Source organism: Ascaphus truei, chromosome 8 (assembly GCF_040206685.1).
Source record: "Ascaphus truei isolate aAscTru1 chromosome 8, aAscTru1.hap1, whole genome shotgun sequence".
Lineage (NCBI taxonomy): Eukaryota > Metazoa > Chordata > Amphibia > Anura > Ascaphidae > Ascaphus > Ascaphus truei.
Window position 1 is genome coordinate 74,352,467 of NC_134490.1, and position 71,233 is coordinate 74,423,699.

Genomic DNA, 71,233 nt, shown 5'->3' on the forward strand with positions numbered 1-71,233 from the left:
GACATGGGAGTAGAAGTAATTAAAAGAGTGGGGTAGGTAGGTGTCTGATTTTTATTGGGGTCATGCAAGGTCTTCTGGGTAAGGGGTGGAGTCTACATGCTTTATTGTTGTGATTAAGTTTATTCAGGTAAGAGGAGTCTTGCTCCTTGAATTTGTGGGGACTCTTACGTCCATTGGTCAGCGAAGAGAGCAGCAAAAAGCCAGTGGGACGCAGTAGGGCATGTGTATAGTTTGGGTTTGGATGTCATGGTTGGGTAAGAGAGGTCTCCAGTGGTCTCAGTTACTCCCCATAATATTGGGTGAAAAAGCATTTTCGGGATTGGCTAAGATTTTATTTTACATGTTGGGGCTAATGCCCTCACGGAGGGTAAATTAATGGAGGTGGTGAGGGTTATGGGGGGGCATATAGTGCAGCTGTTGTGGCATTTGGAGAACCTTCTGCTGGTGTGGTTGTAAATCTCTCCAGGTTTGGTGGGTGTGAAAAAGGTTAATAAAGCTATGGCAAAATGTGTTGAATAGCTGGGGGGTTTGTCTATCTAGTATACGGATATCATGGGTGATTCTTCTAGTCTGTTTGGGGACATGGAATGTATCTCTCTGAGCTAGGAAATGAGCTTTGGATATCCTGTGGGCTTTTTATTTCAGTCAGAGTACATATGATCTTATAACATATACAGTACATCTTACTGGCATAATAATTAGTCATCACTCATGTAATGTGTCAATTATCCTGCTACAGTTCCACAATATTCTAGTATACAGGTAAAAGTAATATTATCGCTCATTAATAATATATAATTTTTCATATAATAATAATATCTCTTTAGAGGCGCTGGCTATTGTTTTTGTGTGTATATATATATATATATATATATATATATATATATATATACACACATATACACACACATAATATATATGATGACTCCCAGCCATTGTGTTACACAGGGCGCAACACACACATTGTGTTACACAGGGCGCAGCACACACACATTGTTACACAGAGGGCAGCCCACACATTGTGTTGCGCAGAGGCAGCACACACACATTCTGTTACAGAGGGCACAGCACACACATTGTGTTACACAGGGCGCAGTGCACACACATTGTGTTACGCGGAGACACCGCACACACATTGTGTTATGCGGAGGCAGCACACACACGTGTTACACAGAGGGCAGCACACACACATTGTGTTACACAGAGGGCAGCACACACACATTGTGTTACACAGAGGGCAGCACACACACATTGTGTTACACAGAGGGCAGCACACACACATTGTGTTACGCAGAGGCAGCGCACATGCATTGTGTTACGTGGAGGCAGAACAGACACATTGTGTTACACAGAGGGCAGCACACACACATTGTGTTACACAGAGGGCAGCACACACACATTGTGTTGCGCAGAGGCAGCACACACACATTGTGTTACACAGGGCGCAGTGCACACACATTGTGTTACACAGAGGGCAGCGCACGCACATTGTGTTACACAGGGGGCAGCACACATACATTGTGTTACGCAGAAGCAGCGCACATGCATTGTGTTACGCGGAGGCAGAACAGACACATTGTGTTACACAGAGGGCAGCACACACACATTGTGTTACGTGGAGGCACAGCACACACACATTGTGTTACACAGAGGGCAGCACACACATTGTGTTGCACAGAGGCAGCACACACACATTGTGTTACAGAGGGCACAGCACACACATTGTGTTACGCAGGGCACAGTGCACACACATTGTGTTACACAGAGGGCAGCACACACACATTGTGTTACACAGAGGGCAGCACACACACATTGTGTTACACAGAGGGCAGCACACACACATTGTGTAACACAGAGGGCAGCACACACATTGTGTTACACAGAGGGCAGCACACACACATTGTGTTACACAGAGGGCAGCACACACACATTGTGTTACACAGGGCGCAGCGCACACACGTGTTACACAGAGGGCAGCACACACACATTGTGTTACACAGGGCGCAGCGCACACACATTGTGTTACACAGAGGGCAGCACACACACATTGTGTTACACAGGGCGCAGCACACACACATTGTGTTACACAGGGCGCAGTGCACACACATTGTGTTACACAGAGGGCAGCGCACGCACATTGTGTTACACAGGGGGCAGCACACATACATTGTGTTACGCAGAGGCAGCGCACATGCATTGTGTTACGTGGAGGCAGCACACACACTTTGTGTTACACAGAGGGTAGCACACACACATTGTGTTAAAGAGAGGGAAGCGCACACACATTGTGTTACACAGGGCGCAGCACACACACATTGTGTTACACAGGGCGCAACACACACACATTGTGTTACACAGGGCGCAGCACACACACATTGTGTTACACAGGGCGCAGCACACACACATTGTGTTACACACAGCGCAGCGCACACACATTGTGTTACGCGGAGGCAGAACAGACACATTGTGTTACACAGAGGGCTGCACACACACGTTGTGTTACGTGGAGGCACCGCACACACATTGTGTTATGCGGAGGCACCTCACACACACTGTGTTACACCGAAGGCAGCACACATAGATTGTGTTACGTGGAGGCAGCACATACACATTGTGTTACACAGAGGGTAGCGCACACACATTGTGTTAAACGGGGGCAGCGCAGACACATTGTGTTACACAGGGTGCAGCGCACACACGTGTTACATACAGGGCAGCGCACACACACATTGTGTTACACAGAGGGCAGATTACACACCTTGTGTTACACAGAGGGCAGCGCATACACATTGTGTTACACAGATGGCACGGCACACGCATTGTGTTACATGGGGTCAGCCGTCATCGCACATACATTGTGTTACACAGAGGAAAGCGCACACGCGTTACAAGATGGAAAGCACACACCTGTTACACTGAGTGTAGTGCACACACTGTTAGAAGGAGGAAAGTACACACATTGTGTTACACTGAATGAAGCACAAACATTGTGTTACCTGGGGGGCAGCGTGCACAGCAGACTCTGTGCTGCTTTTCATAGTACTGCGTCGTGGAGTTGTCACAAGGTTGTGATTCTTTCGTATAGGGTGTGAGCTGTGAGAACAGAAATGCCCTCTGAGTGACAAGTTTCATATCTCCTCCCAGTAACACACAACCACCCCCCAGTAACACAAGCAACATACATACTTAAAGCTTCCGTGATATCGGTAACATTGTAACCTCCCAGTAACATACAGTACATAGTAATAGCTTCTAGTAACACCAGTAGCTAGCTACTCCGTCCCCTCCTCAGTCTCCACTCTCCCTCCCCTGTCCCCTTCTGCCTTGCTCTCTCTCCTACTCCCCCATCCCTCTCCATTTCCTCCCTCTCCCCTGCAGTCTCTGATTTCTCCCTCACCCCATCTCTTTTCGCTTTCTGACTTTCACTCCCAGCTCTCCCTTCCTCACCCCATCTCTTCAACCCCCTGTCCCTCTCCACTGTCTCCCTCTTTCACTTCCCTGTCCCTTTCCGCAGTCCCCTTCACTTCCTGCTCTCTCCCCCGTCATTCCTCTTTCCTCTTCATCCCCTCACCTGCTGAGTCTCCCCCCAGATGCTCCCCAGAAACAGGATGCACAACTGGATGGGAGGGAGATACTTCATAGTTCCAGATTTGGTGGCTCAAACATTCTGGGACCTTTCAAGGTCTCTTGGTTGGGAGTGTTATGGTCTCGCGGTTGTGAGTATTAGGGTCTCTCGGTTTCCTGGTTGTGTGTTAGGTCTCACAACTGTGAATCTCAGTGTCTCCCAGTTGTGTCTCCTCAGGGTCTCCCAGTTGTGTCTAACAGTTGTGTCTCCTCAGGGTTTCCCAGTTGTGTCTCCTCAGGGTCTCTCCAGTTGTGTCTCCTCACGGTCTCCAAGTTGTGAGTCTCAGGGTCTCCCAGTTGTGAGTCTCAGGGTCTCACAGTTGTGATTCTCAGGGTCTCCCAGTTGTGAGTCTCAGGGTCTCCCAGTTGTGTCTTCTCAGGGTCTCCCAGTTGTGTCTTCTCAGGGTCTCCCAGTTGTGAGTCTCAGGGTCTCACAGTTGTGAGTCTCAGGGTCTCACAGTTGTGAGTCTCAGGGTCTCCCAGCTGTGAGTCTCAGGGTCTCCCAGCTGTGAGTCTCAGGGTCTCCCAGCTGTGAGTCTCAGGGTCTCCCAGCTGTGAGTCTCAGGGTCTCCCAGCTGTGAGTCTCAGGGTCTCCCAGTTGTGAGTCTCAGGGTCTCCCAGTTGTGAGTCTCAGGGTCTCCCAGTTGTGAGTCTCAGGGTCTCCCAGTTGTGTCTTCTCAGGGTCTCCCAGTTGTGTCTCCTCAGGGTCTCTCAGTTGTGATTCTCAGGGTCTCCCAGTTGTGAATCTCAGGGTCTCCCAGTTGTGTCTCCTCAGGGTCTCCCAGTTGTGATTCTCCGGGTCTCCCAGTTGTGAGTCTCAGGGTCTCCCAGTTGTGAGTCTCAGGGTCTCCCAGCTGTGATTCTCAGGGTCTCCTGGGTGTGTGCAGATCTCCTGGCTATGAATCATAGTGTCTTTCAGCTGTGAATCTCGGGATCTCCTGGCTCTGTCTCAGGGTCTCCCGGCTCTGAGTCTCACGGTCTCCCAGCTCTGACAGTCTCCAGGCTCTTGGTCTCAGGTTCTGCTGGCTCTGAGTCTCAGGGTCTAACGGCTCTGAGGGTCTCCCGGCTGAGAGTCTCAGGATCTCCCAGCTCTGTCTTAGGATCTCCCGGGCTCTGAGTGTCAAGTTCTCATGGTTGTGAGTCTCAGGGTCTCCCGCCTCTGAGTCTCAGGGACTCATGGTTATGAGTGTCTCTGAGGCATTTAGATTTCCTGTTATTCCCGTAAAGTGAAACAGCTCTTGCATGAGGAAGGAAAGAGAGGGGGAGGAGGGGGTGAGACTGAGGAGTGGTGAGAAGGGGGAGGAGAAAGGGGAGAGGGAAGGCGAGTTGCACAATCATTTCAAGGAACCAGTGCCAGGAGAGGCCAAGGGAGAGGCACACTGGGACAAACTGTCCTTAAAGGTGCAGTGCCACTTATCAGCTCATGCTGAAGAAAGCACTTATCCATGTAACTGCACAGGCACGTGTGAGCTATCACACTACACACTTGCACACGGACGTGTCAGCTCTCACTGATTTTTAGTCTCAGAGAAAGGGATAAGAGCTGCGAGATAGGATGATTTACTAAACTTAGATCAACCGGTAAACATGTTGGTTGCTAATTAGGGTTGCCAGGTGTCCGGTATTGAACCGGGCTGTCCTGTATTTGGACAGTCTGTCCAGTAACAAATGAGAGGTGATACTGGACATGTATGTGTATGCCGGTATTACCTCTCAGGACACAGTGACCTGACCGGGCCGTGGGATATCCCAGAGCAGGGAGGGAGCAGGGCGGTTGCTAAGGGGCTGGGCAGCTTCCTCCATCCTGATTGGCTGCTGCTGGGTAATGAAGCCAATCAAGAGGAGTTGCCAGGAGCCTGGGGCCAAGGTGAGGAGGAAACAGCACAGAGCTGAGGGAGTTGAGAGGGTGTGTGTGTGTATGTGTGTTTCTCCAGCGCACCTTTCAACATTGTGTCCAGTATTTATGGAGGAGCCACTTGGCAGCCCTATTTACAATAACCGTCTGAATATTTAGGTATATTTATATGGTGCCAACAATGTGCACAGCTCTTTACAAACTGGCAACAGAATGCAGGCAACTGTAGTACAATATGTGCTACAAATATAAAAGCATACGTGACCTGCGCCGTCATTTGACGTCACGTTACCAAGGCAACCGTGACGTCACATGACCCAATGACGCCGCATTGGCATGGTCACGCATCCTGAAGCCGGCTGAATCCCGGTAAGTAGAGGTTGCAGATGCCGCTGGTTTAAACAAATGACCATGTGGATGTTCATGGGCTTTCATCTCCATGTCGGCCACTAGTAAGGAGATAATATGGTTATTTTGGCTATTTTCCCACTGGAATGTTAATGAGCCATGAGGACACAGAGCTTTTGTTCACAGCTACATTGCATCTCAGCCACCCACCCCACTGTGCATCTGCGTTGCCCCAAAGGCGCACAGTCGAAGGGCAGCTAAAGGGTGTGAGCCGTTTGCTGATGTCTGGTGATGTTAAAGTGATGTTATAGCTGTCCGTGATTTGACTGTATAACCCCTGTTCTTTAATGTAACCATGTATTTTTTATAACTCTGTGCCCAGGACATACTTGGAAACGAGAGCTAACTCTAAATGTATTACTTCCGGGTTAAACATTTTTATAAATAAATAAATATTATAATTGAGGGGATGTATTTTAACTTTGTCACTTGCTCCAGGCTCTCTCTGCTCAGCTTGTTATTTACTGTATATGACCGTACTATATACAAAACGTAATCCTACTCACAGACAGCTGTTTTGATCTTTTGGGTCTCATCAGTGTGAGGCTGGTATGATGGTTATGTAACCCGCCCTCTAAAGGTTTACTAGCATGGTCAGTGTGTACCCGGCCCCCGTCCTGTGTTGCCATGGGATCATGATATCACGGAGAGTACATAAGGGGAAAGTTCGAGAAGGTAGGTTCCAGGAGGATAACAGTAGAGGAGCCTAGGAGAGAGTGAATAAGTAATATTTATAAAGAAATAGCACAGACCAGCCCCCCCCCCCCGTTTATTATGTTGTAGATAGGGACAGTACCCTTTAAGTCAGGATCCCAGAAGAAGATTAAGGGAATCCAATATAAGCGTTGAAGTATGGAAATGGCATGCCACAGAGGGCTTCAGTAACAAGGACTCTTGGGTGCCAGCGGATCGGCTCTAACTGCAGATCTTCATTAACAGTCCTCTCCAGCAGCAGGGAAGTGGCAGTTCCCGCATTGACAAAAGGGGTAACTTGTACAGGAGCCGCTGAGGCTGCGCTTATAGTGCCTGGCGATGGGGAAATGTACACTTGTGTTACCGGGTGTGGTGCGTTACCTGATAGGCTCACAGAAGGCCTGAACCTCCACCACTGGGAGCCTGGGGTTACCTGATGATTCGAACACAGCGCATCCACCTTTAAGGGTTCCCACCTGAGTGGAATGGTCCTCTTACAGGAACACAGTAATAGTAATACACGCACACAGAGTATGTTAGCAACCGTTTTACTATAACTATTAATAAACTCGGTACTCTGTACCACACAGCATAATGCACATAACCATATACATAAACTTCTATAGGTGCACACATCAACATAGGTATCTCCCCCCTCCAAAGTACCTGGGTGCTGGGCACCAATTCCCTGATGTCCCTATGTCCAAACCCACCAATGTGTTGGAGATTGCGCTATCCCTTGAAGTGTTAGTGCACTACTATAGGTACCTGCTCGGGGCTCCAGCCACGGGTGCTGCAATATAACTGGATTGGATCCGCCTGATCCGACGCGACGTCCTCCTACGCATGGGGTGAATTCCGGCGTGGATAATGTCACCGCGGCTCCGCACCGTCTGTACCTTGAAGGGGATCCGTCTGCAGCCGGCATGCCGCAGTCACTGCTAAGCAGGGTCCTCCAAGAAGATAGTCTTTATATACAGGGGTCTGAGCCCAGACCCAGTAATCAGGCGGCGCGCCACAAAGTGCTTTCTTGGAGTTGACTAAATAGATAAAGGGGCAGCGCTCCTTCCTTAAGGCAGGTCCCTGAAGCAACCACAAGCTGGGACAAGGGTAACGTTACCTGGGGCCTATGGGGGTTAACTGGCCTAGTGCAAGGGGCTACTGCTCCCCTGCACCCACACTTACCCAGCTCCCTGCTCCAACTGCCAACTTAGAGCCCGCGAAAGTTATCTATTTCCTGCTGCCGGGAATCCTTGGCCCTCATTGGCCACACGGGAGCACCTGGTGTACTTTACCCTAAGCCTCATGGGAATTGTAGTCCCGTGGAGGCTACTATTGCATTGGGGCCGCGTGCGCGATTGTACTGCGCATGGTCGACTCTCTAATGGCCGCCTCAACTCCCGATCACTACTGCGCATGCGCGACCACTGCGCATGCGCGTGCATACCACAATGGCGGCCCCCGCTAGCCGGGTACGCCGCAGAGCCTCCCCAGCATCGGAGCACTCTCTGCTCTAGCCCCCACCTTTGCGCACAGCCGGCGGGTCCGTCGCTGACTCCGGCGGCACCCGCGACCACGCTGAGAGCAAGGAGGGGGTCTCTGGAAGTCCAAGGGGACCGGGGCTACATATGGTTTTTCAATTTGAATGTTGTTCAATAAAAACATACTTATTTGTATTTAAATGTAACCATTGTGGGTGGGGCCCTGAATTTACACAGCCCGGGGCCCCAAAAAAATCTTAAAACGGCTCAGACTAAGGTGAAATAGTGCCTATTTGGCACCACTCCCATTCACGGCAATATGGCACCTTTTCTTTTTTTTAAAGACCCAGAGATAGAGGGGAGAGAGGAATACAATGAGAGAGAAAGCTCTTATTCCATCCTCATGTCATTCGTTCAGTGGCCAGGAGAAGGAGAAGAGAGCAAAGGGATGAGAACACACAGAGAGACAGAGACACAAAAAATCCTAAATCAATATAGTGAGAAGCGGGAAATGCACATGTAACGGTGCTTCCCCCACCCCTTGGGAGATTCCCCTGTTACCAGGTGTATGGTGCATGCTACCTGTAGGCTCACAAGAGGCTGAGCTGTCCGCTGATGGTTGTGGGGACAGCAGAACAGGCTTCTGGGGTATATACCCGACATTTACTCCATGGTACACAGTGCCTCTATCTGCTGTAAACTCCAGGTGTATGAAGGCGATCTCCTACGGTAGAAATGGTTAACTCTCCCCCCAATAAGATCACATACTAGGCCAGAGGTATATTCAACTGGAACCAGCTTTATTCCTGTACACTTCTCAGCAACACGGCAGTCCTCTGCCTAGCACAGTCTTGGTCCTGGTCTCTGCAGGGCCGCCAACAGAAATCTTGGGGCCCAGGACAAATGAAAGGAGCAGCCTCTTCCCCGAACCCATAGCGCACCCCCCCCCCGAACCCATAGCGCACCTACCACAAAAAAAATATTTTTTCGCGCGCCACTTTTACTTAACTGTTTTCTTATTGTGATACAGACAAAAACATTACAATGCAACCTGTTTATTTTTTATAACAAAAGACATGTGACTGCCTGCCTGGGTGGTTGACTGGGTGGGTGAATGACAGTGACTGGGGAGGGTGGGTTAGTGACTTGACTAACTGGGTGGGTGGGTGAGTGACTGGGTGGGTGGGTGGGGTTTAGTGACTGGGTGGGTGAGTGACTTGGGTTAGTGACTGACTGGATTTGGGTAGGTTAGTGACTGACAGGGTGGGTGGGTTAGTGACTTACTCTTAGTGACTGACTGGGTTTTAGTGACTGACTGGGTTTTAGTGACTGACTGGGTTTTAGTGACTTTTAGTGACTGACTGGGTGGGTATTGTATTGTTGTATTGTATTGTATGTCTTTATTTATATAGTGCCATTAATGTACATAGCGCTTCACAGTAGGAATATACGGGGTAGACAAATAAATAACAGATAATATAAATAACAGGTCATGGGAATAAGTGCTTCAGACATAAAAGTAACATTAAGGAGGAGGAGTCCCTGCCCCGATGAGCTTACAGTCTAATTGGTATGTAGGGAGAACGTACAGAGACCGTAGGAGGGAGTTCTGGTAAGTCCGTCTGCAGGGGGCCAAGCTTATGTATCATGTGTTCAGTATAATCCACAGTGCTATTCATATGCTTCTTTAAGCAAGTGTGTCTTAAGGTGGTTCTTAAAGGTGGATAGAGAGGGTGCTAGTCAGGTATTGAGGGGAAGGGCATTCCAGAGGTGCGGGGCAGTCAGCGAAAAAGGTTTAAGGCGGGAGAGGGCTTTAGATACAAAGGGGGTAGAAAGAAGACATCCTTGAGCAGAACGCAAGAGCCGGGATGGTGCATAGCGAGAAATTAGGGCTGAGATGGTAGGAGGGGCAGAGGAGTGTAAAGCTTTAAAAGTGAGGAAGAGAATTGAGTGTGAGATGCGGGATTTGATCGGAAGCCAGGAGAGGGATTTCAGGAGGGGAGACGCAGAGACAGATTTAGGAAAGAGCAGAGTGATTCTGGCAGCAGCATTAAGGACAGATTGTAGGGGAGACAGGTAAGATGTAAGAAGGCCGGACAGCAGGAGGTTACAGTAATCAAGACGGGAGAGAATGAGGGCCTGAGTCAGAGTTTAAGTAGTTTAGAGGCAAAAGGCAGGAGGGAGACAGGTCGATAGTTTGAAGGACAGGTAGGGTCAAGCTTGCTGTTTTTGAGTAATGCTATAACTATTGTATGTTTGAAGGAGGAGGGAAAGGTACCAGAGTTGAGGGAGGAGTTAAAAATGTGTGTGAGCGTAGGGATTATAGTAGGACCAAGAGGTTTTAGGAGATGGGAGGGACTGGGGTCAAGAGAGCAAGTGGTAGAGGGAGAAGAGGAGATCAACAATGACACATCCTCCTCTGAGACAGTGGAAAAAGAGTCAAGGAAGGCAGGAGCAGAGTTAGGAAGAGGTGTAGGATGGGAGGAGGAAACAGAGGGGATGTTCTGGCGTATGGATTCCACCTTTTCTTTAAAATAGTCAGCAAAGTCCTGAGCTGAGATGGAGGAAGAAGAGGCAGTTGAGGGTGGTTTGAGTAGAGAGTCAAAGACAGAGAACAGTCGGCATGGGTTAGACTTGTGCATGTTGATTAGAGAAGAAAAGTAGGCTTGTTTAGCTTGCAAGAGGGCAGAGTTGACACAGGATAGCATAAATTTGTATTGAAGGAAGTCTGCGAGAGTATGAGATTTCCTCCAGAGGCGTTCAGAGGAACGAGTGGAGGAACGAAGCATGCCCGTGTGGGAATTTAGCCAGGGTCTGGGGTTAGAAGGGCGAGGACGGCAGATAGAGAGCGGGGCATGTAGATCAAGAGAGGAGTATAAGGCAGAGTTGTAGTTTCTGACCAGGTTGTCAGGGTCTGTAGCAGAGCTGAGAGAGGAGAGGGAGGAGCGTAAAGTGGACTCAAAGTCTGGTAGGTTAATAGAGCGCAAGTTTCTGCAGAACCGAGGGGTAGATGGAGGTGGAGAAGGGGAGAAGCGAGATAGAGAGAATGAGAGGAGGTGATGGTCAGAGAGAGGAAAAGGGGAAATTGAGAAATCGGAGAGAGAGAAGTTTTTAGTGAAAACCAGGTCTAAGTAGTGGCCATCCTTGTGGGTGCTGGCTGCTGTCCACTGTTGAAGGCCAAAATAAAAGGTTAGAGAGAGAAAGCGTGAAGCCCAAGGGAGAGAGGGGTCATCAATGTGGCAATTGAAGTCCCCAAGGAGAAGAACAGGGGAGTCTGAGGAGAAAAAGAAAGAGAGCCAGGATTCAAAGTGAGAGAGAAAGACAGAAGGGGAATGAGTAGAGGTAGGTGGGAGATAGATGACCGCCACATGGAGCCGGAATCGGGCCGAGTTCTTGAGGCCGAGAAAACCAGCCATCGGAGAGGTGACCGGAAAGGAGCCCATCGACGGTCCCCTACTGGGATACCCCGCCCGAACTGTAAATTAGAGTCCTCGGACGAGGAGTGTGCCAGGCTGGCAGAGGCACAGGACTTGTTGGCGGAGTACCATACTAGTGGTATTCCGTGGCGAGATGCTATCCCTCGTGGTGTGGAGACACGGAGTCGAGTGTCTCCAGTACCGCGCCAACCCGAGCGCCGGAGTCCCACTGCCGTGGTGACTGGTGGGTCGGAGGGAGGTCGATCCGCCCCGACCCTGCGGAGCAGTGGGTTGGCTCCGTGCTCGCCGCGGATTCCGGGGGTGGAGGTGAACGAGGAGCGAATCCAAGGTCAGGCTGGACCGCGCAGCAGAAGGGCGTTGCCGGATGTCCTCGTGGAGGAAGAGGTCTCGATTGGGGACCCAACCCAAGATGGCGTCGCAGCACGTGCGTGTCCAGAGGCAGTTCCGGACGACCTGAGCGGTGTCAAGTGGGAGGCGATTGCGCCTCTACGGTCGAGCAGTGGGAGTCGATCCCCTACGGACAGACGGAGTGGGCGCTCGAACCGGAGAGCGAGAGGCTCAGCTGCCGAAGGAAAGAATGGACTTTGTGGCGGACGTGAGTCAGGTATAGCGGGGGAGCAGGCCATGACCCTGCTGGTACCTACCGTCCGGCCCCGTCCCCCAACCCCGTCCATACCCAAAGTTTGCCCCAAGGCCCTAGTTCAATCCCCTGTCCCTGTCACCTGTTCATTCGGGTCAACCTCTAGCCTGGGGATGTCAGAGGATTCCCGGGGTCCTACCGAAGAACGGACTGGAAGCCTGGACTGGGGAACTTCGGATGATGGGTCGGAGGGTGGAGGGAGGATTTCCCGACGAGGGTCGGTACCCAGTGATAGCACTAGTATGCTGAGTATCACGGGTGGACACTGGTCACAGCGTAAGGAAAGGGTTGCGCCATCTGAGGGTACTTCAGGGGTATCATCGGGTGGGCCTGAGGAGGAAGAGCCACTAGAACCCAACTCAGGGGAGGTACGGGAAACTAGGTGGTGGGCACCCTTATATGAGGGTTATGTCGCCTGGATAGACCGCACCCGTTTCATTCTAGAAAGGGATGGGGTGGTTGACCATTGGTGGGCTCCTGGGGATTTTGACGATGAGGCCTATCTCAAGGAGCTACGAGTAAGGTGGGATCGAATACAAGGAGGTCTTATTACCCCAAAGGGATCGGAAGGGTTAGATGATCCAGTGGAGTTAGATGAGCCCCTGTCATGGGTGTTACCGGGAAAGGCTGGGCAAACTAAGTTAACCCGGGCCTGCCGAGCTGAACGGGCTATTGCAGCCAAATATAAAAGGTCCCATGGGCTTGAATACCCATATGTCCCTGAACCTCTGATGAGGGAAATAGAGGACAATCGAGAAAGGTGGCTTCGTAATAATATCGAATACTATATCGTTAATAAGGGAGGAGCCATTAAGGGAGTTCAGGCTGAGCAGAGGGTCTCCCATCTGATGCGGGTCTGGAAAATCGGGCGCAGCATTTATATGCACAAGGTGGTGTATTGTAATGAGCGAGGCTTGCCCCAAGAGTTTAGCGTGACAGTCACCGATGCAGCGGGGCGGGAGGTGAAGAAACCAGATCCTCGACACTACTATTAGGTCCCGTCAAGGAGTGGTCTGCCCTTTTCTTTGATGCTCCCTGCTGGTCAGTGAGCGGAAGGTTCTTGCATTATTATGTGAAGGTGATAATGTTTAACGCTTAATTTGTGTGTTCTTTTTCAGTGTTTCCTGGAGCAAGGTACACCAAATTTAGGCCCCAGCCGGGACGGTGGGGATTCACCAGGGGGAGTATATAGCCATGCATAATAATGGTATATTACTTTCCTCTCTGTTGGCAGTAAGTCCTGGTAAGTACAGGTATGCCAGCAGTAGTTATGGAGGTTTTCCCTCACACCATGGTGAGGTGCCCTATGTATGGAGGGGAGTGGCTGTATGCTCTGAGTCCCTGGATAGTGACATCAGGGATGCGCCTGCCTCCTGAAGTATATAAGGCACAACACAGTTAGTTACAGTGTGTTCCAGCAGCTGTGGAAAGTTGTTGGGAAGTTGTATTTTCCTGCATAAGGGATTGTAGGAACACTTTGTGACCCTAGTGAAGTAACTAGCGGTCCAGGTTGACCAATCAGCCTGTCTAAGCCACTCTGTGTCCAGGGACCTGGCACAGAGAGGATCTCCCTAGGAGAAGAGGGAATCCCACTTCAATTCGGGAGGACGTACCTGGCGAAGGGACAGCACGGAGAGATGTGCGGCTAGAGCCGGCAGCTGCATGGGGCAGTCTGCTACATCACCGTCTACAATAAAGATGACCTTGTTAACGATACCCCCACTGTGTGAGTGTGAAATTACTCAGCAGTGGATGGCACCACCAAGAAGGAGTTCCTCACCAGGACCATCTCCCTGCGGAAGCATAGATCCTGATGAGGTGGAGGCGCTGCACATGATGTAAGTTGAACTCGCACCCACTACCTCAGCTACCTGTCCTGATGACATCCCCTAATACCATCAAGCGGGAGACTCAGAAGTGCTGTTGCCTACAGGTGCACCACCAAACACAAACACGTAATGAGGGTTGGTTGCTAGAGTACCCGGGCCAATGTGAGATTGGGGGGGGGGGGGGAACCCGTTACACATACAACACACAAACTGCAGCTACACACACACACACACTAGACAGACAGAAACTGCAGCTACACACACACTGCAGACAGCCACTTACTTACTTTGCAGCTACTGTACACACTCTCTCCCTCCCCAATTCAACGGAGTCTTTCAGCTCTGTTCACAGAGGGAGGGGGAGGAGTCACTGCCTGCTGCATTCTTCCTGACCAATCCCCTGCCCTGTCTCAGAGCTTCTCTGACAAAAGGAAAAGCTGATTGGGTGGAAATAAACACTTGGCATGCAGCCAAAAATTCCAGGCATTACTGAATGAATAATGCCCAGAATTCTAACCAATCAGAGAATTTTACTGCTTTAGCCTATAATTATATGTAATGTAATCATACATGGGTGTGGCTGTGTATGTGCACAGTCATACCTGTATGTATCTGTATTACTATACATATACATGTGTTTATCTATATGGATATATTCATACCTGTGTGTGTGTGTGTGTCTGTATGTGAATAGTCATACCTGTATGTGTCTGTATGAATATCCATATATCCTGCTAGTGTGTCTATATCTTAATATATAAAAATGAATTTTGTATGGTTGGTGCTAGATGCGGTGAATCTGATTGGTCCGTGGGTCTGCCCGCCCCCCCGCGACTCTAATTGGCCAAGAGGTACGCTCCACTGTGACACACACATAGACACACACAGACATTGGTCCCTGTGTCCGCCCGCCCAAAGTCAGCCTCCCACATGCCTCTCATTGGCCAAAAGGTACAGTGACATCACTGACACACACCTACTTCACTGTCACACACTGTCACTGACACACCATACCATCAGAGAACCCCTGCGGAGTCCTTGGTAAGTTTCATCCATCTCACACTGTCACCCCTGTCTACACACACACACACACACACACACACACACACACACACACACACACACACACACACACACACACACACACACACACACACACACACACACACACACACACCCGTGTACACACACACTCACACCTGAGACCATGCTTCTTCACCTAATAAACACACACTCACTGTCACCCCTGTACACACACACTCACACCTGAGACCATGCTTCTTCACCTAATAAACACACACTCACTGTCACCCCTGTACACACACACTCACACCTGAGACCAGGCTTCTTCACCTAATAAAAATGGATTTTTCACCTAATAAAAACGGCGTTCTCCCTTAACTTTAAAAAATGCACCTCCGTCCTCTTCAGCTCCGCACACACGCCCGGCCGGACCGCACACATGGCCGCCCGACACTCCCTGTAGCCGCGCAGCTTGCTTCACACACCCTGTCTAATTTAACCCACCTCAGACTATCACCCCTGTCTAATTTAACCCACCTCAGACTATCACCCCTGTCTAATTTAACCCACCTCAGACTATCACCCCTGTCTAATTTAACCCACCTCAGACTATCACCCCTGTCTAATTTAACCCACCTCAGACTATCACCCCTGTCTAATTTAACCCACCTCAGACTATCACCCCTGTCTAATTTAACCCACCTCAGACTATCACCCTTGTCTAATTAACTAATTAATTATCAGATGATATTACTTAAGAGATGACCAATATTAATATAAATAAGTGATTCTTTTGAAGAGTATATTTTGGGGGGATATTTACAGATGGACAATGAGCCAAAACATACTGCGAAAGCAACCCTGCAGTTTTTTAAGGCAAAAAAGTGGAATATTCTACAATGGCCGAGTCAATCACCTGATCTCAACCCGATCGAGCATGCATTTCACTTGCTGAAGACAAAACTTAAGGCAGAAAGACCCACGAACAAACAACAACTGAAGACAGCTGTAGTAAAGGCCTTGCAAAGCATCACAAAGGAGGAAACCCAGCGTTTGGTGATGTCCATGCGTTCCACACTTCAAGCAGTCATTGCCTGCAAAGGATTCTCGACAAAGTATTAAAAAGGAACATTTTATTTATGATTGTGTTAATTTGTCCTATTTCATTTGAGCCCCTGAAATAAGGGGACTGTGTATGAAAATGGTTGCAATTCCTAAATGTTTCATACGATATTTTTATTCAACCCCTTGACTTAAAGCTGAAAGTCTGCACTTCTATTGCATCTCGGTTGTTTCATTTCAAATCCATTGTGGTGGCGTACAGAGCCAAAATAATGAAAATTGTGTCAGTGTCCAATTGTTTCCGGACCTAACTATATATATATATTTGTTTGTGTGTATTCATACCTGTGTGTCTATATGTGCATATTCATACCTGTGTGTGTCTATATGTTTATACTCCTACATGTATACCTGTGTTTGTCTGTGTGTATGCATATACCTCTGTGTGTTACTATGTGTATACTCATATGTGTGTGTGTATACTCATACCTGAGTATGTGTATATGTGTATACTCATATCTGGGGGTGTCTATACGTGTATATTTCTACACTATATGTATTTAAATGTGTATACAATGCCATATATCAAATGTGTATACAATGCCACACCAGTCTTAATTGTATTAAAATATTATTATGTTGAATATATCAACGTTTCGGTGTTCTGTCACACCTTCATCAGGACTTGAAATCAGTGATACTTAAAGGTGTACTAGATACCAAAACACCTGCCAAAATGTTGCCCCAGGACACATCATCAATCAGATCCCGTCCCTGGACACAACCCTATACCCAAGTGCATTAAACAGTAAATAATATAGAAGTGCCAAAGACTATAAAAATAAGATCTGGTCACTGACTACCCCTATACAGCAGATATATGCCGTGGTCCGGTTCCTAGAGAGAACTTAATTATGGATGCAATTGCTGCCCCTGTGTGAAAGAGAGCAGCATTACGGTCAATATCCTGTGTATGATTAAAAAAAATCCATTGTGTAGTATTAGATAATAATTTACTGCGTTATTTTTATATCCCCCGCCCCCCCCCCTCCCCCTCCTTATGCCCTTTTTAATGCATGTTAATGTATTAAGCTCCCTTGGGTTTCTTTAGCAGCCATTTAGAAAGCCACAGCACTTCCCCTTTTAAAATAGGCGGCCATATTGTGAACCCTGGGAAGCAGGATCTTCACTGATCGATCACGGGAGAGCGGATCGGTCGGCAGCTTAGATAGTTACATTGCCATTGAAACACAAGCAAAAATAAATAAAATGGCAAGAGGCAAAGCTACTTTAAATAGTGAAATGAACTGAGACAGCAGCTACATTGTACATAAACCAAACGTTACAATACAGAGAGCAGAATATGGCAATAGTACAAACACACATGTACTGTAGGAGAAACAGGCAATCAAAACGGTGTAATTAGAGGCAATGAACGGGTAACAGATTGTGTTGTAAGTAAACAAACTGACAACACAGTGTGATTTAATGATACAGCAACATGTATTGTGCCAAAGTCAGCCAACCTTAGATTCCTAGTACGCAGGTGGCCATGGATAATGGCCATCGAGCAGATTGCTACCACCATAACGGGTAAATAGCCACAGAAAGGTCTGGACGAGGTAAAAAATAACCCCGTATTAAAGAAAAACATAATTCCACTAACTGGCAATGTAGTACTCGCCAGCCCGATGCCACCAGCTGGAGGCCAGCATCGAAAAAAGGGTATTGAGCGCGCTGTCCCTCCAAATGTTCCCCCTCGGCTATCAGGTTCCACCCCGCAGCTCCTAATCTCCCGTGATCAGCGGGGCACACTCAGCAAACAAAAGAACAAACATAGGAGCGCGTGAAGTGAAACCAAGAAAAGCCGAAATTAGTACATAATCTTTATCATAAATTGATTGTTTATCATAAAAATACACATAGATAAGAAATATATAAATCAAAAATGCCTGAAATGACACTAATCAATATAAAATGGAGACAAGCCTCGTGGAGGATAGTAATAACTTGGACACCCTCTGTGTGTGTTTGGGTGTTTGCACCCCTATCCTCCACGAGGCTTGTCTCCATTTTATATTGATTAGTGTCATTTCAGGCATTTTTGATTTATATGTTTCTTATCTATGTGTATTTTTATGATAAACAATCAATTTATGATGAAGATTATGTACTAATTTCGGCTTTTCTTGGTTTCATTTCATGCACTCCTATTTTTGTTCTTTTGTTAGCTTGAGGCCAGCACAGATAGAACAACTAGTGCCTGCATCTTAACTGGATATTGGTCAAAAATGCAGCACAGGAGAGCTCAAAATAGTAATAGCAGGTAAACAGCCAGAGGCCTATCTGATTGATGATGTGTCCTGGGGCCCCAGGTGGGGAGAGCAACATTTTGGCAGGCGTTTCGGCATGTAGTGCATCTATAATTATCACTGCTCTCACATTTGTTTGTAATTCCTGATGAAGGTGTGACAGAACATTGAAACGTTGATATATTCAATAAAATAATAATTTAGTACAAGGAAGACTGGTGTGCCATTCTCTTTTGGCATAGTATACAGTATTTGGCGACTGCAGTAGCTGTTCTGTATGAGCACCCAGCAGCGAATTATGCTGTTTGTGTGTGTGTGTGTGTGTGTGTGTATCTGTATGATAAATGTGCATATTCTTACCTGTGTTTAGGTAGGTGTATACTTATATGCGTGTGTCTGTATTTGTATCATTAAACCTCTGAGTCTCATATATATATATATCTATAATAAAAAACGAATAGACGATACCGTTCTGTGGCTAATGAAATGCTTTTATTTGTGCGAGCTTTCGAGATACACTGATCTCTTCTTCCAGCGGTGTTACTATGATTAAAGCAAGAAAGGTTAACTTAAAAACAGTGCATCTTGGAATGTATCTGACTGAAGCCTATCCCTCCCCCTGTGCAGCATGCGATTTATGACTTGAGGTGTGAAATAGTCCCTTAAAGTTAGTGATGTAAGAGTGTGTGTGTGTGTGTATGTAAATATAGATTTATAAAGCACCCAGTGTATACAGCACTTTACAAAAGGTGTGTGTGGAGTGGGAGTGTATACCAATGGTGTGGGTAGGTGTGGAAATGTAAGAGGTTGTTGCATTACTATAAGTGTGTGTAGATACTATGTGGTCCCTATTGGTATATGTGGATGGAATTACATTGTGTATATGTATGTGGAAGAGACAGCTGTGTGTGCATTCATATAATGCAGTATGTATAGACATGGCCTTTAGCACTCATGGGAAGAGAGTTCTCTTGTGTCAGTAGTGACTCATGAAACTGCGGTCTCAGTTTAGGCTACCACTAAGTGTCCCGAACAGTTGCATACATTGATATTCATGCAACCATCTCTCTTTTGGTGTTCTAAGATTACCTTTGAGTATGGCCACCTTCACATCGTTCATCTTATGGCCAGAGTCAGAGAAATGTTCGCCGAAAGGACTATCTCTTGTTCCGCATGTGATGCTATGGCATGCAGTTTCATTCTCTTGTTTAGCCCGTCACATTTCACCTATGTAGTAGCAGCCCCCTGGACATTTGATGCACATGATGAGGTACCCGGCATTGCTGGAGGAACAGGTGAACCTTCCTGATTTTGTACTCCAGATTCCTGTGTGGTATTTGTATTGTGCCCGCTGTGTAGAGCATTGCACAGGTTTTGCATCTTGCGTCCTGGTATGGTCTTGTCCCGCATTCAGTTGTACTGTTGAATACTTTACTCCTCACCATCATTTTCTAGAGATTATGAGGTTGTCGGTATGATAATGAGGGTGTTAAAAGGGAAAACCTGTTGCAGTCTTGGATCTTCCTGGAGCATGGGTTGTAGTTCCCTGGCGATCTTTCGTATGGCTTCTAGGTGTGGGTGTATATGATCACCAAAGGTACCCTGTCGCTTGTCTCTTTCTGTCTGTATTCAAGGAGACATCATCATACTGACAACCTCATAATCTCAAGTACAAAATCAGAGGAAGGTTCACCTGTTCCTCCTGTATCTTCCTGGAGAATGGGTTGTAATTGTTGCCTATCAATTTGCTGCAAAGCCTTATTTAAGGCTATTGGGACTATGTGCTACACCATACAAGCTGATGGGCCACTAGTGCTATTTCCGGGTTGTGACGTCATAAAGCCACGATCGCGAGATCTGGATGGTGAGGGTGAACGGTGTTATTGACAGAATTCCAACCACGGTATATACAGCCTGCATCTTGAGAGAGGTTCCACGAATCACCAGCCCCATTGTTGCAGCTAAAAGATAGGATTTTATCCTGACATGCACGATAATTTCTGCTACATTGTAAGTAGCCATTTTTTGCGCTTTTATTGATACACAAAACGTACTTCACTATATTGGCACCCTTCTCATTTATCTTACCTTGTCCAGGGATTCATTCAAGGACGTTCAAAGTTTCTTTATCCTACAGGTGTTATCTTTTCATTCATCTGTTGTCACTGATTTGAGCCTTTTGTAGCTTGCTTTCTTTGTATATTCTCTGGTGTTGTGTACATCCATTATATTGTGGCAGCACTCATTGACACCATTGTAACATTGTTAAACATTCAGATTCTGTTCTATCTATCTATCTATCTATCTATCTATCTATCTATCTATCTATCTATCTATCTATCTATCTATCTATCTATCTATCTAGTTGTGTGAAAAAGAAAGTACTCCCTCTTAATTCCATGGTTTTACATATCAGGACATAATAAAAATCATCTGTTCCTTAGCAGGTCTTAAAACTAGGTAAATACAACCTCAGATGAACAACAACACATGACATATTACACCGTGTCATGATTTATTTAACAAAAATAACGCCAAAATGGAGAAACCATGTGTGAATAGAATTCAACGAGGGTGTACTTTCTTTTTCACATAACTGTGTGTGTGTGTATATATATATCTCAGCACTCCCTTGAGAAAGGTTCTGTTGTTAGGACCGAAACGTCGGTTGATTGTGCCTTTTAAATACATCGTTTTGGACTTTACCAGGAGTGCTGTCTCTTTTCTTGCTGCGTGGTCCTGGATCTCCTGGTCTGCCTGGTAAGGAACTCTGTTACCTATCCAATACCTATGGGATAAGCACCTATCTTTTATTTTTATGTGAGTGCCATCTGTCCTTGTTTAATATATATATATATACACACACACACCAGTGTGTTTGTATATGTGCTTACTCATACACCATGTGTGTCTATACTGCATTTCTGACTGTATATCTCCAAAAAGTGAAACTTAAAAAAAAGCTGAGCTGAACTCATAATAACACAGAGTCAGGTTGCACACAATGTGTCTATCATGTTTACAGAAGACTTTCTTTAGGTTGTTTTTGTGATGCAAATTAAGGTTTACTGTACTGGTATGTTTCCACAGGTGAGAAGCAGGAGGAGGGAGGAAGCAGAAGGAGGAGGGAGAAGGGAGGTACAGGTGCTTAGAGATGGGACTGCCAGATTCAACTGGAAAAAAACCAGTTCAAACTTAGCTCGGTCCAGCTGAACCACAGGAGAGAAAGTTAGACAGAGAGAGACACCAAAAGGGAAACAGTCAGTATAAATCCAGAGACAAAGTGACCTGCGAAGAGACCTTAAAAGGCAGACAAAGGTAGCAAGAGATATAGAATCCCTATGACAAGCGACTACTCTCTAAGACAAGAGAATAATGCATAGAGAGAGATAGTGATCCACGCATTGAGATACAGAACCCAGAGATCCGGACAAAGATTGGAAGGGAGAGAAACCATGAGAGAGAGAAGCAGTGAGTGAGAGTGATTCATATAGAGACGACAGAAAGAGGGAAAGATACAGAACAAAAACAATTGCAAAAGAAAAGCTGAGAAGAGGAAGAGAACAAGTCAGCGTAGCAGGAATCCAGGTAGGTAACTTTTCCTTCTGGAGAGGGGGAGGGGTGCAGCTCAGGTCTCTATGTATGTATACCTTTATTTGTATAGTGCCATCCATGTACATAGCGCTTTACAGCAGTAATACATGTGACACAATAGGAATAAGCTCTTCCTACATATAAAAGTAGACAGGAAAACGAGTCTTTGCCCCGAAGAGCTACTCATGAGTTTACAAAGGCAACAGGACTCCCAATAAGCCATTATTTCTGAAGGAGTGGGGGCCACTTCCGATTTTATGAGCGGTAACATGTCCCCTCCAGTCCTGTCTGGGGTTGAAGGGATCACTTGATTGTTACAGGTTAATCAGGTCCCGTGTGTATCCATGTGATTGTGTCCATATGTCTGTTTTCCTACGTGTACATCTTTCTTCCTGTACTTGTGTGCTCATCTGCTTCTATTTGTGTGTGCGGAAGTATGTCTTCCTATGTTGTGTTAGAGTTGAGACGGAATTGCAAAAAATAGCGGTGGCGATGATATGTCACCGCTGTACTATGGTTATTTGTGGAATTAGGAGCCAGTTTAGAGTCCGGCACTGCAGTCGTTAGCAGCCGATTGGAAAATATGATAATGTGGTTTTAGGTTAGCGTTATTGGTTCAGCGTAATCTGCAAGGATGGAAAAATCCCAGGATGCCTGAAATTCCCCCCCCCCTGGCATCTGCTGTGTGCAGTGATGACTTAACCTGTCAATCACCGCAGTGCTCCCCAACAACTTAAACGTCGGATCTGGAGTGCTGGGACAAGCAGTGGCGGTCATTGACAGGTCAAGTCACCGCCGCTCAGAGAGAGAGGGGCGGGGGGAATCCTCCTCTGAGAGCTGGGGGCAGAGCTAGTTGGAGCCCTTCTGTACTCGGCCCACCCCTGCTCTCTAATGCACATTGTGGCAGGTGTGAGAGAGTGTCTTGTGTATGAATGTGTCACAGACACACACACCCTCCCCCTCTCAGTGGCTTCTAAGTATTTAATATTTTTGTCCACCCCATGTAATTTGTATGTCTTTCGCAATCCCATGTCATGGGTGCAGGAAGGGCATTTAGCAACCAGTTTGGTGATATGTGAGGCGTCACAAAAGAGCTGGGCATTTAATGGAAGAGTTTCCGGTTTTTGTACATAACTTCACCCCCCTGTGGAGGCACTAGTGCTCTGTGGATGCAGTCCTGTTGATCCTGAGGGAGTTAATACACTGTAACATGAATACACTGACACATTGATATAGTGTTAGACTAATGCACTAATGCACACAGGGGTGGAAAAATCCCAAGAGCCTAAAATGTACCCCTTGACGCCTGTGCTGAGTGCCCCACTGACCTATCAGTCACTGCTGCGACCAGCAATGGCGCTCCCCAGCTTCCATGCTGCTGACCGGCCGCGGCAGCGACTGACCGATCAGTCACCACTGGTGAAGGGAGGGAAGCGGTGAACAGAGGTGAGCAAGGTGTAGTGATTCAGGACACTGTGCATATGTGTCTGTTTGTACATGTGTGTGATTGCTTGTATGTGATTTCTTGTGTGTGACTGTGTGTTTATAAAATTGAGTACAGGGTGTATATGTTCTCATCTATAGAAGAGTAACATAAGCTTTAATGTCCTGTATTATCTTTATAAATAGAACAATAACAGGCTTTGTGTCTTTACGTCACTGTAATGAGAATGAGATGACATCATATTCTTAATGAATAGCATTAATTAACAGAGTTTCTTGTCTGCCCAGTTACTGGTTTACAGTGACCTATTCTATCTGTATAGGAGAAAACAGGACATCTATCTATCTATATCACTGGTGTCCCTTGTATTTGTATATATCATGAGAAAGTATGTAGGTACCGTAGGTAATATATACATACTGTAAGTGTAAATATATTTATTTGTATGCTTCCTGTCAGGATGCCTGAGGAGGAGAAGTCACACAAGGAGGGTCTCATTGAGTTTTACTCCTCATATCGAGAGCTCTTTGATTTCTTCTGTAACAACACCACCATCCATGGTGCAATCCGAATGGTGTGCAGTCAACATAACCGCATGAAGACGGCCTTCTGGGTAGTCCTGTTCCTGGGAACCTTTGGGGTCATGTATTGGCAGTTTGGCCTCCTATTTGGACAGTACTTCAGTTATCCGGTCAGCATTAACCTTAACGTCAACTCTGACAGGCTCCCCTTCCCAGCTGTTACTGTGTGCACCCTAAACCCGTACAGGTAAGCACAGAACACACCCTATATGGGGCACAACCTGTAAATATGGGGCACACCTTCTACATATTGGACATGGAAGATGTTTCCAGGGATTAATCCGATTGCCAATTCTTGGAGTCAGGAAGGAATTTATTTTCCCTTATGAGATATCATTGGATGATATGACTCTGGGGATTTTTGTTTACTTACCTCTGCATCAGTAAGTAAGTACGGATATAGGATGAAGTATCTGTTGTCTAAATTTAGCACAGGTTGAACTTGATGGACGCATGTCTTTTTCAACCTCATCTACTATGTAACTATGACATGCCCTATACACGGGACACCCTTTTTATACAAGAAACAATCTGGACACATGGGACAGTCACATACCATATACATAAGTGACACACCCTACACATACAGATCATACCATGTACATTCAAGGCACGCCCTATGCACACACGTGAGCTGACAATACCCCTTATTCATGGATCTGAGCTAAGTATGCATCCAAATGTTATAAAGTCAGACGATAAAACTAAATTGCTCATGCAGTAATTAAACACTGTCTCCTTTCTCAGGTACAGCTCAATTGTGGGAGATCTGGAGGAACTGGACAGAGTGACCGAGCAAACTTTATTTGACCTCTATAAATACAATGTGACTGGGGTACAGGGAAGGGTCCCCAACAGCAGGAGGGAGCGGCGATCAGGGCCCCCGCTTCCCTTCCCTCTCGAGAGGGTGTATCTTGGAGAAGGGTCCCACAGGGAGAGACGGAGCTCTAGGACAGGGGTGAGGGAGGAGGAGGAGATGCAGGTCAAACGCACGGACAGGAACATCGGCTTCAAATTGGTGAGAACCTCAGTTCATGCCCCAAAATAGAGCCTAGGTCTTTTCCAAAGCTTGGTTATCTCTATACATTTCTCCAGAAATCCTAAGACTCACAGATACCACCCAATGTGCTACCAAAGAGAGACCACCAGACACTCACAGCATCCGCCTCCCACTAACATGGGAATCCCAAAAAACTCAGACACTTCAAGAGTCAGAGACCCGCACACATGCAGCCACTGACCACGTGACTTCATTAAAACCAAGAAACCTCCTAAGACTTGTAGAAACTCCCCAGAGACCTTCCATGACTTGTAGAGACTACTCAAAGACCTCCCAGGACTTTGAGACATTCCCCAGAGACCTCCCAGGACTTTGAGACATTCCCCAGAGACCTCCCAGGACTTTGAGACATTTCCCAGAGACCTCACACAACTTGGAGACATTCCACAGAGATCCCCAGATGGGTTGAGAGGTGCAGATGAAGATTGGGGATCCTGGGCCTCCTTCCCAAAAAAAACAATCCTCTCTCTTCTCCTGACAGTGTAATGAGACCGGGGGAGACTGCTTCTACCAGACCTATTCCTCAGGCGTAGACGCAATCCGCGAATGGTACCGGTTTCATTACATAAATATCCTGGCCCGGGTCCCCCAGAATGGGGCCATCAATGAACAAAATCTCGAGAACTTCATCTTGGCGTGCAGATTTAATGAGGATTCCTGTATCAAGACGTGAGTGGGTGAAAGGAAAGGAGAGAGGGGATGGGGAGAGAAGTGCATGAGAGTGAGTGGGAGCGAGATTTGATGGAAGGGAGAAAGAAAGAGGATACGTATAGAAGAGTGGGGAAAGAGTAGAGAAGTAGTAAGACTCGTGGGTAGAGGTGGGCGAATTTATTTTTTTGGATCGTTCGGTTCCTTTGGGCCGCGGATCAGTCTCAAAAAGGCCAATCTGCCATTTTGGATTTATTTTTCTTCAAAAACAGCGATCCTTACAAAATGCGTTGTCGGATTGTTAAAAATCTGCAATCGGATTAATCTGAGGAGAGACTTTCAATTTAATAGTGTCTACAGATGTGTATATATATATATCCCCTCAAACAAACTAGGGAGAGATACCTGTGCTGACAAAGGAGCACAACTGAGGTACCCGGCTGGGAGATATTTAAATCTAATTTGCATAGCAATTAGCATGAGTCCCATCCAACACTTTCTAAAAGGATTTCCATACAAACTATTTAGAGTTGATAAACCTAAGGCACCAACCTAATGACTGGAATGGTGTCAGACCCAACAGGACTAGAACTAGGGTGACCATATTGGGTGACCGGGATAAATGTCGCACATGCGCTAATGGTGAGCGCCGACCACGCATGTGTGAATGACAAGCGCCAACTCCGCCTGGGCGAATGGCAGGTGCAAGCACCAATCGTGCATGAGCGGCCAGGACGTCTGGTTACCCAAATTAGAACCCACAACCACTGTTTTTCTTGGCCGCAGCTGCTAAAGCTGTTGTCCTAGATAACAGAGGTTGTGTGGTTTCAACTTCTGATCCTGTTGGGTCTGACACGATACCCCATTCCTCATAAGGTACCTTAAACTTGGGAAGTCAGCGGAATCCCTTCCTGCAGTTTGTAGAGTTGTATTTATTTTTTAAAGTATTTTAATTCAGTATGTGTCTGACACTGTGGCAGATGGCTCAGGGACTGTTTTTGTCCATGTTCTGTTATTCCTTAGCCACCTTTGTGCATATCCGTCATGTAGTACCAAAATTAGTTCTTGTTCTTGTACTTGTAATTGTAGTAGCTCCCTCCTCTGGCTTCCTTTGAAAGCAAACCACGTCCTCTTCCTGATTGACAGTTTAATGTTCCTTGTGGAACATACCAGAGATAACTATGAGATACGCTAATAGTTAGATTAACTACATGTGTGAGAAGAAAGCACCTAAAACGTATGTGACAGTGATGCTACCCAGCAGCTGGTTTAGCTCACACTGCTAGAGCTACGGCCTAGAAAAGCAGTGGTTGTGGCTTCTAGTGCTGTTGGGTGTGACACCATACCAGTTATTAGCTTGGTGCCTTGGGCTCAATTATACCAAATGCTGCAAGGCAGCAGCGCTATTCTGTGACGTCACCCAGCGCTGCTGCCGAGCAGCATAGTGATTATACTAGGGAGATGGTGGAGAGGAGGCAAAGAGTCGTGGTGGAGGTGTGACCGTGAGCGATTCGCCCTCATTGGCTAGAACCGCTCACATGATGCGGCCGTCGCCAGCTAAGAACAAATGTGCAGATCGTGCAGGAGTCAGCTACCCTGCAGATCCACGAATCGCACACGCCGCAACGGGTATGTGTGCTGCTATTGGTTTTTATTATGTTGTTTTTTTAGGCGGGTCGGTACACACAGCGCCGCGCGCGTTTTCCTGTATAACCACGGCCTTAGGGTTATCAACTCAATATAGTTGCTATAGAAATCCTTTTATGAAGTGTGGGATGGGACTAATTTCAATGTACTTTGCATAGCCATTAGTCAGACTCTCTTTCGTGGTGATGGTGGGTAGGACGATGGATTTGGTCAAAACAATCTGCGGAATTCCAGATAACTAATTTGGACTGCTTCGCCCACATCTAGTTGTAGGGGAGAAGAAACATTAGAACAGGCCGGTCAAACACATGACCCAAAAAGCAGAGATATGCGGCCCGGAGTTTGGCAGCGAAGGAGGGAGAGAGAAAGGTGGGGGTGAGAGGGGGAGAGAGAGAGGTGGGGGTTATAGTGACTATGTGAGTCAGTTAGACCTGGGCTACTTTCTTTTTTACTTTCCATCCCTCTGATGATGCGGCCCGAGTCTTGCAGTCAGATTTAAGAATTGGCCCCCAACCTATTCTGAGTGTGACGGGCTTGAGTTAGAAGGAAGGCTAAAAGAAAGCATGAAGGAAATAAAGACAGATGGAAGTACAGGTCAATATGGAGAAGGAAGGGGACATAATGGGGCTGGAGAGGAGGGTTGAGAGGGGAAGGGTAAATTAGATGTCGGTTGACAATGGTTGGCAAATTGAACCTGTATTGTCTCAACAGGAATTACTCACATTTCCACCATGCGATCTATGGGAATTGCTACATGTTCAAACAAAATGTGGGCTCTCCCGCCAACATGTGGAGCTCCTCTATGCCAGGGATCAAAAATGGTTAGTGAGCTGTTTGTGAGTGAGGTATACGAGTGCGAGTGAAATGTGTATGAGTATGTGATCTTGGTATTTGTATGCCTTACCTATGTGTAAGTAAGATGGAGCGGCCGTGTAGGTATGGTCAGGAAGGAGTTCACACACCACTTTCTTGTAATGAAAGTCCTGTATTCCCAGAGTCAGGGGTTGCAGGTTGCAGTTATCAGGTAATAGAAGAGGAGAAGGAGCGGCTCAGTGAGTAAAGACACTGACTGGCACTGAGTTTGAATCAGGGGAACCTGGTTCAATTCCTGTTGTCGGCTCCTTGTGCCCTTGGGCAAGTCACTTTATTTCCCTGTGCCTCAGGCACCAAAAACATAGATTGAAAGCTCCATGGAGCAGGGACCTGTGCCTGCAAAATGTCTCTGTAAAGCACTGCGTATAACTAGCAGCGCTATTCAAGAACATGCTCAAAAAACAAAACAGAATATTGTCTTTAAAGTAAACAGCATCAGTCTGCAAAATAACAGGACAGTCCTTAATCGCCGGTATCCCCAAAGGGAGTTCAGACTCTCCCTCTGACAGGCTCTCTACAACCTGTTCCCTCACAGATTGAGAGACAGGAAGGAATCTGCTGTCTGCCTTTTAACCCTCCTCTTTCCAGTCAGCTAACACACCTACAAGCTGGCGTGTGGTTCTTTTGGACTGCTAAAGTGAGAGCGTTTTTAACCCTCTTGTATACTCCCTGACAGTAAGTGAATAAGTTGAGTGTGTGGGCTATGTGTGTATGAGTACATAACCTATGTATGTCTGAGTTTTATTTATTTATACAAATGTTTTGCCAGGAAGTAATACAGTGAGAGTTACCTCTCGTTTTCAAGTATGTCCTGGGCACAGAGTTATAACAATGTATGGTTACATTAAAAGAATAGAGTTATACAGTCAATTCACAGACATCTCATGGACAGATAGTGTTGGAAAATTGGGTGCAGGGGGTAAAAGGGCTGGAGAGTTTCAGGTTGAAATACCGCAATTTTAACACCAACAAACTTCAGCGAACACCAGAAAACGGCTCACACCCTTTGGCTGCCCTTCTGCTGCCCATCGGGGCGACGCAGATGTAGACTGAAGGGGTTCAGAATGAATGCAGCTGTGATTTCACAGCCCCTTTGTCCTCCAGGGTATTAGCTTTCCATAGGGTGGGGCGGACGAAACACCACAGTAAGCAAACGCAGGGATTAACCCTTAGCACGCTGGTTATGTGCAGAGGGGAGCAGCTCTTGTGGAACCCCATCATGCGTCCGCCTATGGGGCTGAAGGGGTTCAGAGTGAGTGCTTGTGAGCCCTGGAGTCACGCAGTGCCTGAGTGAGGCATGATTTTCCTTGCAAGTCAGTGCCAGCATCTATCTGCCATTCACCAGCAAGTCTAGGAAAGTTGCACATAAAATTAATTGCTTCAGAGATCGCGACTGCTCAGTGACACCAACAGGTGTCCTTCCACCTCCGCCGGGTAACCAGTGCTTCTGGTGGGGGTCCCCCAGTCCTCTTGTGCATATACCAATCAGCTATTCATTCTTGTACTCTACTAGCTTGTACCACCTCTGTTGGGAGGCTCTTCTGCAAATCCCACCACCCTTTCAGTGAAGACGAATTTCCTAACATTTCCCGCTGCCTCCCACCCTCCAGCTTCAAAGACCTCTTGTTCTAGCACAGGGGTCGGCAACCTGTGGCTCCCGAGTCACATTGGGCTCTTTCAGCCACTACTGGTGGCTCAGTTCAGGGCCCGGGCTGGTACTTCCACGCAAGGCCGCCGACCGGGAGAGAGCTGGGACAAATGTCCGGGCCTCTGTTGGCTGCTGGGCCCTAGCTCTCCCCTGGCGGCCTTAAGTGGAAGCTCCACCCCCGCGTGTGCGCTGGTCAGCGACGGAAGTTGACACACTTGCCAGCGGGATTGGCGAAGCACTGGAGGCCACCCCCAAGGTAAGGAGTGTGTGTATTGGGGGATGGGGGGGGGGGTTATTGTGTGTATTGAAGAATGGGGGGTTATTGTGTGTGTATTGGGGGGGGGTTATTGAGTGTCTGTAGGGGAGGGGGAGTTATTGTATGTGTGTATTGGGGAAGGGGAGTTATTGTGTGTTTGTGACGGGAGGGGGTAACCAGTCTATAATAAAGGTCAAGCCCGTTTTGGTTACCCCTGCTCCATGTATAAGGGTCCCAGATAGTTAGCTCTTCGACCCAGTAACATTGTATGATCACATTGTACTTTGTGTAATAAAAGCATTTTTTGTGTTTTTCCCTTTCCGGGCATGCCAGCGAGCAGGGATTGCTAGTGTATGAGTTTCAAGGGGGGTTTTGCGGAGGAACCATTGGCAGAATGTGCCTAGGAGGTTGGGGTCCGGAGTTACCCAATCATGCCCGATTCTCGGATACATGTAGGCACATTATTCCAGCAATACCTCCCCTTGAAAACGTAAGCGCGACTCACCACTAGGGTACCCTGCTTCAGCACAGCCCAGAAAGGAGAATGAGGCACAGGGATAAATATGTATTCCTGTAGCTGAGGGAATCCCTAGGTTAAGGGGGGTACCCCAGCTAGTGACAAGGTGACCCACAATCAGTATATGGTTTGCGGGAGCCCCACCCGTATATAAGGTTGGAGGGGCTCTGCAAACTGAGTCACAGGGAAAGTGTGTGGGGGAATAAGGCAGAAATAAAGAGACAAACATTTTCCTTTTCTGTTCCGTCCCCCAAAACTCAGAGTGCATTACAATATACTTTAATGTATTGTAATATGTTTTTATATTCGGTACCCATGTCCAAACAGGCAGCCCGTGCAAACCCATAGACGCCGGTAAGTTTGCTGGACATCGGAGTCAAAACAGCCAGAGGATGCTCAGAGGTGTGAACAGCATTTGGTCAGCGGGGAAAGGTGGAGTACTAGGTCCGGAGATCAATGTCAGTTCTCCGGGATGTCACTTGTTCTGCCAGACCTGGTAGAGCCTGCCCAGCAGGTGGCATTTGGATGGCTGGGGGGGGTATGTGGAAGTCTTACACATGCCCCTTAGCTGTTTTGATTTTCCCGCTGACCCGGCTTTTCTAGCTGGCTCGGCTCCAATTGGCTGCTTAGGAAAGTTCCCACGTACTGATTGGCTGTCCGGTCTGCTCCTATTTTGTGAATGAAGCAGAGAATACTATAAGAAGCCGTCGTCCAATCAGATTGTGCGTTCCCCTTGAGTCAGAGCCGAAAGAGCACGGACGGGCTTTTCAGAGATGCTTTGTTTGTAATAGCAAAGCAACCGGCTTCGATTTGTAGCCTGAAAAACATCCCCGCCGGAGACTAAGCATTTTGAGGATGGTTATTGTGTGTGTATTCGGGGAGAGGGGCTTATTAAGTGTGGGGTGGGGGTTATTGAATGTTGAGAGGGGGGTATTGAGTATGGGAGGGGGAATTGTGTATGTGGGGTGGAGTTGAGTGAGTGGGAGGAGGGGGAAGAATTGAGTGTGTGGGGGTATTGAGTGAGAGAGTAGGGAGGAGGGGAGAGAGTAAATAAATACAGAGGACCAAGCATATTTTGATTTATTTCGCTTTTTTTTGCCGAAAGGTGGAAATGACAATTTACTTCAACTGTTTTGCACAGAATAATTATGAAAAAAATAAATTAAATGACTTATTATTGTGAGAGGCATTTTGTTACCCCACATGTTTTTTCCTTTCCCTAATACTGATTGAAGTAAGTTTGGTGTATATTACAGACATTATGTACATACATTAATATACACCAAACTTACTTCAATCAGTATTAGGGAAAGGAAAAAATATGTGGGGTAAGAAAATGCCTCTCACAATACAGTAAGTCATTTTATTTATTTTTTTCATTGTTATTCTGTGCAAAACAGTTGAAGTAAATTGTCATTTCCACCTTTCGTCAAAAAAAGCTAAATAAATCAAATATGCTTGGTCCTGTGTATTTATTTACTCTCTCCCCTCCACCCCACTATATATATATATATATATATATATATATTTATTAGTGTGTGTGTGTGTGTGTGTGTGTGTGTGTGTGTGTGTGTGTGTGTGTGTGTGTGTGTGTGTGTGTGTGTGTTGCACAGTATAAGTAGTATCATGTATGTGTTTGTGGGGGTGTAATCATATTCATGCATCTCTCAAAATATTTTGTCCAAAGATTTTTTTTGCAAATGGCTCTTCTTCCTTGAAAGTTTGCAGACCCCTGTTCTTGCACTTCCCTTTCTATGGGGAATACCTCCACCATGCACCTTGTTGAAACCTGTGATGTATTCTGGCATATCTCCCTTTCCCTCCTCTGTCTTATATCCCCCTTTCTCTCTCATATCGCCTTTCCCTTCTCCTTTGCATATATTCCTCTCCCTCCACATTCTCATATCCTCCTCCCCCTCCTTATATTCCTCTCTTCCTTGTTTCTCATCCCCCCTTTCCCTTCTTTTTCTCTCCTATCCTCCTATCCCTCCTTTCTCATATAACCTCCCATCTCCCTCCTTTCTCTTACATCACCCCCTTCTCCCTCCTTTCTTTCTCATATTACCCCCCTCTCCCTCCTTTCTCTCTTACATCACCCCCTTCTCCCTCCTTTCTTTCTCATACTACCCCCTCTCCCTCCTTTCTCTCATATTACCCCCCTCTCCCTCCTTTCTCTTATATCACCCCCCTTTCTTTCTCATATTACCCCCCTCTCCCTCCTTTCTCATATTACCCCCCTCTCCCTCCTTTCTCTTATCTCACCCCCCTTTCTTTCTCATATTACCCCCCTCTCCCTCCTTTCTCATATTACCCCCCTCTCCCTCCTTTCTCTTATATCACCCCCCTTTCTTTCTCATATTACCCCCCTCTCCCTCCTTTCTCATATTACCCCCCTCTCCCCCGTTTCTCTGTCATATCCCCAAACTCCCTGTCTCTAACCTTTCTCACCACGTCTCTGGTTGTCTCTCTCTGACTCGCTCCCTTTCAGGTCTCACTCTCGTCCTTCACACGGAGCAGCACGATTACATCCCGTTACTCTCCTCCGTGGCTGGCGCTCGTATTCTTGTGCACGGACAAAATGAACCAGCTTTCATGGACGACCGAGGGTTCAATATTCAGCCGGGAGTGGAGACCTCCATCAGCATGAAGAAGGTGTGTGCGTGCTTGAGGTGCGTCTGTGCGTGTGCATGAGCTGTTTGAGGTATCTATTCGAACGTTGTGCGTGCAAGGTATGTTGGAGGTGTGTTCAAGTGCGTGGGGCCTACTCTCTAAATTACATCTAAACCGCTTCTATAAAAAGTGACAAACCGCCTGGTTTAACAGACAAAACGGCGGATTTGCTTTTGAAGTAGAATAACCTGAGGTGGTGCCGACTCCATCCCCAGTCTGACTTATGCGTTTTGTTTTCTGAGCCATATTTCAGGCTCGGGATGTACAGTAGCTCGCAATACCGATCTCGCCCCCCTTGTGGTGGTGTGAACGAAATGTGAGTTTTTAGACGCAGTTCATAACGGACCCACGAGAATAGCAGTTTTAGTAAAAAAAAAAAATGCGAGTTGGAGGCGCTTTGGACAAACCGATGGGATTGGCAGAGCCGGAGTGAAACCGCTTCTAAAAAAAGCCTTTTAGACACAGATTGGACTTGTGAGAAAGGCTTACAGAATAGCAAAGTAAGCTTGTCCGATCGGACAGGGCTCTTGGGACCGAATTGACACACTTCGGCGCTACGAGAATAGGCCCCTGTGTGCTTGGTATGTTTGTGTGATGTGTGTGTAAGGTATTTCACGTGTGCAAGGTATTTCACGTGTGCATCTTGTTTGTGTTTGCTGTGTGTGAGAGGGCTGTATGTATATGTGTGAGGGTATATGTTAGGTGTTTGAAATATGCATTTGAGAAGTGTGTGTCAAGGATGTATTTTGTGTAAGCGAGGATATGGCAGTGGGGTGTGTTTGTGAGAGAGAAATGGTTGTATGAGTTTTGTATACGATGTGTATATTATTTGTGCCAGCGATGTTTGGGAGAGAAAGGCATGCGTGTGCGATATGGGTGGAAAGTGTGTATGTGTGTGAGTGAAGCCTGTGTGTGCTTGTGTTTTAGGGAATTGTGTGTGCCAGTTGTGAGTGAGCTGACTGTGATCATAAAGTGAGTGTGTCTTAAAGCAGCTGGAGATGGATTACTGATTGGTCTGAGGCTGAGCACCTAAGAATTGTAAGTATTATCTTGGTATTGGTTATTGGTGCTACTTAAGAATACATTATCATTCTGATTATTGAGTTGCCTGTGATTGCTTGTGTGCTGCCCACAGGAGACAGTCAGTCGCTTGGGAGGGCAGTATAGTGACTGCACTGAGGATGGGAGCGATGTTGATGTGAAGAATATATTTAACAGCGATTACACCCAGCAGGTAATATTATACATATACACACACACACACATATACAGTGTGTGTATGTATGTATGTATGTATGTATATATATATATATATATATATATATATATATATATATATATACACACACACACACATACACACACACACTCAGCAGATAACAGGAAGGGGCTTATTATAGCTCAGTACACACACACATATATACAGTCACACATTAACCTCATTCCATACTGTGGCAGGACGGCCTGTAGCCGAGGTCAGGGAACAGTCCACACGTGTAGTTTCAGGATAAATGAAAACGTTCAGTGGCTTTATTTCTCCACAGCAACATAACATGCGGGTACACTGTCCCTTTAACAAAATAAATTCTGCTCCATGATGGGAGAAAAACTGACTAACACAGCAGACCTATCTAGCAGGCTGGCTGGCTCAACCATAACCAAACCTTCAGTCTTTTAAGCAGTCATGAAAACAAATGAAACAAATCTTACTTTGGCTGCAGTAAGTAGTGTTGTATCCTTCTGGCTAGCAACACATCTATCTATGTGCTCTTGTCTGAGAGAGCCAACTACTGCTGGTAACAAGATCCTTTTCTACCTTTCTGGCTCTCAGGTGTCAGCTTACTTCCTGACTTCCCCCTGAGTTAACCCTTATGAGTGCTGGATGAAGCACTCAGACATATGTCTCCCAGGCGTAACTGATAGGAGTTGACTTCACTCTGTCACATACCTCCCCTGTTTGTGTGTGGCTGGTGTCCCACACGGCTGAAGCCCGACCCTCCACTCTTTCCCTTGACAAAAAATCAGCATTTCCATGGTCCTTTCCAGGTCTATGCTGAATATCAAACGAGAAGGGTTGGAGGGCAATATACCACCTGGTCAACCTTGGATTTGTGTCCTTCATGGTGTTTAACCACTTCAAGGGCGCATGGTCACTGACCAGGGTGAAGTGTACTCCGGCGACATAATGTCTCAAGGCCTCAATTGCCCATTTTACAGCGAGGCACTCCTTCTCAATAACGGAATACCTCACTTCCCTTGGGAACAGCTTCCAGCTGATGAACAGTATGGGGTGTTCAACACCATCAAATTGCTGAGACAGCACTGCTCCCAGTCCTACCTCTGAGGCATCCGTCTGGATGATGAAGGGCTCTTTAAAATCTGGGCTCCGAAGAGCGAGGCCCTCTGACAGGCACTTTTTTAGCATGTCAAAGGCGTCTTGGCACTCCCAAGACCATTTAACTTGGGTTGGGGCACTCTTTTTTGTCAGATCTGTTAGGGGTGCAGAAATTTCTGAAAAATTGGAGATAAACCGCCGGTAATACCCTGCTAACCCCAAAAGGGAGCGGACATGTGTCTTTGTCTGTGGGGTGGGGACTTCCTTTATGGCGGCCACCTTGCTAGCTAGTGGCCTTACTATCCCTCCCCCAACGGCATAGCCCAAGTACTTTGTAGTGGATTTACCCAGGGCACATTTTTTTGGATTTGCAGTGAGCCCTGCTTCTCTTAAGGACGTTAGGACTGCCCTTAACCTTTTTATATGAGACTGCCAGTGTCTGCTACAGATGACAATGTCATCCAAGTAGGCAGCGGCATATGCCCTATGGGGTCGTAGTTCCTTGTCCATTAACCTTTGGAACGTGGCTGGAGCCCCATGTAACCCAAATGGCATAGTGACGAATTGGTATAAACCGAGAGGGGAGGCGAAGGCAGTTTTGCATTTGGATTCTTCCGCTAGAGGTATCTGCCAATATCCTTTCGTGAGATCTAGGGTGGAGATATACTCTGCTTTACCAAGCGAATCAAGCAATTCATCCACCCTAGGCATTGGATATGCATCAAATCTGGATACAGCATTTACCTTTCGCAGATCTACGCAAAACCTCACCTTCCCATCTGGTTTAGGGACCAACACGATAGGGCTACACCATTCGCTGTGGGACTCCTCGATCACGCCCAATTCCAACATGTCTATTATCTCCCTCTCTACCAGGTCTTTTCGGCCCTCTGGCAATCTATAGGCACGGGACCGTACTTTTACGCCAGGTTCTGTCTCAATCCTATGGGACACTAAATCAGTCTGCCCTGGCAGCTCAGAAAAAACATCTGAGAACTGGTCACATACATCAAGTAGGTCTGACCTTTGTTCCGTTGTTAAGTGCTCTCCCATGGGAACCTGATGGTCAGTGTACGTACTACCCTTTGGAAGCTTTGGACCCAAATCCGTCTCTCCTTCCCGAGGGTGAATGAACAGCGATCTCATCGTTTTCCAAGGTTTCAGGAGGTTCACGTGGTAGATTTGTTTACCCTTCCTGGACCCTGGTTGAGAGATCTCATAGTTCACCTCCCCGGTGCGGCGGAGAACTTGGAAAGGACCCTGCCACTTCGCAAGGAGTTTACTCTCTGATGTCGGTAGTAGTAGCATCACTTGGTCCCCAGGTTGGAAGACCCTCAAGCGAGCATTTTGGTTGTACTGCCTCTCTTGACGTTCTTGAGCAGATTTGAGGTTTTCCTTCGCAAACCGACCTATCATGTCTAGGCGGTTTCTAAGATCTATGACATACTGAAGGGTATTCTTGGAGGGGGAGGGCTCCTCCTCCCAGGATTCCTTCAGTAGGTCGAGAATACCCCGAGGTTGGCGTCCATATAGGAGCTCAAACGGGGAGAAGCCTGTGGATGATTGGGGAACTTCTCGTACCGCAAACAACAGGAAAGGGAGAAGTTCATCCCAAGCTCGCTTTTCAGTGTCCACAAACTTCCTAAGCATAGATTTTAAAGTACGGTTAAACCTCTCTACCAATCCATCAGTCTGAGGATGGTAGACCGAGGTCCGGACGGATTTTACCTCCAATAACTTCAGGACATCCTGCATTAACTTTGCCATGAAATTTGTTCCCTGGTCAGTTAACATTACTTGGGGAAGTCCTACCCTAGAAAACAGTTCGAACAGCCTATGAGCAACCTGTTTAGCAGTGGCTGATCTCAGAGGGAAGGCCTCAGGATATCTGGTGGCATAATCTACCACAACGAGTATAAATTTATGTCCCTTCGCAGAGGGTTCTAAAGGTCCGACCAGATCTACCCCAATTCTCTCGAATGGGACAGCTACCAAGGGCAGAGGAACCAAGGGAGCTGGCTTCTGTCCTTTTTGGCTAGTTAACTGGCATTCAGTACATGTCTCACATAGTTTCATGATGTCACCATGTATGCCTGGCCAATAAAACCGGGACGAGATGCGGTCCGTGGTTTTATCTCTGCCCAAATGACCACCCCATGGGAGAATATGGGCAAGGGTGAACACCGTTTTAATCAACCCTTTAGGGACTAGCATCTGTCGAATGACCTCCCCTGTTTGTGTAACCTTATTCACACGATATAGAATGTCATTCAACAGTTCAAAATGTGGAAACACTTTTACACCCTGTTCATCCATTATCTTGTTGTTGACCTGTACCACCTTCTCATATTGTCTAGCCAGAGCTGGGTCCTCCCTCTGCCTCTGACGGAAGTCAGGAAGATCCAGGTCTGGCAAAATTCCCGTGTCTATCTGTTCCCCACCCTGGTCATCCCCGGCCATGACCTGCAGTCCTTTGGGCTGACTAATGTTAAAAAGAGTCCCAGCCTTTCTTAACCAGTCCTCTTTTTCCGCACGTCTCTGTTTACATGTCTTTGGGACATGGTGTCTACGGGGAAAAAGGGAACAAGTCTCCGGGCTTCTCCGGTACCAGAGAAGTAGGCTCCGTAGGAGTAGGGGCCAACAATGTTTCGAGGTAGGGCCAGTCTCGGCCAAGTAAAACAGGAGCAGGTAGCCAGGGAGCAACTCCCACTAGTAGGCTAGCCTCTTGATCCTGGATACGCAGTAGAACGTTCGCCGTCGGGTATCTCTTTGTATCCCCATGGATACACTCGATATTCCAAGGAGAGTCATAAGATAGTCTATTGCTTGGAATTAGGCCCTCTAGGATCAGGGTTTTTCCAGAGCCTGAGTCCAGCATGGCGTTTACCTTTGTCCCCTCCAGAGATGCCGGGACTAACCACGGATTGTGGTCCCCTCGGAGACAAGCTGTGGCAGTGGTTCTGCCATATGAACAGTCCATCTCATCATCTCCTGAATCCGCAACCTCGGTCGTCAGCGGAAGCTCTCGATGGGGCTCGGTGTTTGGACCTCTCCGCTGTTGGATGGGGTCCTCCCTTCTGATTGGTGGGGTTATCCTCTCCACCGGGTGGGTGACAGGAGTCCAGGTTCTCGGGGAATACTGTGGGTGGCGGCCTCCCTTGAGTGATCCAGTGGCCTCGGACCCAGGATGGGCGTATGCGGGAGTTTGTACCAGGAACCTTCCGAGATGGGAAAGGGTCTTCCGATCGGGTTGACTGGATCTCCCGAGCTGGCGGGTTGTAGCCCCCTCGATTGTCTGCTCTCCTGCCTCTAGCATCACTGGAAGCAACTGGTGTTTGCACCGGCCGTTCCCAGCTATCCTGTTGGGTGTCGTCGCCCAGGAAGTTTTCCACCAAGCGGACCGCTGAATCCAGGGAATATGCAGCGTGTCTTTTTACCCAGGAGCGGGAGGAGGGGGGCAGTATCTGTATGAACTGCTCGAGCACAAACTGTTCAAGGATCTCTGCCTTGTCATGTTTTTCCGGTTGTATCCACCTGGAACATAAGTCTACTAAGCGGTGGGCTACGACTCGGGGTCTGTCTCTGTTTGTATATTTGACTGTCCGGAACCGCTGTCGGTAGGTCTCTGGAGTGAGGACTAGGCGATCCAGAATAGCAGCCTTTAGTTGGTGATAGTCCATGGCCTCGTCTGCTGGAAGAGCCTGGTATGCTGCCTGAGCTTCCCCTATGAGGAGTGGAGCCAGAGTCGTTACCCAGCGATCAACTGTCCAGCCATGGGCCGTGGCTACCCTTTCAAAACTGAGGAGAAATGCCTCTGGGTCTTCGTTTGGCTTCATTTTATGCAGCCTCACCGGTGGATTATTTGGAATCCCTGGTCTGCCTGGGGCTGGGCCTTCGGCCAGCAATTGGAGTAGCTTTTCCTCTCGCCGGGCCTGTTGCTCATCTTGCTGGGCTTGTCGCTCAGCTTGCTTCTCTGCTAGCTGGAGCTGTTGCTCAAGGAACTGAGAAAAAATTTTCTCCATTTTTTTATTTTTTCCGTCTGTGTGTGTGTGTGGCCCTTCAGATACAGGGCCCGTCCAACATCCCACTTCTGACACCACTTGTGGCAGGACGGCCTGTAGCTGAGGTCAGGGAACAGTCCACACGTGTAGTTTCAGGATAAATGAAAACGTTCAGTGGCTTTATTTCTCCACAGCAACATAACATGCAGGTACACTGTCCCTTTAACAAAATAAATTCTGCTCCATGATGGGAGAAAAACTGACTAACACAGTAGACCTATCTAGCAGGCTGGCTGGCTAAACCATAACCAAACCTTCAGAGTCTTTTAAGCAGTCATGAAAAAAAATGAAACAAATCTTACTTTGGCTGCAGTAAGTAGTGTTGTATCCTTCTGGCTAGCAACACATCTATCCATGTGCTCTTGTCTGAGAGAGCCAGCTACTGCTGGTAACAAGATCCTTTTCTACCTTTCTGGCTCTCAGGTGTCAGCTTACTTCCTGACTTCCCCCTGAGTTAACCCTTATGAGTGCTGGATGAAGCACTCAGACATATGTCTCCCAGGCGTAACTGATAGGAGTTGACTTCACTCTGTCACACATACAAACTCACATAATACTTGTTACGGTCCCGTATGTTGCTATGTACTGTCCAGGAGACAGACCCGCTAGACAGAGGTGCAGTGTAGAGACCGACTCGTACCTTGGATCTGAATCCTGAAGCAATAGATTAGTAGGGTTCGGTTCCGGGGTCAAGGCATGAGAGAGGCCGGGTGGCCGTGGTCACTGTTCCAGGGTCAAGGCATGAGAGAGGCCGGGTGGCCGGGGTCACTGTTCCAGGGTCAGGGCATGAGAGAGGCCAGGTGGCCATGGTCACTGTTCCGGGGTCAGGGCATGAGAGAGGCCTGATGGCCGGGGTCACTGTTCCGGGTCAGGGCATGAGAGAGGCCGGGTGGCCGTGGTCACTGTTCCGGGGTTAGGGATGGAATGAGGCAGAATGGTATTGGTGAGGTAGTCCAGCGGCAAGCAGGGGTCTAAGGCAAGCAAGACAAGACATAGGCAGGGAAATTCAGAAGGCATCCATGTTGGAGATTCTCATAATACTGACACACACACACACACACACACACACACACACACACACACACACACACACACACACACACACACACACACACACACACACACACACACACACACACACACACACACACACACACACACACACACACACACACACACACTTCATTTCAATCTCTCCATACTGTATTGCTGTGATCTATTGCTTCCCCTGGTCCAACTTCCCAAATTCATTCATAATTTTGTTGCATGGTTCCCCCTCTTCCTCTTATCTGACATCCCTGCTCCTAGTTACACCAGTATTAATCTCCTCACGCACATATGAACCATTCTGCCTCTTTCAATCCCTACTTCTGGCCCGGCATTCTCCTGCTCAAATACAAATCCCCTTCTATTTGCCCTAGACTAAGCTGCTACTACCACCACTCACTGATCTCATCTCCTTAGGGATAAGCTATAGCAGAACCTGCTATCGTGTGTCTGCACACCAGCGAATTAAATCTTTCCAACCCTATCCCTACAACCCTGCGCTATACTGCACCACACAACATGCTCCTCTCTAATGTCCAGTCTCCTTCAATGTCTATTCTCAACTTTATCAAGACTTAGAATCTTACCTACCATTCCAGTCTGTTCCCTCCCCAAACTCTTCTCACCAGCGTCTGTGGAAGGATACTACCACCATCTCTCATCCACCGTCTCCCACAATCTGCCCTCCTGACCCCATCTCGTCAAATCTCTTTTGATCCCTCTTCTCCACAATAACTCCAACGTTGACCCACATCTTCGACCTTTTTTGTTAGCACTGGTATATTCCTTTCTTCTTCTAGGTATGGTCCTGTCATCTAAATGAGCCCTCTCTCCCTTCACCTGCTTTCTTGTTTTTGTACTCCCATCTGCACCCAAACTACTTAAGTGACTGGTATGCATGATTGAATGTCTCTCCTCCGGCTCCCTCCTTCATAATATGCAGACTGGATTCTGTTCTAAACCCTCCACTGAACGGCCCCCTGAGTGTAGCCAATGACCCAATGGAGAAATCTTCTTATTTTATAAGACCTCTCTGCTGCCTTCGACAATGTTGATCACCCCCCCCCCACCTACCACCACCTCATCTGAACTCTCTAATCCAATGGTGGCCAACTCCAGTCCTCATGAGCCACCTAAACAAAAAGAGCCCCATCAGACCCCAACAGAAAGTGTGAGCTGAGAAGAGGAACGAGAATATGAAACACTGAAGGACCAATCAGATGGGTAGGAGGGGAAGAGAGCCATAATATGCAGGCCAATGGATTAGAGCAGTGGCTAACTCTGGACCTCAAGGGGTATGTGCAGGTCAGGTTTTAAGGATATCCCTGCTTCAGCACAGGTGGCTCAATCAGTGGCTCAGTTCCTTCAGTCTATCATTTTCTGGTTCCTCTTCTCAGCTCACATTTTCTGTTGTTTTCTTTTTGTTTAGGACCTCAGCACTCCGGCTCTTCACTACCTGACTTCTCCTTCTGTCCCTCACTCTCTTTCTTCACCTTCTCTCCCTCAGTTCTTTTCATCTCTCCTTCACTACGTCTTCCCCCCCCCCTCTCTCTCTCTTGCCTGTTCTCTCCCTCGCGCTCGCTCTTCCCTGTACTATTTCTCTTCCCTGTACTCTCCCTGGCTCTCTCTTCCCTGTAATCTCCTTCGCCCTCTCTCTTCCCTGTACTCCCACTCACTCTCTTCCCTGTACTCTCCCTCACTCTCTTCCCTATACTCTACCTCTCTCTTTCCTGTACTCCCCCCTCACTCTCTTCCCTGTACTCCCACTCACTCTCTTCCCTGTATTCCCCCATACGCTCTTCCCTGTACTCTCCCTCACTCTCTTCCCTATACTCTACCTCTCTCTTCCATGTACTCTCCCTCGCTCTCTCTTCCCTGTACTCTCCCCCGCCCTCACTCCTCCCTGTACTTTCACTCACTCTCTTCCCTATACTCTGCCTCTCTCTTCCATGTATTCTCCCCCGCCCTCGCTCCTCCCTGTACTCTCCCTCACTCTCTTCCCTATACTCTACCTCTCTCTTCCATGTATTCTCCCCCGCCCTCGCTCCTCCCTGTACTCTCCCTCACTCTCTTCCCTATACTCTACCTCTCTCTTCCATGTATTCTCCCCCGCCCTCGCTCCTCCCTGTACTCTCCCTCACTCTCTTCCCTATACTCTACCTCTCTCTTCCATGTATTCTCCCTCGCTCTCTCTTCCCTGTTCTCTCCCCCGCCCTCGCTCCTCCCTGTACGCTCACTCTGTCTCTCTCCTAGGTATGTGTTCGCTCCTGTTTTCAGGATTTCATGGTGCATCGCTGCGGTTGTGCATACGCCTTTTATCCACTTCCCAAAGGAGAAGAATACTGTGACTACAACAAGCACAGAAGCTGGGGTAAGAGGTAGACCTATAACAACACACACACCTAAGGCCTCGGGCATGGTCAGCGCTTCGGCGCTAACCCGTGCTGAGGCGCGCTCTCGCTTACCAGTGAGCCCCTGCAGCTGCAATGAGAGCGGCTTTAGCAGGGGCTCGCGCAGGCGTGCGGAAGCGTGGGTCTTATCCAAATTTTAGTTTCAAGCGCTTGCGGAGCGCAGGGCCGGTCACGTGAGCGGTTCGCCCAATGAGGGTGAACCAGCTCCGTGACGTCACTGGCCCGCCCCCTGATACGCCCCCGGATGGCGCGCTAACCAAGGCCAGGGAAAGCACCCGCTTTCCCTCAGCCTCAGCGCGCCTCCGCACGGCTGCGGCAACCCTGGACGCAGCCTAACACACACAGTGACACAAACACATGCACTCACGCAATGACGTGCACACACCGAGACACACAAAATGACGCAAACGCACTCACACAGTTACTAGTCACAGTGACACAAACACTGATACTGATACATAAACACAATGACACACGTATTCCCAGTAACAAAATGACACACACTGATAATTTGTGTTCCCTGCAGGTCACTGTTACTATAAACTCAACAATGAATTCATCTCTGACAAGCTCGGCTGTTTTACTAAATGTCGCAAACCATGTCTGTAAGTGTGAGGGGGGGGGGAGCAGTGTAAGAGCGCTGGGTGCGGGGGGGGGTTTGGAGCAGTGTAAGAGCGCTGGTTGCGGGGGGAGAGCAGTGCAAGAGAGCTGGGTGTGTGGGGTGGGTGCAGTGTAAGAGCGCTGGGTGCGGGTGGGAGCAGTGTAAGAGAGCTGGGTGTGGGGGGAGAGCAGTGTAAGATAGCTGGATGCGGGGGGAGAGCTGTGTAAGAGAGCTGGGTGTGGGGGGGAAGCAGTGTAAGAGCGCTGGGTGCGGGGGAGAGCAGTGTAAGAGTGCTGGGTGTGGGGGGAGCAGTGTAAGAGTGCTGGGTGTGGTGGGAGAGCAGTGTAAGAGCGCTGGGTGCGGGGGGAGAGCAGTGTAAGAGCGCTGGGTGCGGGGGAGAGCAGTGTAAGAGCGCTGGGTGTGGGGGGAGCAGTGTAAGAGCGCTGGGTGTGGGGGGAGCAGTGTAAGAGCGCTGGGTGTGGGGGGGAGCAGTGTAAGAGCGCTGGGTGTGGGGGGAGCAGTGTAAGAGCGCTGGGTGCGGTGGGGGAGCAGTGTAAGAGCGCTGGGTGCGGTGGGAGAGCAGTGTAAGAGCGCTGGGTGCGGTGAGAGAGCAGTGTAAGAGCGCTGGGTGTGGGGAGGTGCAGTGTAAGAGTGCTGGGTGTGGGGGAGAGCAGTGTAAGAGCGCTGGGTGCGGGGAGAGAGCAGTGTAAGTGCGCTGGGTGCGGGGGGAGAGCAGTGTAAGAGCGCTGGGTGCGGTGGGAGAGCATTGTAAGAGCACTGGGTGTGGGGGAGCAGTGTAAGAGCGCTGGGTGCGGTGGGGGAACAGTGTAAGAGCGCTGGGTGCGGTGGGGGAGCAGTCTAAGAGCGCTGGGTGTGGGGGGAGCAGTGTAAGAGCGCTGGATGCGGTGGGAGAGCAGTGTAAGAGCGCTGGGTGCGGGGGGAGAGCAGTGTAAGTGTGCTGGGTGCGGGGGGAGAGCAGTGTAAGAGCGCTGGGTGCGGTGGGAGAGCATTGTAAGAGCACTGGGTGTGGGGGAGCAGTGTAAGAGCGCTGGGTGCGGTGGGGGAACAGTGTAAGAGCGCTGGGTGCGGTGGGGGAGCAGTCTAAGAGTGCTGGGTGTAGGGGTGAGCAGTGTAAGAGCGCTGGATGCGGTGGGAGAGCAGTGTAAGAGCGCTGGGTGTGGGGGGGAGCAGTGTAAGTGCGGTGGGAGAGCAGTGTAAGAGTGCTGGGTGTGGGGGGGAGCAGTGTAAAAGTGCTGGGTGCGGTGGGAGAGCAGTGTAAGAGCGCTGGGTGTGGGGGGGAGCAGTGTAAGAGAGCTGGGTGCAGTGGGAGACAGTGTAAGAGCGCTGGGTGTGGGGGGGTGCAGTGTAAGAGTGCTGGGTGTGGGGTGTGGGGGGGAACAGTGTAAGAGCGCTGGGTGTGGGGGGAGCAGTGTAAGAGCGCTGGGTGTGGGGGGAGAGCAGTGTAAGAGCGCTGGGTGCGGGGGGAGAGCAGTGTAAGAGCGCTGGGTGCGGGGGGAGAGCAGTGTAAGTGCGCTGGGTGCGGGGGGAGAGCAGTGTAAGAGCGCTGGGTGCGGTGGGAGAGCATTGTAAGAGCGCTGGGTGCGGGGGGAGAGCAGTTTAAGTGCACTGGGTGCATGGGGAGAGCAGTGTGAGAGCGCTGGGTGCGGGGGGAGAGCAGTTTAAGTGCGCTGGGTGCATGGGGAGAGCAGTGTAAGAGCGCTGGGTGCATGGGGAGAGCAATGTAAGAGCGCTGGGTGCAGGGAGAGCAGTGTAATAGCGCTCGAGGTGGGGGGTGCAGTGTAAGAGCGCTGGGTGCGGTGGGGGAGCAGTCTAAGAGCGCTGGGTGTGGGGGGGAGCAGTGTAAGAGCGCTGGATGCGGTGGGAGAGCAGTGTAAGAGCGCTGGGTGTGGGGGGGAGCAGTGTAAGTGCGGTGGGAGAGCAGTGTAAGAGTGCTGGGTGTGGGGGGGAGCAGTGTAAGAGTGCTGGGTGCGGTGGGAGAGCAGTGTAAGAGCGCTGGGTGTGGGGGGAGCAGTGTAAGTGCGGTGGGAGAGCAGTGTAAGAGCGCTGGGTGTGGGGGGGGAGCAGTGTAAGTGCGGTGGGAGAGCAGTGTAAGAGCGCTGGGTGTGGGGTGGGTGCAGTGTAAGAGAGCTGGGTGTGGGAGCAGTGTAAGAGCGCTGGGTGCGGTGGGAGACAGTGTAAGAGCGCTGGGTGTGGGGGGGTGCAGTGTAAGAGTGCTGGGTGTGGGGGGGAACAGTGTAAGAGCGCTGGGTGTGGGGGGAGCAGTGTAAGAGCGCTGGGTGTGGGGGGAGAGCAGTGTAAAAGCGCTGGGTGCGGGGGGAGAGCAGTGTAAGAGCGCTGGGTGCGGGGGGAGAGCAGTGTAAGTGCGCTGGGTGCGGGGGGAGAGCAGTGTAAGAACGCTGGGTGCGGTGGGAGAGCATTGTAAGAGCGCTGGGTGCGGGGGGAGAGCAGTTTAAGTGCGCTGGGTGCATGGGGAGAGCAGTGTGAGAGCGCTGGGTGCGGGGGGAGAGCAGTTTAAGTGCGCTGGGTGCATGGGGAGAGCAGTGTAAGAGTGCTGGGTGCATGGGGAGAGCAATGTAAGAGCGCTGGGTGCAGGGAGAGCAGTGTAATAGCGCTCGAGGTGGGGGGAGAGCAGTGTAAGAGCGCTGGGTGTGGGGAGAGCAGTGTAATAACGCTCGAGGTGGGGGGAGAGCAGTGTAAGAGCGCTGGGTGTGGGGGGAGAGCAGTATAAGAGTGTGTGCTGTGGTCGGAGAGCACTGTAAGAGCGCTGGGTGTGGGAACAGTGTAAAAGCGCTTGGTGTGGGGAGAGAGCAGCATAAGAGTGCTGGGTGTGAGGAGAGAGCAGTGGAAGAGCGCTGGGTGTGGGGAGAGAGCAGTGGAAGAGTTCTGGGTGCGGGGAGAGCAGTGGAAGAGTGTTGGGTGCGGGGAGAGCAGTGTAAGAGCGCTGGGTGTGGGGGGAGAGCAGTGTAAGAGAGCTGGGGGTTGGGGAGAGTAGTGTAACAGCGCTTAGTGTGGGGAGAGAGCCGTGTAAGAGCGCTGGGTGTGGGGAGAGAGCCGTGTAAGAGCGCTGGGTGTGGGAACAGAGTAAAAGCGCTTGGTGTGGGGAGAGAGCAGTATAAGAGCGCTGGGTGTGGGGAGAGAGCAGTGGAAGAGCGCTATGTGTGGGAACAGTGTAAAAGCGCTTGGTGTGGGGAGAGAGCAGTATAAGAGCGCTGGGTGTGGGGAGAGAGCAGTGGAAGAGCGCTGGGTGTGGGGAGAGAGCAGTGGAAGAGTGCTGGGTGCGGGAAGAGCAGTGGAAGAGTGCTGGGTGCGGGGAGAGCAGTGGAAGAGGGCTGGGTGTAGAGTGAGAGAAGTGTAAGCGTGCTGGGTGTGAGGCGGAGCAGTGTAAGAGCACTGGTGGTTGGGGAGAGTAGTGTAACAGCGCTTAGTGTGGGGAGAGAGCCGTGTAAGAGCGCTAGGTGTGGGGAGAGAGCCGTGTAAGAGCGCTGGGTGTGGGAACAGTGTAAAAGCGCTTGGTGTGGAGAGAGAGCAGTATAAGAGCGCTGGGTGTGGGGAGAGAGCAGTGGAAGAGCGCTGGGTGTGGGGAGAGAGCAGTGGAAGAGTGCTGGGTGCGGGGAGAGCAGTGGAAGAGAGCTGGGTGTAGAGGGAGAGAAGTGTAAGCGTGCTGGGTGTGAGGCGGAGCAGTGTAAGAGCACTGGGGGTTGGGGAGACTAGTGTAACAGTGCTTAGTGTGGGGAGAGAGCCGTGTAAGAGCGCTGGGTGTGGGGAGAGAGCCGTGTAAGAGCGCTGGGTGTGGGGCGAGAGCCGTGTAAGAGCGCTGGGTGTGGTGGGAGAGCAGTATAAGAGCGTGTGGTGTGAGGCGAGAGTAGTGTAAAAGCGCTTAGTGTGGGGAGAGAGCAGTGTAAGAGAGCTGGGTGCCGTGGGGAGCTGTGTAAGAGCGCTGGGTGTGGGGAGAGAGCCGTGTAAGAGCGCTGGGTGTGGGGAGAGAGCCGTGTAAGAGCGCTGGGTGTGGGAAGAGAGCCGTGTAAGAGCGCTGGGTGTGGTGGGAGAGCAATATAAAAGCGTGTGGTGTGAGGCGAGAGTAGTGTAAAAGTGCTTAGTGTGGGGAGAGAGCAGTGTAAGAGAGCTGGGTGCCGTGGGGAGCTGTGTAAGAGCGTGTGTTGTGGTGGGAAAGCAGTGTAAGAACACTGGTTGTGGTGGGAGAGCAGTGTAAGAGTGCTGGGTGTGGTCCGCTTGCTGTGTAAGAGTGTGTGGTGTGGTCGGAGGGCAGTGTAAAAGTGCTGGGTGCGGTGGGAGAGCAGTGTAAGAGCGCTGGGTGTGGGGGGGAGCAGTGTAAGAGAGCTGGGTGCGGTGGGAGACAGTGTAAGAGCGCTGGGTGTGGGGGGGTGCAGTGTAAGAGTGCTGGGTGTGGGGTGTGGGGGGAGCAGTGTAAGAGCGCTGGGTGTGGGGGGAGAGCAGTGTAAGAGCGCTGGGTGCGGGGGGAGAGCAGTGTAAGAGAGCTGGGTGCGGGGGGAGAGCAGTGTAAGTGCGCTGGGTGCGGGGGGAGAGCAGTGTAAGAGCGCTGGGTGCGGTGGGAGAGCATTGTAAGAGCGCTGGGTGCGGGGGGAGAGCAGTTTAAGTGCACTGGGTGCATGGGGAGAGCAGTGTGAGAGCGCTGGGTGCGGGGGGAGAGCAGTTTAAGTGCGCTGGGTGCATGGGGAGAGCAGTGTAAGAGCGCTGGGTGCATGGGGAGAGCAATGTAAGAGCGCTGGGTGCAGGGAGAGCAGTGTAATAGCGCTCGAGGTGGGGGGTGCAGTGTAAGAGCGCTGGGTGCGGTGGGGGAGCAGTCTAAGAGCGCTGGGTGTGGGGGGGAGCAGTGTAAGAGCGCTGGATGCGGTGGGAGAGCAGTGTAAGAGCGCTGGGTGTGGGGGGGAGCAGTGTAAGTGCGGTGGGAGAGCAGTGTAAGAGTGCTGGGTGTGGGGGGGAGCAGTGTAAGAGTGCTGGGTGCGGTGGGAGAGCAGTGTAAGAGCGCTGGGTGTGGGGGGAGCAGTGTAAGTGCGGTGGGAGAGCAGTGTAAGAGCGCTGGGTGTGGGGGGGGAGCAGTGTAAGTGCGGTGGGAGAGCAGTGTAAGAGCGCTGGGTGTGGGGTGGGTGCAGTGTAAGAGAGCTGGGTGTGGGAGCAATGTAAGAGCGCTGGGTGCGGTGGGAGACAGTGTAAGAGCGCTGGGTGTGGGGGGGTGCAGTGTAAGAGTGCTGGGTGTGGGGGGGAACAGTGTAAGAGCGCTGGGTGTGGGGGGAGCAGTGTAAGAGCGCTGGGTGTGGGGGGAGAGCAGTGTAAAAGCGCTGGGTGCGGGGGGAGAGCAGTGTAAGAGCGCTGGGTGCGGGGGGAGAGCAGTGTAAGTGCGCTGGGTGCGGGGGGAGAGCAGTGTAAGAACGCTGGGTGCGGTGGGAGAGCATTGTAAGAGCGCTGGGTGCGGGGGGAGAGCAGTTTAAGTGCGCTGGGTGCATGGGGAGAGCAGTGTGAGAGCGCTGGGTGCGGGGGGAGAGCAGTTTAAGTGCGCTGGGTGCATGGGGAGAGCAGTGTAAGAGTGCTGGGTGCATGGGGAGAGCAATGTAAGAGCGCTGGGTGCAGGGAGAGCAGTGTAATAGCGCTCGAGGTGGGGGGAGAGCAGTGTAAGAGCGCTGGGTGTGGGGAGAGCAGTGTAATAGCGCTCGAGGTGGGGGGAGAGCAGTGTAAGAGCGCTGGGTGTGGGGGGAGAGCAGTATAAGAGTGTGTGCTGTGGTCGGAGAGCACTGTAAGAGCGCTGGGTGTGGGAACAGTGTAAAAGCGCTTGGTGTGGGGAGAGAGCAGCATAAGAGTGCTGGGTGTGAGGAGAGAGCAGTGGAAGAGCGCTGGGTGTGGGGAGAGAGCAGTGGAAGAGTTCTGGGTGCGGGGAGAGCAGTGGAAGAGTGTTGGGTGCGGGGAGAGCAGTGTAAGAGCGCTGGGTGTGGGGGGAGAGCAGTGTAAGAGAGCTGGGGGTTGGGGAGAGTAGTGTAACAGCGCTTAGTGTGGGGAGAGAGCCGTGTAAGAGCGCTGGGTGTGGGGAGAGAGCCGTGTAAGAGCGCTGGGTGTGGGAACAGAGTAAAAGCGCTTGGTGTGGGGAGAGAGCAGTATAAGAGCGCTGGGTGTGGGGAGAGAGCAGTGGAAGAGCGCTATGTGTGGGAACAGTGTAAAAGCGCTTGGTGTGGGGAGAGAGCAGTATAAGAGCGCTGGGTGTGGGGAGAGAGCAGTGGAAGAGCGCTGGGTGTGGGGAGAGAGCAGTGGAAGAGTGCTGGGTGCGGGAAGAGCAGTGGAAGAGTGCTGGGTGCGGGGAGAGCAGTGGAAGAGGGCTGGGTGTAGAGTGAGAGAAGTGTAAGCGTGCTGGGTGTGAGGCGGAGCAGTGTAAGAGCACTGGTGGTTGGGGAGAGTAGTGTAACAGCGCTTAGTGTGGGGAGAGAGCCGTGTAAGAGCGCTAGGTGTGGGGAGAGAGCCGTGTAAGAGCGCTGGGTGTGGGAACAGTGTAAAAGCGCTTGGTGTGGAGAGAGAGCAGTATAAGAGCGCTGGGTGTGGGGAGAGAGCAGTGGAAGAGCGCTGGGTGTGGGGAGAGAGCAGTGGAAGAGTGCTGGGTGCGGGGAGAGCAGTGGAAGAGTGCTGGGTGCGGGGAGAGCGGTGGAAGAGAGCTGGGTGTAGAGGGAGAGAAGTGTAAGCGTGCTGGGTGTGAGGCGGAGCAGTGTAAGAGCACTGGGGGTTGGGGAGACTAGTGTAACAGTGCTTAGTGTGGGGAGAGAGCCGTGTAAGAGCGCTGGGTGTGGGGAGAGAGCCGTGTAAGAGCGCTGGGTGTGGGGCGAGAGCCGTGTAAGAGCGCTGGGTGTGGTGGGAGAGCAGTATAAGAGCGTGTGGTGTGAGGCGAGAGTAGTGTAAAAGCGCTTAGTGTGGGGAGAGAGCAGTGTAAGAGAGCTGGGTGCCGTGGGGAGCTGTGTAAGAGCGCTGGGTGTGGGGAGAGAGCCGTGTAAGAGCGCTGGGTGTGGGGAGAGAGCCGTGTAAGAGCGCTGGGTGTGGGAAGAGAGCCGTGTAAGAGCGCTGGGTGTGGTGGGAGAGCAATATAAAAGCGTGTGGTGTGAGGCGAGAGTAGTGTAAAAGTGCTTAGTGTGGGGAGAGAGCAGTGTAAGAGAGCTGGGTGCCGTGGGGAGCTGTGTAAGAGCGTGTGTTGTGGTGGGAAAGCAGTGTAAGAACACTGGTTGTGGTGGGAGAGCAGTGTAAGAGTGCTGGGTGTGGTCCGCTTGCTGTGTAAGAGTGTGTGGTGTGGTCGGAGGGCAGTGTAAGAGCGCTGGGTGTGGGGAGAGAGCAGTGTAAAAGCGCTGGGTGTGGGGAGAGCAATGTAAGAGCGCTGAGTGTGGGGGGAGCAGTGTAGGAGTGCTGGGTGTTTGGGGGGGGATGGAGGAGGCAGGAAACAGTGTGGTATATCATACTCTCTTTCTTTTAGGGTGTCAGACTATCAGCTTACTGCAGGCTATTCTCGATGGCCGACAGTAGTCAGTGAGGTGAGTTGCTCTGTGGGGAAGGAGTTATTGACGGTTTCAGATCTAATGGAGAAGGGTTCATGAAGTAATAGTCTGGAGGTCTTCCTAGAGGGATTCCACTCTCCCAGGTTTTATTAAGTAGAACATTTTGGGCCCATTGATCTGAATTGAGCTAATCTCTTCTTCAGCTCCAGGAAAAGGAGCAAGTGCTTAGCCTGTGGTGAGCTTAATAGTGATGTTCTACAAGTCATTGACAGGGGAGGGGTTAATGGAGTGATGCTCTGAGGGACAGTCAGGAGGAAAATGGAATCAGAGACATACTCTTTGGATTGTGATAGCTACAGGTGTCTAGGAACTCAAGGGTTTAATAGAGAGATACTCTGCAGACTTCTGTATGGTAAAGATGTCATGCAGGTCTCTTTAGGGATTATCAGAGATACTTTAAGGTGGGTCAGTGATGAAATGCTCTGCAGGGTCTGGAAATGTTGGTGTTATATGTCACACGATCTGCTTCCTATTACAGGATTGGATGTTTCACACGTTGTCAAAACATCAGCTTAACCTGACAAAGAGGTAATGTGACTGCTTCCTTCAGATCTCCATCTCTCAGTCTGTCTCTAAAATATCCAGTCTACAACCAGACTCTATAATATCCCATCTTTATATACCCAATCTCTATACAGTATATCCAGTGTCTATACACCCAATCTCTATACGTCCAGTCTCTACACATGCTATACATCGTGTGCCTCTGTATTATTCAGTCTGTATAATATCTAGTCTCTGTACAGGTAGTCCTCGCTATCCAACGTTGCACTTTACAACGAATGGCATATCCAACGCTTTACAATGCAACTCTATGGGCCGTTTTTTCGACGCCTGAATGAGTTATCCAACGCTCACCGCCACTGATTAACATGGGACTCACTTTACAGCGGTTTCACTATCCAACGCTACTCCCAGAACGGATTCCGTAGGATAACCGAGGACTGCCTGTACATCCTGTTTCAGTAATATCCAGTCTCTATACACCCAGTCTTTATAATATCCATTGTATATACGTCCAGTTTCTGTAATACCCAATCTATATACATCATGTTTCTGTAATATCCAGTCTCAATAATATTCCATCCTGTCTCCTACTCGCCCTCTGCCCCTAATCCCACTGGTTTGTCTCACAACCAGTTTGTAATCTATTCATTCATTTCAGTGCACACTCTTAATTATCAGGTTAGTCCACACATACAGTTGTTCTTTCTTGGGATAGTAGTGTCACTATGTGAAAATGACAAAACAATATGGCAGTGCCCCCATGTCATTGGGACAGTAGTGTTACTGTGTGATAATGACAATACAATGGCAGTGCTATCACACGGTGGGATCAGCCACTCAGGAGCTGTGAATGTTCACTTTGTGCTGGATTCCTCTCTCTCAGATTGTTTGGTGTAGAGATGGAACCAGATGCTCTGTGAAACTGAGCAGCTAGGGAAGGGTGCCTCGAGTTTCTGCCAGACGGTCTCTCAGCTTCTGTCTATCAAAATGTTTCTCGCTATCTATTTAATAGGAACAGCATTGCCAAACTGAACATTTACTTTGAAGAATTGAATTATAAAACGATCCAGGAGTCTCCGGCAATTAATGTAAGAGGGTGAGGATAAGATCAATGGCTATAGCTATTGATGGGGTTAGAGTTATATAGAGTTAGGATTGGGGATATAGAGGGTCTGTGATACAGTGGGTTTGGATTAGCGATACAAAGGGTAGAGGTTGAGCAAGGGTCAGGATTGGGATTGCAGGGGGGGGGGGGGGGGGGTTTATTAATGATATTACTGGGCTGCTATTTACTTATGTTATTAAATAGCTGCATATTGGACATGTCGCGACAATTATTGATGACCAGGATGGTGACTGATTAGTGAAGGTTATTGATTACTAATAGTTCTTGTTAGCTCCTCAGATGATTATTGGTTATTTATTACTGTTAGTTATTGATTATTTTGGTGGGTATTCCTTTTTGATTACTGATACAGTAGTTCTTGATTTTCCTCAGATGGCGATTTGATGATTGGCTACTGATTATTGATTGGTTATTGGGGGTTCTTATCTACTCCTCAGATGGTGATGCTTCTATCCTTGATGGGCAGTCAATGGAGCCTTTGGTTTGGGTCCTCAGTCCTCTCGGTGGTGGAGTTGGGGGAGCTGGTCTTTGACGTTGTGGCTATTGCGGTGTTGCTATTTCTTCACCGATATCATGGCTCTAAGACTCAGAAAGTGGAAGAGACTAACAGAGTGCCAACCCCAGATCCCTCCTTTGGGCAACGAGAGGAGAGTGATCTCCAAATTAGACACAGAGCCCCCTCTCACAGCCAACTGAGGGTGGTAGCTGACATTACCCCCCCACCGGCGTATGACAGCCTGGACCTGAGCTCTTTAGGGGGTGGCTCATCATGTTCCTCCAGCATGCGCAGCAATGTATCTCACCATGGCGGAGCTGGAAGGAGAAGGGAGTGAATAAGAGGAAAGGGAAAAATGGGGGAGGGAAGAAAAAAAAAGAGGTTCAGGAGAGGGAAAGAGGGGCAAGGAGGAGTGGAGACTGTGAGGAAAAGGAGAGGGCAGTAAAGGGAGCAGAGGCAGTAGGGAGGTGAAACTGTAAACGGGTGTCAAAGGAGGAGAATGATGTGAGGGGGAGAAGAGGGGTGAGGGGTACAAAGGTAAAGGAAAGGATTAGAGGGGGCGCAATGGAATGTGGGGGAGTGAGGGGGAATGTAAGAGACAGGAGAGGAGAATGAGGGGAAAAGAGGGAAAGGGGTAAGGGAAGGTGAGGGGTATAAAGGGAAAGGAGAGAGGGGAAAGGGTGAGGAAATGGTAAGAAAAGGTAAACTGAACGGAAGGAAGAACCTCATTCACAACAGCATGCTAAACGTATCCCGTATTCACTATGTGCTGCATGGTATGCTACAAGGCCGATTACCAATACCGTGCAGTAATGTACAAGGCTTTTATTGGGTGAAGAAAGGAAGGGTAAAGGTTAAAGTGTAAAAGTTAGGGGGGAGGACAAGCTCTCAGCCAGTGGTATATAACTTTGCTATACTTATACGTGTGGGTATATCTCACACACGTGTAACATTCCAAACTGAAATTAATACCAGCACAAGAAGATTATAGAAACAATAATACAGATATTACTTTATTAATACCTAATATATAATCACACCCAGACCAGACATTTCGCTCCCCAGGGGGACCTTCACCACTCGTGCCACCTTTAACTACACACTGCCATGGTTCCATAGCAGGAATGGGAGGAGTGGGGATTGTTGCTAGGCAATTAAGGCAATTAAGGCAATTAAGGCAATTAAGGCAATTAAGGCAATTAAGGCAATTAAGGCAAGGGACAGTAAAAAAGTGCAGTTTTAAAAACCTATAGAATAAGTACTGTGACAGTCATACACAATCAGTGGTGGGTCAGGGTATAAGCAGGCATAGAAGGATACATAGTGTCTAAATATATACAAGCTGTAAGACAGGAGTGGCCAACTTCAGTCCTCAAGGGGCACCAACAGGTCAGGTTTTAAGGCTATCCCTGTTCCAGCACACAGGTGGCAGTGCGAGAGGAGGAGGGCGGCTGGAGAGGAGAGCGCCCCAGTGGTCCGACCCGGACGTCTTCACTGACTTCCGGTGTCTGCCGCTGCTACAGCCCAGGTCCTCTCCGGCCATCGTCCTCCTCTGCAACCCACCGCCGCCTGTGTCTACCACCGCCTTGCTCCTCTCCCGCCGGCCCCCGGCTTCTTCAGGCCATTGCAAGCCAGGTAGGTATTATTTGGGTGAGAGGAGGAGGGGGTGAAAGCAGAGGAGGAAGGGGAGTGAGAGATGAGGAGAAGGTGAGAGATGAAGAGGGGGAGAGAGAGGAGCTTCTGTAGATTGTTTTTTTTAACAATCCAAATGTGCAAGGAGGAGGGGGGTGGTGGTTAGGGGGGGTCGGGGGTTGAAGATTCACCTAGGGTGCCCTTGAGGACTGGAGTTGGAGTGGGTGGTTAAAGGCATAATACCGGCGCAGGGATGGGCCGACGGAGTCCATACAGACAAAAACAGATTTCCAGAATGAAAATACAAATGCGATGCTTATCAATGCAGAGTGGTGACGTATTTACCTCGATATTACTAATATTATTGTACGGATTATTTTATAGTCTTCTACAGGTACAGATGCCAAGTCCCCAATATTGTGTAGCCATCTTTATACTGTATGATTGTGTAGTATATGCGAGTGCGGCCAGGACATAACACCAGACATATGGGATTGACCCGACCACGGCTTTCTTTCAAAGACACTTCTTCCTGTACCTTATTTTTCTTGCTATCTACCCCCCCTATTGTCTAGGCTGGGTTAGAGCACAGCCTCACCTCCTGGTGTGTGCTCCATATTAGGTAGTGTTCGTTTTGAGGAGCTAATCATCTTGATTATTGGAATTTTACGTGAATCACATACAGATATGGAAATTTAATAAAGACGATGATCACTGAGTAGAGCTGCCGCCTTTTTTCTGTAGACCTCAGTCCTGGTGCTGCGATTCAGAGCTTCCAACCCAGAAGTGAGGATGCCATTTTCTCACTGCACTCGCCACCTAACACTTTCCCACTGCACGTAGGGCTGCCAACATGGGGGGGGGGGGAGGCTGCTCTGGGCGGCGCTGCTGGCCTGCACAGGAAGCTGGGCTTAACATCTGGCAATGCCAGTAACTGGGCAGGCCCGCCTCTCCCACCAGCAACGGAATAGGCCCGTCCTTGCAGCACTATATGGGCAGGCCCGCCTCTCCCACCAGCAACGGAATAGGCCCGTCCTTGCAGCACTATATGGGCAGGCCCGCCTCTCCCACCAGCAACGGAATAGGCCCGTCCTTGCAGCACTATATGGGCAGGCCCGCCTCTCCCACCAGCAACGGAATAAGCCCGTCCTTGCAGCACTATATGGGCAGGCCCGCCTCTCCCACCAGCAACGGAATAAGCCCGTCCTTGCAGCACTATATGGGCAGGCCCGCCTCTCCCACCAGCAACGGAATAGGCCCGTCCTTGCAGCACTATATGGGCAGGCCCGCCTCTCCCACCAGCAACGGAATAAGCCTGTCCTTGCAGCACTATATGGGCAGGCCCGCCTCTCCCACCAGCAACGGAATAGGCCCGTCCTTGCAGCACTATATGGGCAGGCCCGCTTCTCCCACCAGCTGGGCATTCTGCAGGGACACAGGTAGGTTAAGGTTGCCAGGTGTCCGGTATTGAACCGGACTGCCCGGTATTTGGTTACTCTGTCCGGTAAAAGATGAGAAATAATACCGGACATGTATGTTTTCTGTATGACCTCTCCTGACTTAGTAACCTGCCGGCGGGGGCGGGGACATGTATGTTTCCTGTATGACCTCTCCTGACTTAGTAACCTGCCGGCGGGGGCGGGGACATGTATGTTTCCTGTATGACCTCTCCTGACTTAGTAACCTGCCGGCGGGGTCGGGGACATGTATGTTTCCTGTATGACCTCTCCGGACTTAGTAACCTGCCGGCGGGGGCGGGGACATGTATGTTTCCTGTATGACCTCTCCGGACTTAGTAACCTGCCGGCGGGGGCGGGGACATGTATGTTTCCTGTATGACCTCTCCTGACTTAGTAACCTGCCGGCGGGGGCGGGGACATGTATGTTTCCTGTATGACCTCTCCGGACTTAGTAACCTGCCGGCGGGGGCGGGGACATGTATGTTTCCTGTATGACCTCTCCTGACTTAGTAACCTGCCGGCGGGGTCGGGGACATGTATGTTTCCTGTATGACCTCTCCGGACTTAGTAACCTGCCGGCGGGGGCAGGGACATGTATGTTTCCTGTATGACCTCTCCTGACTTAGTAACCTGCCGGCGGGGTCGGAGACATGTATGTTTCCTGTATGACCTCTCCGGACTTAGTAACCTGCCGGCGGGGCGGATGGATGAAATCGCGGGATTTCCCCCAGAAGGGAGAGCAGGGCTGTTGCTGCTAGGGGGCTGGGCAGCTTCCTGTATCCTGATTGGCTGCTGCTGTGTAGTGCAGGCGGAAGGTGAAAGGAGCCTGGGGGTGGGGCCAAAGAGCAGAAGAAAAGCATGGAGCAGAGAGAGGCGAGGCTGTGTCCTGTGTCCCGTGTGTATTTGTTCTGTTCTGACCTGGTGTGTCTGTGTATCTGTACTTGTACTGTTTTGTCCTGGTGTGTGTGTGTGTTTTCTGCGACTGTCCTGTGGGGGTGAGAGAGGATGAGGGGGGAGGGGGCGTAAGAGAGGATGAGCTGGGGTGAGAGGATGAGGAGGGGTGCAACAATCTTGAAATTTGTGGGAGAGGAGCATTAAGATCAGTGTTGCTCGCCATGGACCTATATGACTGCAGGTATGTTATTTATAAATGATCTGACCATTAAGTAATTTGTTCTAAATTTCACTCTAACCATGCACCAATTTGCACGATTTCATATTCTATTTCCTAAAAAAAATCCTCGGAAGGGCACTCCCACTCCCTCTCAATACCCCTCCCCAGACTTTTTACGAAATAGATTATTAATTTGGGCAAATTGGTGAATACTTGGAGTGAAATTTAGAAAAAAATTACGTAACAGTCAGGTCATTTATAAATAACATTCTTCCCCACCAACGATCCTCGCGCGCCTCGCACTTTCACCATTGTGTCTGGTATTTTTTGAGAAGCCACCTGGCAACCCTACAGGTAGGCCCACATGGTTCAGTGCCCTCTCTAGGTTCCCCCCGCCCCCATGCCCATATCCACTCTCCTTCCCCCAGGCACCATCATTACCCCCTCCAAGGCCCTTACCTACTTCTCTCCCCCGAGGCCCATACATACCCACCCTTCCGTGCTCTTACCTACTCCTCCCCCCTCCAAGGCCCTTACCATTCCCCCCCAAGGTCCTTACACACTCCCCCTCCCCCCAAGGCCATTACCTACTCTCGTCCCCCCAAGGCCCATACGTACTCCCTACCACCCCAAGGCCCATACCTACTCTCCACCCCATAGGCCCATACCTACTCCCCAGGCCCATATCTACCCCTCAGGCCCATACTATGAGGCTTCGGCGCCGTCAGCACCCACACTGAAGCCATGACGTCCATCTTGTTCCCTGGCAGTCCTCTTTCCTCACTTCCTCCCAGACTGTGGCTGCAGGGGCCATCTTGATTACTGGCGTCCTGCCTTTAAAATGGCAGGACTTCCTCCAGGGTGTTTCCAGAGCATAGTTCTGTTTGGCTCCTTGTTCCTGTGGATCCTCTGCCGCCTGCCTCGACCATTGCCTGTGACCCCGACCTTGCTCCTTTGCCGCCTGCCTCAACCCCAGCCTATGACTCCGACTATTCTATTCTCAGTTCAGTACTCTATCTCTTGGTTCAGGTCGGTGATCTATATCCTACCTCAGCCTTGTGGGTCACTTACTGTTTAGAGATGAGCATCGTTACATTATGCTCTGGCAGGACATGAACCCCACTGAGGCAGGGAAGGCCGTTTTTGCCCAAGGGAATCTCCTTGGAAACCATGAGAAACAGCTTTCAGACCAAGTCCAGCAAGTGGCCCTAATCTCCTCTTCCCTGAACACCATTGCTTCAAGATTGGATACCTCCAGTCTGCACCAACCAATCTAACTCTGGCACTCGCGGCTGAACCAGCCCTTTCGGGAACCTTGTATACCTACACGCTACGTTATGGAGAAGATCCTGCTGCCTGCAGGGGATTCTTAAAGCAGTGCACCATTCAGTTCGAGCTCCAGCTGTCCATGTTTGCTTCTCAACGGGCAAATGTGGCGTACATACTGTAATCTCCCTACTCTCCAACAAGGCCCTAGCGTGGGCATCATGTTATGGGACAGTGATGTTGTATTGTATTGTATGTCTTTATTTATATAGTGCCAAAAGTGTACTCAGCGCTTCACAAAGAATACAGTACAGGGAATTAAAATGATACAAGCGCAACAAAATCAGACAATAGGAAAGGAAATTCCTGCCCCGAAGAGCTTACAATCTAAGAGGTATGATGGGAGACTTACAGAGACAGCAGGTGAGGGAATAAGTGCTGTGTATGTTCCCCTGACAAATGACTTGACCGTCTTCGTCCAGGCCTTTCGGAAGGGTCTTTGACACCCCAGAATAGGTACCCTGCGCTTCCATGTTGCGGCTCCGTGTCCATTAGGGTACAAGCACCCTGGGGCAATACGCTATTGATTTCTGGACCCATGTTGCCGAGACTGGTTTGAATAATCTGCTTGTTGGAATAATCTGGTTCTATGGGCATCTTCTGACAGGGCCTATCCGAGCATCTGAAAGATGAGCTGACGTTGAGACGTCCCAACCGATATGGAGGTTCTCATCACTCTGTTATATGCATGGACCTGTGTATTAGAGAACGTTAAACAGAGCGAGAACGATTGTGCAGAACACCCACTTCCAGTTCCCCTTTGGGGCACCACCAGCTGAAGAAAAGCCCATGCAGTTAACTGGTACGAGGTTGTCAGAAGAGGAAAACCATAGGAGACATATCAGTGCTCTCTGTTCTGTGGGGGAAAGGGACACTTTGCCCAGAAGTATCCTGCTAAGGGGCCTATTCTATAAACTTCGATAACTAACTCATCAAGGATTTTCAGCAGTTCCCGAATGATTTGGCAAGTTTGCTATTCAGGTGACCTGCCAAACTCGTTCGGGAAGTGCATCACCCCGAGCGGTAGTACTCCTGCTCAAACACACCGAGCGGGAGCTCAAAACCGCTTCAACTCGCGTTTTTTATAAAATCACCCTATTCTAGTACCTCTGATGAATCACAAGGGTGGCGAGATGGAATTTGCAAGTAGGACTTAGAATTTGTTTTTTATTTTTATTGCATCGGATTGAAGCCGGGAGTCTGTGGGGCTGATACACATTTATAACAGCTCCGGGGACCCCGGCTTCCATCCTATGTAATAGAAATACATTTACAGGCAGATTCATTACCTTAGCTGCTAACCACTAAGGTAATGAAGGGGTTATACACCAGTGCCCAGTCTATTGGGGGTAGGGGGAGTGGGTGAAGGTGGTATTTGGAACATGATGGGTGTTTATGCCTATCTGGATGGTAGCGGGAGGAGTTAACCCCTTCATTACCTTAGCGGTTACTACCCACCCTGGAGCAACTACAACTTTCACCCACCCCATGTACCCCCAAGAAACCACGTACTCTGGTTTAACCCCTTCATTACCTTAGCGGTTACTACCCACCCTAGAGCAACTACCCCCTGTACCCACACCCTGTACCCCCAAGAAACCATGTACTCCGATTTAACCCCTTCATTGCTTAGCGGCTAGCCGCTGAGGTAATGAAGCTGTTTTTATCTATATTTTAATAATAGTGTTCTGTAGCAGGGAGTCTCCGGAGCTGAACCGTGTTGATTTCAGCCCCGGGGACCCCCTGCTTCCCGAATTACAGGCCCCGGTATGGGGTGCCAGTATCCCACTGCAATCGGAAAAAAGGTGATCGGTGCGCAACTAGAACATAGTCCCACATCAAGCAAGTGCTAGACAATAACACAATATAAAGTGATAATAACAAAATGACACAATAAGGAGTGATTAAACCTTGTAATGGGGGTCACTAAGGTGCGTCTGCAGCCTTCATGAAGGGGTGGCTCGACACCGCTGCTACTGGAGAAACGATACAAAAACAAGGCGCACAACGCACATAGTGAAGTAAAGTAAAAATATATTGATTTACTAAAAGGTTAAAGGTTCTGCGTACATCAATTAGGAATAAAACAAGCAATTGGTTAGTGGGGTTACCACACGGTGATTCAACCGGAGCGTCGTACAGCTCTTCAAAGGAGGCGGTTCAGGCAGCAGGAACACATCCGTCGTCGGCCAGTGAAGAAACCTCCGTCGGGTCTTGTGCCACACTCCGCTCATCCGAGTGTTACCAGGTGGTAAGTCCGGTGAAAAGTCCCGTTGCGCAGTACAGAAACCTCTGTGAGTCCCACACGTCAAACTTGGAGCACTACCAATGCATCGCTCAGCTCTGTGGTGCGCCTGCCGATGACGGACTTACCACCTGGTAACACTCGGATGAGCGGAGTGTGGCACAAAACCCCACGGAGGTTTCTTTACTGGCCGACGACGGATGTGTTCCTGCTGCCTGAACCGCCTCCTTTGAAGAGCTGTACGACGCTCCGGTTGAATCACCGTGTGGTAACTTCACTAACCAATTGCTTGTTTTATTCCTAATTGATGAACGCAGAACCTTTAACTTTTTAGTAAATCAATATATTTTTACTTTACTTCACTATGTGCGTTGTGCGCCTTGTTTTTGTATCGATCCCCCTGCAATGTTTAAATCTCCCACGTCACCGGGAGATTTAAACCCACAGGAGATAGCGGCAATCCATGCGGTTCAGCTCCGGAGACCCCCTGCTACAGTACACTGTTGTTAAAATGTAAGTAAAAACACTACGATCGCCTGTGAGAGCTGTGCAGGGAGAGGCGACTCTCTCTCTCTCTCTGTGCAGCTCTCGCCGTGCAGCTCTTACAGACTGCGGCCAGATCGCACGGGGGAGAACTTAGAGAGAGGCTGAGATACCATCGCTGCTGTACCGTACGGTATTGGCATTTCCTACCTCATGGTTTGTGACTTGTGGAAATGCTTTCAGATTCTTTCTGAATACCGTTGTGACCGCAGCCTCCTCAGGGGTACCCCAGGGGCAGCAAGAACCGCAGACAGGTTTGGTGAGTATCAAGGAGTCTTTATTGCGAGTGCACAAGGAGATGACCCGTTAGAAAGCGGCTTCAGCATGATCTGGGGTGGGGTAATACCAACCCCAGTATTTATTGCTTTGGTTACAGAAAATAAGGCGGCACTGCCCTATTACAATCTAAAAACTTTACATATGCTTTATTTGAGCTTGGTTAGCATAAAATACCTCCCCCCCAGCCCATATATTTGTTTTGACCAAAGTTAAGTTTTAATCTCCTTAAGAAGCACATGATAATCTGAAAGTCTCAGAGCAAACCTTGCCCACTCATACATACTTTCATACAGAAATAGTACAATAACAAAGTGCGTCAGGGTACTGATAAATTGTATCGCTATAATTCTGTGTGTTGAGCTACAGGCACAGCCTTGGAGCTACTATTGTCAGCGAAAACTCATCTTTACCCACAAACACTTATAACACATCCACATAAAACAAAAGAGACAAAATGGATGACCAGTAACCCCAGACCATCTTTCTTCTGTATAGCCCCTCTGTCCATAATTCTTTTACACCGTCATAACACAAATGACAAACCGTTCGATGGGGTCATGCCAAACCATTCGAGATGGCAGCAAAGTTATCGAAGCTACTAGAATAGGTGTTTCTGCTATTCCTCCTCCAAGATCCCGTCAACAGCTCCTGATTCCTGTCAACATATTTGTGGGCTCTGGCGCTACTGGCAACTTAATTGACGAAGCCATCGCAGCATCTCACGCCATTGTCCCAAAAGAACTCCATTGGCAGTAACCGCCATTGATGGGAGACCTCTTGTTCCAGGCCCCATATTGGAGATTCACCACGCTCCCGACAGTTCCGGTCCCTGGCTCCCTAGACCCTATCTGGACACCGATGTCTTTGATAAAAAAAAACAGACAGAGGTATTACTCTCACACAGGTCATACGACTGCCCCATCGATCTCCTGCCAGGATCTGTGCCTCCCTGTGGCCGTATCTATCTGCGCTCTGAGCCCGAAACCAAGACTATGCATGAGTACATCCAGGAGAATCTTCAAAGCGGCTTTATGCGCAAGTCTAGTTCTCTTGCTGGTGCCGGATTATTTTATGTTGAGAAGAAATATGGCTCCCTAAGGCCATGTATTGATTATTGGGGTCTGAACAAACTCACAATAAAAAAAATGATAAAAGATTCCTCTGATTTCTGAACTCATTGAGCGTCTACGAGGTGCAACCATTTTTACTAAATTGGACCTACGTGGGGCTTACAATCTCATTGTAACGAGTGCTCACCACAAACAGCACGGGGCCGCGAGGCTGAGGTGGGGATAGTGATATACACTGACCTGCAACCGCGTCCGGAGTGCAGAGTGAAGGTCGTGTAGCCGGGTCAGGGTAGGACAGGTCAGAACAGTCATGATACTCGCCATGGTCTAGGATTGGAGAAGTCGGACGGTCGTTGTGCGTAGCCGGGGTCCAGGAGTAGAGAAGGCGGGAGTCCAAATACAAGCTGAGGTCAGGGGTCTGAGAAGGCAGTGGTCCGGGTACAAGCTGAGGTCAAAAATAACAGAAATCAAGGCAGAATGCAAGAGCAACAGCAGGATGCTTGGGGCAAGCACTTCGAAACATAAACAGAAATGTATGCTCAGCCAATTTGCCTCAGGGCTGGCTGAGCATATAAGGAGCAGGGAGCCAATGGGAAGGCTTGCAAGCAATGAGTCATGAATAATTACAGATAGGTTGTCCAGTGACAGGCAGAGGTGGAGTGCACCGCAGGTGTGGAGTAATTGATGTTGTAAACCACTCGCATGTCCCTGGGGATGTGGCACCGGCATGGAGTGTGAACAGGAGCGCCCTCCGTTGCATCACGGGACACGATGCGGGGGTGGAGTCTAGGTCCGGTCCTGGTAGTGGGAATGCGGCGCTTGCGCGAGAAGCATCACCCGTGATGTCACGGGGCGGAGCCTAAGTCCGATCCATGAGGTGTCCCCCGACTGACAGCACGACTCCTGTGCAGAACCTCAGAGTGAGGTGCGTCACCCATCCAGTAACGGGACACGTCACGGGGCGAGGCCGAGGTCCAATCCTCACACACCCGCCTTCGGGACGGTGACGAGTGGAAGACTGTCTTCAATACACGAGATGGCCATTACGAATATCAAGTCATGCCCTTTGGTTTATGCAATACTCTTGTGGTATTTCAAGACTTTTATTAATGAAATCTTTCATGACCTCCTGGATCTCTTTGTCATAGTCTACCTCGACGATATACTTATATTCTCCAATTCCGTGGTCCAACACAAATCACAGGTTAGGCAAGTGCTACAAAGGCTTCGAGACAAACACCTCTATGCCAAGTTAGAGAAGTGTCAATTTGAACAAGAGAAAATTGCGTTCCTGGGTTATATCATCTCCTCCAATGGCCTGGAAATTGACCCAGTTAAGGTGACAGCAGTTCTTGAATGGCCTTTACCTATATGCCTCAAGCCCATACAATGCTTCTTGGGGTTTTTCTAACTACTAGAGATGGTTTATCCTAAAGTTTTTTTTGTGTGGCAGCTTCTATCACGATGCTGACCAAAAATGGAATGGTTCCCTCCAAATGGATTCCTTAAGACAGAGCAGCCTTCTAGAAACTCAAAACAGCATTTTCGTTGGCAGCTATCTTGATTCATCCCAATCCAGCCAGGCCTTGTGTCCTTAAGGTTGGCTGATCCGATGTGGGGGCAGAAGCGGTTCTATCTCAACGTGAAGACTTTCAAGAAAGATTACAGCCCTGCACCTTCTTTTCTAAGAAAATTGCAAGATGGCACTCGAAGAATGGCGTCATCTTTGGAAGGAACTAGTTCACCAATCACAATTCTCACTGCCCACAAAACCTGGAATACATTGTAAGGTCCGGGGGAACACCTCTCTCTAAAGGGGTTCCCCCCGCGACTTTACTTACCCCCGCTCCAGCTCTGCCTCCTCTCCGCCGCGGGCGGGATCTTCCTTCTCCTCCGCTTCCCGCGGCGGCTACTGATCTCGCGCACGGCCGAGGACTTTTACGTCCTCCCTCAGGAGGAGTTCCTGCTCCCAGCTGAGGCCGTGTGCACCTCCCCCGCGCGGCGCACACGCCTGATGCGCATGCACTGCTCACAAGCTGCACATCTAGCGCAGCTGTGGTAAGTTTCTCCCTACCAATCCCTATCTTTCCTGGGGCCGCTCCCTCGTTACTCCCCCTCTCCCTATTGGTCCTTCCTCCTACTTATACCTTGCTCAGCCATTCATTCTTTGGCTGAGCATAGCTTTGTATGACCTGTGTTAACCACGGTCGTGCCTGCCTCAGTTCCTGTCTCTTTGTCTCCTTAGTGATCCCTTGTGTACTGAACCGGCCTGGCTGTGGACCCGCTCTGGACTTCTACCCTTGGTTTGTATCCTGACCTCCTGGACTCCCCGACCCCTTTACCTCGGCTTGCGGATTCCGACCTACCTCCCGGCTCTGTACCCCAGGCTCTCGGTACCACCTATCTTCTGGAACCTTCCTTCTCGTCTGGCGAGTATCTTACTTTATCTTATACTCCCAGGCGGTTCCAGACGCCTATTTTCCACTTTCCAGGCGTGTCCCCGTAGCTGTGGGTGCAGTTTGTTACCCATCTCACCTCAGTTTCGGGGTCCCTCCTTGTCCGTGTTGAGCACAGCGTAACATACATAGACGGTGCTAAGAGACTTGAGACATGCCAGGTCAGGTGAGCTCTGTTCTTCACTTGGTTCAATTATATTATCTACTTTCATCCAGGCTTGAAGAATACCAAGGCCGACGCCTTGTCTAGACAATTCTCTACTGAGGAAACTCTCGAGACTGATAAGGGCCCCATCGTTCCCCCTGCCTGCATCATCTCCTCGATTTCATCTCCCTTGTTAAAGAAAATTCTTCAAGCGCAGTCGAAAGTACCTCCTCAAGCACCAGTACCTCCGTGCTTCCGTAAAGAGGTTCTATGCTTGCGACATCAATCCAAGTTCGTCGGCCATTCCGGAGTGAAGAAAACGTCTGAATATTTATCACGCACATACTGGTACGCATTTATCACGCACGTACTGAGATTCTGAATGATGTCAAAGAGTTTGTAGATGCCTGTGCCACTTGTGCTCAAACCACGGTACCCAGAGCTCTTTCCTGTGGTTTACTCCTACCAATGCCGATCCCACACTGGCCTTGGAACCATTTGGCAATAGACTTTAGGCATGACTATACTAGCATCCATAGGGGTGTAGCGCACAGCCAAGAGAGTGGGTCAGAAACTTGTAAAAAATATTTCTTTATTCGTCCATTAACAAGAAAACGGAGGTGCAAGACCCTCCTACATGTTTCGTGCGTCAAGCACTTTATCAATTCGCCAAATAATTTCGATGAGTCTTTGACACCCCTGGCCGTAAGGCTGGCTGCCTCTTCTTTGTTTCGTATCTCTCAAGGGAAATGCCCGGTTGCCAGATACGCCTTGGAATTTCGCACCATTGCTGCTGTGACAGGATGGAACAATGAGGCTTTGTCATCGGCTTTATGGCAGTGACTTTTGGAACCTCTTTAAGACGAACTCGCTGCCCAAGAGCGTTCTACAGATATGGAAGAACTTATCGCTGTTTGGATCCGGGTAGATCAAAGCCTGCAAGACAGGAAATCTGAACGTTCATGCTATCGTCAACTACCCGCCAGCCGGGTCACCTGCCTTCCATTTTTCTTCTCCAGGTACTCTTTCCTCTTACGATCCGGAACCCATGCAACTGGGAGGCAATAAGTTGTCCTTCTCCGAGAAGCAACGTCATCGCACTACAGGGCTCTGCCTCTACTGCGGCAATCCCGGACATCAAGTGCTCCTTTTGCCCTTTCAAGTTGGGAAAAGCCAACTCCCAATGAGGTCCAGGGGAATCTCATTTGGAACACTCCATTTCCCCTATCACCAAAGAAATCTTGCCAACCATGATATTGATTCCAGTCTCCCTTACGGGTGAGAACTTTCATGCCACAGCTTTGGCCTTTATCGACTCCGGGTCTGGAGGCAACTTCATCGACCAAGGATTCACGGAGAGAATGTGTAAATGGGATAGGGGAATGAAAAAGAAGTCCGCATCTACCTGAAGAAGAAAATGATGTAAGAAACACTGAGGTGCAATGTAGGGCGAACAAGGATACAATGAAAAGAAGAGAAAGTACCCTACTGAATGCACTCACTGTGATGTAATATGCAATGTGAAATAGTGAAGTAAAAGCTTTTTATTTGCTTGTTAAAAATAGTTAGAATAAAGGGATCAAGTGTTAATAATCCATGACCTGTCCCTGAAAACCACTGCCTTACAAAAAACTCCTTTTATAGTGTGTGACGCATTAGCGTTACAATAGCAATTTTCATTTCGCATAGAGCGCCTCATTAATATCTTGAGGGTTACTAACCTTATGGCACACTTGCTTCAAGTCCAATAGAGTTCATACGGTCTACTAACACCTCAATAAGGCAACCAATATGAATTAATCCTTTTTACTAAAACATATATGGTGTAGTGGAAATTAATATGCCACTACCCAAAATGCACTAAATGCACTCAATGTGCACGAGCTCAGTTTATGGTAGTAAACACAAATAGCTACATTCTATCTAATAAAACTGTGTATCGTGTAAAGGATACATCATTCCGTTATGCATATGGTAGTGGCGTACACCCTGCGTGTACTGTTAGTAAGTATCAATTAGAGTACTGATGGTACTACTATGACTAACATATAATCTCATTCAAATGTTTCATGAATGTCAGGGAGAGATGGTATTCAGTATTGTCTAGTACCACATAACAGCATGCTAGTTATTCAAATGATAGAATATATAATCTAATCCTATCAATATCCCTTAGTAGTCCTAGGGATAGCATACAAACACAATGTTTATGAAGAGTATGGTATACAAAAATGCCTAAGAAATCCTGTGGAGATACCCTCTATAGTATAGGTGGTATTAATTAAGCACATGTAATTGCATCAGAGCAGAATAGATAAACGCCTGCAAGACAGGAAATCTGAACGTTCACGCTATCGTCAACTACCCGCCAGCCGGGTCACCTGCCTTCCATTTTTCTTCTCCAGATACTCTTTCCTCTGGCGATCCGGAACCCATGCAACTGGGAGGCAATAAGTTGTCCTTCTCCGAGAAGCAACGTCATCGCACTACAGGGCTCTGCCTCTACTGCGGCAATCCCGGACATCAAGTGCTCCTTTTGCCCTCTCAAGTCGGGAATAGCAGAATAGCTGAGCAGAATTATGACATCAAGCTCGCTCTAGAGGAGGGAAGACACTTGAATCCAATTAAGTGTGGAATCCAATCACCAATCACTGAGAATCCAATCACCATCTTAACGGATCACAAGAACCTACTCTACATAGAGGGTGCTCGTTGTCCAGGTACTCGCCAGGCTCGCTGGTCACTTTTTGCCCCTGATTTAATTACATAATTTCCTTTATACCCGGTTCCAAAAATCTGAAAGCCGATGCCCTTTCTTGCCAGTTCGTAGATCATTTGGAGACAAGTCTCCCTTCTAAATATATTTTATCCGCGAACACATTCAACGTATTGGACGACATCCTTGTGGACCAATCCCGTATTCCAGATGGTCTAGAGGTTCCAGAAGGTCACCTCTTCGCCGCACCACGTTACCGCAAGAAAATCTTGGAGTGGGGTCATTCTTGCAAGTCCGCAGGACATCCAGGTACCAGAAGAACCACCGATCTTGTCGAACGAATATTCTGGTGGCCCAGTATTCAAAGAGACATTAAAGAGTTCGTCAAAGCATGTTCCACATGCGCCCGCAACAAAACTCTTTGCAGTAAACCACCATCTTCCCATCCTGAATCGTCCTTGGAACCACTTGTCTATGGACTTTATTGTAGAGCTGCCTGTGTCTAAAGGAATGAACACCATTCTTGTCATCATCGACCGGTTCTCTAAACAAACACAATTCATTCCTCTAAAGGGCTTTCCTAATTCTTCCACTCTGGCGGATATTTTTGTCCAATAGGTCTTTCGTCTTCATGGTGTCCCACTAACCATCATCACCGATCGAGGGTCACAGTTCGTCTCTAAATTTTGGCGCTCTTTCCCTCAAAGGATGGGTATTTCATTGCATTTTTCTTCCAGATATCATCCCCAAACCAATGGCCAGATGGAGAGAACCAATCAAACATTGGAGCAGTACTTGCGCTGTTTTATTTCAGACACCCAAGATGACTGGACGGATCTTCTTCCATTGGCCGAATTTGCTCATAATTCCCTACGGAATGAATCCATGCGGGATTCACGTTTTTCATCAACTATGGATTACACCCATCACGACTTCCTATCGCCTCCTCTTCCTCTGGGGTACCAGCGGCGGACAACAGGATCCAGTTCTTACAAAACTCTTGGAAGACGATCCAAGAGAATCTGAGGAACGCAACTTCTAGACAAAAGCTCCAGGCAGACCGCCACCGTCACGAAATTCTAGAATTTAAACCAGGAGACAGGGTATGGTTATCCTCCAACAATATTCGACTCAAGGTACCTACTCTCAAGCTGGCACCGAGATTTCTGGGTCCTTACCCAATTGTGGAAAAGATTAACCCTGTGGCATATCGCCTACAACTCCCTCCCTCAATGAGGATACCGCCTGTCTTCCATGGATCCCTACTAAAGCCCGTCTTCCGGAGTCCCCGCTTTCCGGATTCTTCTTCTGCACCGCCAGCTCCTCTACTCGTACAGGGTCAACATGAGTACGAGATACAGATGATCGTGGACTCAAGAATCTCAAGAGGAGCAATCCAATACTTGGTCCACTGGAAAGGGTTTGGACCAGAAGAACGGTCCTGGATTCCCCACCACCAAATTCATGCTCCCAATCTCCTAAGGCGGTTCCATCAGAAGTATCCCCTCAAGCCATTCTGGAGTCGCCTGGAAGGGGGGGAGAGTACTGTAAGGATTCGGGAGTCACGCTGTATTCGGCGTGCTCCCGCCCTACCTCCTTCCAAGGGAACATCATCCGCAGGCTGCACAGTGCGCACCGGTGATGTCACCAGGTACTGCGGGGGTAGGCCCCACCTCCGGATTGTACCGTGCATCAGCAGCACGCGGTGCAGGCACGTGACGCATGTGCAATGCGCCCAAGTTCCATGGCAACAGAGCTAATCAGCTCCAGCACATTCACATATCTCCTGCACTTGCCCAATCACTGCTTCCACTGAGGCCGTGCCTCCGCTCCGCCTCTATATAGGATTGGGCAGTCCTGCCTATATATGCTCAGCTGTGCCACTGGCACTTTGGCTGAGCATAGATTCATGTTCCGTTGTGCTTACCTGTTCTTTGCCACCACAGTCTTGCCTTGCTGTACCTTGCTCTGTGTACCGAACTGGCTTTGTTCTTGGACTCCGCACCTCTGGAATACTGACCCTGGCTACCTCTGAGATCCTCCTCATCTCGCTAACCCTGACCTCGGTACTGGGACAAAGACTACTCTCCATTCTCCAACTCAAACTACGGCTAATAGTACCTTAAACGATCCGGACCACTCCTACTCTGACCTTGGCAAGTACAGTACAACGACGACTCTTACCTCTCCAACCCGACCAATCTACACTCCAGATGTGCCCCTGTGGCTGTGGAGTTTATACCCATTCCCATCTCAGTTGCGGGGTTCCGCCTTGTTTGTGGTAAGCACAGCGTTACTGTGACGACTCAGGAGATTCCATGTCCCTGTCTCCCATCTCCTGTTACTCCTTCCCACTCAGATCCCTTGCCGCAGCGCGTTCCCCGCAGGTCCGTATGCCCATGCGTTCCCTGAGCCCCTGCTTTGATCCCCTCCGCTCGATTGCTCCCGTGGTCACAGCGTTACCTACCCCTGTGGTGCCACCCGATCCATTGCCTCCTCCTGGCGTGGTGCCCGCGATGCGGCGCTCTGCGCACCTGGTGACGTATCCGGTGCGTGCATTCCCCCAATCCTCCGAGGGCACGCATACACGCTCCGCAACAGCACTCCCTGACTCACCTGACTCCTCCGCTATGCTGCTGTATGCCATCGCGCAGGCTAACGTCGCGCGCATGTTCCCCTTTGTTGAACTCCGTCCGCCCCCTGCGGTCTTCCCTTGCTCCATGCGATCCCTCGCTGTTTTGCAACCAGTGCACGAGCACTCCCACCTTACAGAGGGCGCGC

The 71,233-nt window shown here is 49.3% G+C and overlaps 2 protein-coding genes across 6 annotated transcripts in view; one reads left to right on the forward strand and one right to left on the reverse strand.

Annotated features, from left to right (window-relative positions):
* The window catches only part of LOC142501997 (tumor necrosis factor receptor superfamily member 3-like), a 43,991-nt gene extending 39,100 nt beyond the window's left edge, over nucleotides 1-4,891 (reverse strand). For 2 of the 4 annotated variants that reach the window (XM_075612694.1, XM_075612697.1), the window contains exons 1-2: nucleotides 3,572-4,891; nucleotides 2,997-3,093 (exon numbers count right to left, since the gene is read on the reverse strand). In XM_075612694.1, coding sequence (XP_075468809.1) covers nucleotides 2,997-3,093; nucleotides 3,572-3,640 — 166 coding nt within the window. In that variant the 5' untranslated portion in view covers nucleotides 3,641-4,891. Of the gene's footprint in view, nucleotides 1-2,996; nucleotides 3,094-3,571 lie in introns of those variants that run through there. The other 2 variants (XM_075612696.1, XM_075612695.1) reach the window with 2 other exon arrangements.
* A 16,582-nt stretch (nucleotides 4,892-21,473) lies between these two features.
* On the forward strand, nucleotides 21,474-55,816 carry SCNN1A (sodium channel epithelial 1 subunit alpha). 2 transcript variants are annotated; one of them, XR_012803626.1, is made up of 14 exons: nucleotides 21,474-21,952; nucleotides 23,862-24,170; nucleotides 24,731-25,001; nucleotides 25,525-25,712; nucleotides 28,050-28,159; nucleotides 33,121-33,284; nucleotides 34,438-34,536; nucleotides 42,999-43,116; nucleotides 43,683-43,761; nucleotides 51,256-51,313; nucleotides 51,816-51,865; nucleotides 52,857-52,932; nucleotides 53,408-54,616; nucleotides 54,662-55,816. XR_012803626.1 is itself a non-coding variant. In XM_075612701.1 (13 exons), exons 2-13 carry the CDS (start codon nucleotides 23,863-23,865, stop codon nucleotides 53,801-53,803), a joined length of 1,917 nt encoding a protein of 638 aa, XP_075468816.1. In that variant the 5' UTR covers nucleotides 21,474-21,952; nucleotide 23,862; the 3' UTR covers nucleotides 53,804-55,816. The 2 variants fall into 2 exon arrangements, 1 of the variants encoding a protein (XP_075468816.1); XM_075612701.1 differs by having other exon boundaries at nucleotides 53,408-55,816.
* The last annotated feature ends 15,417 nt before the right edge of the window (nucleotides 55,817-71,233 follow it).

Excerpts from the sequence above, each read along its gene's own strand:
- SCNN1A (XM_075612701.1), top strand. The coding sequence starts at position 23,863 with ATGCCTGAGGAGGAGAAGTCACACAAGGAGGGTCTCATTGAGTTTTAC. Across the intron at positions 25,713-28,049 it reads GAGGATTCCTGTATCAAGAC|GAATTACTCACATTTCCACC; the intron begins GTGAGTGGGTGA and ends TTGTCTCAACAG. Across the intron at positions 33,285-34,437 it reads CCTCCATCAGCATGAAGAAG|GAGACAGTCAGTCGCTTGGG; the intron begins GTGTGTGCGTGC and ends TGCTGCCCACAG.